This window comes from Rattus norvegicus, chromosome 19 (genome assembly GCF_021556685.1).
Source record: "Rattus norvegicus strain SHRSP/BbbUtx chromosome 19, alternate assembly SHRSP_T2T, whole genome shotgun sequence".
Taxonomy (NCBI): domain Eukaryota; kingdom Metazoa; phylum Chordata; class Mammalia; order Rodentia; family Muridae; genus Rattus; species Rattus norvegicus.
Window position 1 is genome coordinate 55564288 of NC_141552.1, and position 72089 is coordinate 55636376.

The 72089-nt window shown below is 42.0% G+C and overlaps 2 long non-coding RNA genes across 3 annotated transcripts; one reads left to right on the forward strand and one right to left on the reverse strand.

Moving 5' to 3' along the window:
* The first annotated feature begins 5061 nt into the window (after nucleotides 1-5061).
* On the forward strand, nucleotides 5062-28485 carry LOC147999466 (uncharacterized). The gene is made up of 2 exons (XR_015643631.1): nucleotides 5062-5454; nucleotides 27535-28485. It is a non-coding gene; the product is annotated as an uncharacterized LOC147999466 (long non-coding RNA).
* An 18584-nt stretch (nucleotides 28486-47069) lies between these two features.
* Nucleotides 47070-54043, reverse strand: LOC147999467 (uncharacterized). Of its 2 annotated transcripts, none has more exons than XR_015643630.1 (4): nucleotides 53882-54043; nucleotides 52812-52978; nucleotides 50712-50843; nucleotides 47070-48064 (listed from the first exon to the last, which is right to left on the reverse strand). It is a non-coding gene; the product is annotated as an uncharacterized LOC147999467 (long non-coding RNA). The 2 variants fall into 2 exon arrangements; XR_015643629.1 differs by having other exon boundaries at nucleotides 50702-50843.
* Nucleotides 54044-72089: the final 18046 nt, after the last annotated feature.

The following is a 72089-nucleotide window of genomic DNA, read 5'->3' on the forward strand; positions in this document are numbered from 1 at the left end:
CACACATGCTCCCCGGAGATGTGAAGCCTGTGTCTCTTGCGGAGCTCACAAATTTAGTTAAAAATAAATCACTTTTGCTTGTAGGGAAAGGTTCAGAGATGATTTTAAGAGTTTGACACACTGTACTGCTGAAGATGTATTTAGGTAAGAACATGCCAGCTCTCTGAAATGCAGCATAAATATTCATTTTCCTCTATTCATGTAGGAGATAGGAAGTGATTAAATGGGGCTGGACAGATTCCTCAGTGGTTAGGAACACTTGCTGCTCTTCTAGAGGATCCAAATCCAGTTCCCAGCATTTGGTGACTTATAACTGCCTGTAAGGTTAGTTCCAGGGGACCTGATGATCCATTCTGGCCTGTGAGGGTACCGCTGCTTGTGTGTGTGTGTGTGTGTGTGTGTGTGTGTGTGTATGCACACACCAGAGCACACCCACATACAATCTAAAACTTTAAAAAATCTTTAAAAAATAGAAGTGTATAAAATGAGTAGAATGTTTGACTTCAGTCCTTTTTTTCTTTTGCTATATTAATTTCCATCCTCAGCCCTTCCTGCTTAAAGGAACTTTTCATGTTCCTTTTTTTGTTTTTATATTATCTTATTACCTTTTCAGTAGCCCCCCCCCACGTACATGCATGCACATGGACACACACACACACACACACACACACACACACACACACACACACACACACACACGGTCACTTCATAAGTAAGATCTGAACATTCAGGTCACAGGGGAAAGAAAGAAAAATAAAGCAACTGTATCTTCTTATTCTCTCTGGCCTTGATTTAATAAACCTCCCGATACATTTAGGATTATTGCATATCAAAGCCAAATAATATTGTCTGCCAATTATTACATTAAAAAGAAATCACGTATTAACTTGGAGCTGAAGTAATTTCTTTCCTTGAATGAGTAGAATTGAGTTGTAGGTGATTTTGATGTTATTGAGAAGGCCTTAATCACACTGTCTATTTAAACTGTTTATCCAAATCTTTTCAAGAGAATGCCTGGGGGATGGCCCCCATCCTCCCTTGCTACACAATTGAGGGGATATTAGATCTTAATAACAAGGCATGTGGGTACATTTTTCTAGTAGGCTTTTTTTTTAAATCTGGAATTTAATTTAAGGATCTAATCTAATTTCCTCTTAAATTGTTTATTTCCTCGTGTGGTACTGAAGTGTGGCTTACCTCCTTGATGAAAACCTCTTCGTTCTACGGCATTGTGTGAACCTGCAGTCCTCCGTTCAGGGGATAAAATGGTCTGGGTGTTGATATAGCCAAGCTGGCAGGGCACTCCCCTAGCATGGACGAAGCCAGCCAAGAATTGGTTCACACTACACAAACTGGGTGATATGTCACATGCTTGCCAACCTGATATGGAGGGGATTCGGGGTGGAGGCAGGAGGGACAGAACTTCAAGGTCACCCTGGGCTACACAGGGACCTTAAGGCTAGTTTGGCTACATGAAACCCTATCTAAAAAAACTGGTAAGGGGCTGGGGCTGGTGTCCTGGTTTGCCTTTTATTGCTGTGCTAGACACCATGACCTGAAGGAAACAGGAAAGAGTGTATTTTATCTTACAGCTTATAATCCATCCTGAATGGAAGTCAGGGCAAGAACTGGAGCAGAGACCAGGGAGGGGTGCTGCTTACTAGATTACTCATCCCACTTTCTTATAAATCCCAGGAGCACTGGCCTAGGGGGTGATACCGCCCACAGTGGGCTGGACCCATGCACATGGATCATCAGTCAAGGGAATGTACCACGGACTTGCCTACACAGCAGTCCGATGGAGGCAATCCCTTACATTGGGTTCCCTCTTCGAAGATTGCTCTATTTGTGTCAAGTTGAGAAAAACAACAAACAAACAAACGTAAGCAGTACAGCTGGGACGCTGGCTCGTTCAGTAAAATGATTGCTATCAAGACGAAGGATTTGAATGTGACACCTCTGCACTCCAACCCTCACAAAGAATCCGGGTCTAGTGGTTGGTTACTTACAATCCCAGTACTAGGGATATAGAGCTGGGCAGATTTCTGGGGTTCACAGACCACTCAGCCTACCTGGAAAGGCCCAGGCCAGTGAGAGAACCAGGTATCAAAAAATAGCAAGGTGGGTGACTCTGGAGGGACAGCACCTGTGGCTGACTTCTGCCCTCTGTACACCAGCACATGCCAGCGCCTGTCTATATATAACCACGCATGCACATGTAGAAAATGAGTTGAGGTTAACAGAGAGCTTCTCTCAGCCTGGCGCTCTTGTGGAAGACACAGTGTAAGGTTGGCTACGGGGGAAAACCTGTGGAAATTTGGGAAACTTTGGAGACAGTTGTCTCTGGGCTTTCTGAGGTCACGCTGTCAGCTGGCCATTGCTTAAATGGTCCGCATTCATCCCCTTGTTTAGGTCTCCAAGGAGTCACTACGTGATCCTGATTTTATCCAGTAAGGTTCAGAGATGGTAAACAATTTCATAAAGTCTCAAGGAAGATGGCGTTTGTTTGGATCTCCCCCTACCCCCAGCCAATCTGTGTTCAGGGCTGTGGTTGATTCACAAACTATGGTTCTTAAATATTTTATCGCTCAGTAATTGCAAACAGCAAGAACCGTTTCCCAAATGTAAAATTTTTGCAGTTTGCCTACTCTCTGGGTGTCTCAGATATTCTCCTCACAGGTTTATTGAGGTGGACTCACTCAATGCACTTTCTCGCATAAGACCCTCGTGGTGTCTTAAGCACGATAAATATTGTTTCTTTGTCTGAACCAACACTCTGAATAAAGATAATAATGGGACAGGACTGGACAAAGTGGCCTGTGGCTTGTGCCCATCCCCTGGGGAGTTCGGTCCAAAACATGAGTGAGTGAATGGCTGATGGGTACATGAAGATGCAGGTTAGAGGACAGAGCCCACACCCTCCATTTTGCCAGCTCAAAATGCAATGCTTGTTACCGGCCACATGGGTCGGCGGGTGGAAGATTAAGTTATGATGCCAGAGGGCCAGGGTTTGAGGTCCAGCCCTGCTTAAAGTGGGGGTGTTGGATACAAAGAGGCCTGTCATCCTGGCCACTCTGGGAAACAGAGGCTGGGGACCAGCACTGATAACTTGTGCTTGGCCTTTGCCGGCTCCAGCCCCAGTTGGGTTATATTTTGAAATTCCCTAAAAGAACAGGAGAAAAGTTAGACCAAAATGAGAGGGTTTGTCCAATGTCTGCCAGAATTCAAATATCCTATGCTTGCTGGCAGGAGCTTCTGTTAAATTACATATTCACTTCCTTTAGCACACACCACACACACACACACACACACACACACACACCCCCCACACACACATACACACACACACACACCACACCACACACACACACCACACCACACACACCACACCACACACACATACACACACACACAAACCACACACACATATATACACACACACATACACACACAGTCACACACACACATACACACACACCACGCCATACATACCACACACACACACAAACCACACACACATGCACACACAGTCACACACACATACATACATACATACACACACCACGCGGCGCCATACACACCACACACCACACACACATACATACATACACACACACCACACACACATACACATACATACACACACATACCACACACACACATACAAACACACACACACACACACCATGCCATACACACCACACACCACACACACACACCACACACACACACCACACACCACACACACACATACACACACACACACACACACACACACACACACACACACGATCATGTAGACACATCTGTGGAGGTCAGGGGACAGTCAGTGTGAATCAGTTCTTGCTTTCCACCATGTGGAGCACAGGGACTGAACTCAGGTCACCCACCGTGGTGGCAGGCAACCTTACCTGCTGAACCATTTCACCTGTTCCTCCTCCCAGGAAGGATTTGTGTTTCTTTTTCAGTTTTCCACGTGTACATGTTTTTGCACACTTGTGGGTGCGTGTTTATTTGTTCACCTGTGTGTGCATGGTTAATGTTGAGACTCAGTAATCTTCTTCCTTGAGGCAGAGGAAGGATCTCAGGTAAACCCAGAACTCACTGATATCGTCTGCCTCCTTATCCAGCTTGCTCTGAGGACCCTTGGCCTCCATCTTTCAAGGCTGGGATCTTGGCCACCCAACATTTAGGTGGCTCTCTGGGGATCTGAATCCCACCATCAACCACGACGCAAGCACCTTCACTCACGAGCCATTTCTCTAGTCCCAAGAGTGAACTTTTAGAAGGAGGTAATGTTTCCTCCAGCCCACTATGTGTGATATCCTACTTCTCCAGTACCGAACACTCAGCACAGAGAGAGTGAATGCATCCTAGAGCATGGGTTTCGGGGAAGCTTGTAATTTCCATAGGGTGGTGCTCCTCATGGGGTGCTCCTCCTGATGGGGTGCTCCTCCACACAGGGTGCTCCTCCTGATGGGGTGCTCCTCCTCACGGGGTGCTCTTCCTCCTCGTCATGGGGTGCTCCTCCTGATGGGGTGCTCCTCGTCATGGGGTGCTCCTCCTCCTCATGGGGTGCTCCTCCACATGGGGTGCTCCTCCACAAGGGGTCCTCCTCCACAAGGGGTCCTCCTCCATACGGGGTGATCCTCCTCATGGAGTGCTCCTCCTCGTGACTTTCTGCTGGACCCCTCCTGACAGAGATGACTTTTCACCATGCAGAAAAAACTATAGTTTCGGGGCAAAGTGCAGATGACCGCGCCTTCAAAGAGCCTGTGCACTTTAATTTTGATGTGAGCAGGATGAAAGAGAGCGTGCAGTATTTTTGGTTGGAGGGCAATGAATAGAGAAAACAAGTTGGCATGTGCGGTGTCCTTCTTAAATGTCATTCATAGTAGATTACAGAAGCTAGACAAAACAAAACAACCAAGGAAAAGCAGAATTCTTGAGGGAGGATGCAGAAAACCTGGGCAGAGAGGTGCACCAGACAGCGCCAGATAAATGGACGCTAGAGGGCGCCAGAGAGCACCCACCTAGGTCCCTGAAGGCCAGGGTCAGAATGCTGACCCAGGGAACGGAGACAGGAGGTTCTTCCAGCTCCTCTAATAAATTCCCAGCAGCGTCATCCGCCTGTAAACGGTTGTCAGCTTTTCACTTAATTATGTAGCACATTTGTTTAGACATTTGCCTAGAGAGCCACCAAGTTACTCTTTACAAAAACAAAAAAATTCTTTGTTTAGAGCTCTGGTTGAATTTCCCGATTAAATTTTTGAGGTAAGCAAAAAAAAAAAAAAAAAAAAAAAAAAAAAAAAAAAAAAAACCTGAACCCTGGAAACCCCGTGGTTTTCATGTTGCTGGTCTTGGATCGGATGCCCATCCGCAGACGGCTGTGTCGAGGGAAGGAAATGAAGACTGAGGAAAGAGTCTACTCAGAACAGAAATCATTAGTGGTGGGTAAGATTATTTTACGTTCGACAGATTTTCACTTATGCATAATTTTCCTCTCAAAAATCTCTCCCCTTCCATCCTTCCTTCCTTCTTTCCCTCTCCTACTCCTCTCTCTAGGGGTAGGGCTGGGGTCAGGGCAGTGTGAGGCCATTGCATATCAGCGCGGGGGTCAGGAGAAAACCTCGGGTGGTGATCTGAGCCGTCTACCTTGTTTGAGGCAGGGCTGTTGTCCACTTACTGTTGCATTTTCCTGCAGTGAGCTTCTCCCATCTCTGTAGAAATGTTGAGGTTTCAGATGTATACCAGCAGAGAGGTACACCTGACAGCTCCAGATAAACGGACGCTAGATGGCACTCTCCTAGGTCTCTGAAGGTCAGGGTCAGAATGCTGACCCAGAGAAAAACAGACAGGAGGTCTGTCTTTCTGTGTGTTCTGGGAATCATACTGTACAGTCGCGTTTGTACAGCCATTTTTTTTTTAAACCTCTGAGTTGCCCCTCCCCCCAGTCACATAGCTTTCTTCCATTAGTAATAACACTATTCTGCATGGAAACAAGCTCCCTTTGGGTTTCAGAGCAGTGAATCTAATCCAAGACAGAAGACCAAAAAATATTTCTCGGATGGGAAATTTTACCTGTATTTTGAAAATATTTTCCAAATTCTCTTAAAAAATATTATTCTTGAAATGACACATTTTATATCCAACATAGAGCTCTAAGGTCCATTTAAAAAAAGAGATGGTGGGCTCCTACTGAAAATGTGCTGAAATAATTATTCCTTGATAATGATGTTTTTGACTTAATCATTTCCTCCTCCTCATTTTCTGAGAGGCAGTTTAATATGTCATAGCCCTTTCTACAAATTGAATTAGCTTACTTTACTAATGTAATATATGATGGCTACTGAATTAGCAGAGTATAAGATTTATTTCATTTTAATACTGGTTCAGAATTATAGCATTCCTGTTGGAAACATGAAATTACCTACAAATACTTAATTTGTCATAAGTCATAACACAGAAGTTATTTGCACTGTTTAATTGCTTAATATTTTTCTTTATGCTGGTTTTGAATTTGTGCAAAGTAGACACAGCCAGATGAAAAAGTACGTAATAACCTCGAAAATACTTTTCTTCCCTACAGAAGTCATTATGACCTGTTTGTGATCCTTCATTTCACAGACCCATGAAGAAATTTTGTTGGTTTGTTCAAGACAAAATATTCTGAGTTATCTTCTTTAAGACAGAGTTTCCCTCCACAGCCCAGTGATGTAGCCAGTGTGCTATGGCTGTGAAGAGATACCATGACCACAGCTACTCTATAAAAGAATGAACTTAATTGGGGCTGGCTTACGGTTCCTATGTACGTCCATTTTCTTCAGGGTAGGGACGATGCTGGCTCACACGATGCTAGAGCGGAAGCTGAGAGCTATTTCCTGAATCACAGGGGAGAGTACCGGGGCCAGTCACGGTACTGCTGAAACCTTAAATCCCATCTGCAATGGCCTCTCTCCAACAAGGCCACGCCTCCTAACCTTTTCATCCTTCTCAAATAGTGCCACTCCCTGAGGACTAAACATGCAAGTATAGGAGCCTATGGTGCCATTCTCAACAAGCCACCACATCCAGGCTAACCTTAAACCCTTAAACCCTTAAACCCTGCCTCTACCTTCCACGTGCTGGGGAATTACAGGATGAGCCACCTAACCCAGACATTTAAAAATGTGTAACGTTGAACCTCGTGGAACAAATCTTGTACATTGTCATCAGGTTTCAAACAAACGGTGCAGGAGAATCTATATGAGGGAGAAAATGTGTACATGTGTAGCATCCATCCCAGAGCATCGCGGCTGTCAAATGGTGAGAGAGAGGCAGCATCATTGAGTTGGCCTTACTGGCATGCATCTATGCCCCAGAGATCGCTGCTGTTGTGCTGTTTATTTTAAACACTAATTGGAGCTGTCTTCTGCTGCTTACTCTATAGAAGTCGGTAATCAGCTTTGAAGTGCTTGAGAATGCGTGGAGTTTGGAGTTAGTACACTTGGTGCCAGATGCCCGACCTTGAAGCAGGTGGACGTCACTGAGTCTATTCTCTCCCCAGGGGTGTGATGGTAATAGCTTTCGCCTCTTACATTTCTCATCATTAGATATGGGTTCAGAGTGCGCAGCACGGGGTCTGCGCCGTCTCCCAGGCTCAGCGGATCTCAGCCTGTTTGAGAACTGAGCAAGCGCGGTGGCTCCCACAGTGAATTTGTAATTTAAATGGTGTTTGCCGCAGGCTCTGTCCAACAGGAGAAACCACCGGACTATTGTTAGGGTATCAAAGCTGTTTTCTTTACTTTCTTACAACTGTTCCTAATAGACGGCCCAAGATGACTAACAGCATGGTTATGTTGACCCTAGATCTGTCCTTGCTTCCGTCTGACCATCCTTACATCAAAGATGTTAATGGATACACAGGACAATGTTATTCAGAAAATACCACCAGGTAAAAATAAGGCCCATGTATGCATGACTAATACCTTTCCCATACCCCCTCCTTTGCCCCCTGACTGGCCCCTAAGTGGGTTATTGGGGGACGTGGAGCTCCTAGTCCCATTATTACTTCCAGCAGTAAGCCTCTGAATTTGAATTTCCATTTTGGAGATATTTTTAGTGAATAAAGATATCAAAACAGTTTGAAATCTGGAAAGTTAACCCTTCTGGGTCTGCCGTGGCGGTAATGGCCACGCCCACCAGTTCGTCAGCACTTCTAATGAATATGAAAATGTCAGCAGTGCATTTTAGCAACTGACCCGTGGGCTTTGCTGTGGGGCGGTTCCGTGTTCCCAGAGCGGATGACACTGCCTGCGTGGTTGTTCTGATGGCTGGAATCCGGCTGCCCAGGAGGCTGCCGCGGTGAGAAGATCTTTGCAGCTCTCTGGAGCTGGGTTGGACTTCGTGTCAGGGAATTTTAGGTTCCCGACACCCTGAAACTTGCATTTTCGATTTACTTTTTAATAACAAAAGGCTAAGGAGAGAGTTCAGTTGTTAATGTGCTCGCCCTGCAAGGCATAAGGACCTGGGTTTGATCCCCAGAAGCCAGGCATGGTAGAGCATGCATGTAATCCTAGTCTGAGTGCTAGGGAAATGGAAGAGAAGGGCAGATTCCTGGGGTTTGCTGGACAAGGGCAGTGAGAGGGTCTGTCTTAAAAACAAACAAACAAACAAACAAACAAACTTGAATGAAGCTGGATAACAGTAGTAGAGTTTGTTCTCTGGCCTCCATGTATATACACCAATCTACACACATGAACACACATGAACATGCATGAACTCGCAGAGCAGTGCGCACGCTATTTCTTGATATTTGTATACTTGCACCTAACATTAGCTCTGTGCACAGCATCGCATTAGTTTCCACTGTTTATTCACTGCCTTTGTACCTTCAGCCTGTTCTCAGGCCACACCGTGTTTACCAGAATCAACAGAGTACAGAAAGATATCTTACTAGTGTTGTTGTAAAAATATAAAAAATAAAAAAGTAGTATTGGTCTTTTACCCCGCTGGGTCTACACCTCGGTGTCCAAGGTATTTGCTAGATATCTTGGCGGAAACACATCCCAACTCCGTGGTGGCCCAGACCAGCCACCCCACACTCCATTACACTTAAATCTACACATTAAAGAACACACAACACAATAACCTTTGACCCAATTGGTAAGATGTAATTGCCCACTTAAACATACAAAGCCCGGTACCATCCATCCCTTGAGAACATTAATAACAACCTGTAAATACACAGAGCAGAATCTTAACATCACCTGCCATCTTGTCCTGTCACGGCTTCTCTCCTCTCTCCCTCCTGTCTCTTCCTCTCTCCTCGTCTCCTCCTCTTCCTTTAAACTTCTCTCCCGCCCATCCTTCCTTCTCCTCCAGTGACAGGCCTCCTTCTATCCTGTACCTGCCCCTCACCTGTACTTTACAAATTCAATGTGGAAAAGGTTCTGATCAAGTCACCTGATTCCTGAGTATGTGACTAGGCAGCTCTCCTTGGGGCAGTGGAATTAGCATCAAAATACAGATAACTTCAGGGCAAACCACAACATTTCCCCCTTTTTGTCCAGTTAAAAGCCTTTTCACTTATATATAAATTGAGTACAATTTTAACCATTCTACAATTTGTAAAGTATATCACATTCTCAACACCCAGTCTCTCACTATATCAGTAAAACAGAACATTTAGTTATCCATTACAGCTTAAGAAAGGCTTGAAATATGTATCTTGGCTAGCTTGTATACTATCTGATAGCTATCTAATAAAATATGTATTTTCAGAGTTAAACAGCGTGATGGGCTATGAGACTATAATCAGTCTTCAACCCTGTCAGAAATCTGAGAATGACCAAATATCTATACACATAGGAAGCCTAACACGGTTTCTAGAACTGAGAGGTTGTAGAGACAAATCTCCACTAGCACAGTCCCCTGTTAGCATCATGTGCATGCAAGTCATCAGCCTTCTGGCCCAAAAATCAACTGACAGAATCTAGAAATGCAGATTTTGAAGGGCTGATCACTCTGTCTTGGCAGAGTTTATCAGTCAACTATTCTGCATAATTTGTCCTTTTCTGGACAGTATTAGTCTGTAGATGAAACAGGCAGTTTTGTCCAGTGGCTGCCTAGCCACAAAGTATTGCCTCATCTGGAGGTAGAGATGTTCAAATTCTTTATTAAATCCACCAAAGGGTACCTGTTAGGAGCAGATATGTCTCAACAAAAGATAAATAACTTTAAATCTCAAATTTTGTGGATTTCTGACGTTTTTGAAAACCATCTCCCTATATAAGACAATCTGGACTGTTGTCTCCATATCCTAAATTTTATCTTGAAAGTACTCTCACAAACTCAGAGCCATGACTTTGCTATTTGAATCTTAACTCACAGGTGTAATCAACTCAGAAGTTTGTAATGACATCAATAGAAGGACTAAACCTTATACTTTTAATCTCTTTTAACAAATAAATTCTATATCAAAACAAAGATATGATTTTAGCTTAGTTAACAAATAAGATTACGACTGTATAACTCAATCTAGCTAACTCCTCCCTGTTAAATTACAATCATTTCTAAATTTCTCATAAAAACAACTTTAGAGTAACCACTTCCAGCCTCCCAAAGTCCAGGGAATTGGGGTGATGACTCCTCTATAACTTCTTCAAGCTGTACATGGGCGTCGATATATCCTTGGGGGAAGGGGGTAGGAAGAATGAAGCAAATGCTGTAGCAGGATGTGTCCTGACTGGACCCAGCTGAAAATCCTTGAGACCAGGATTCCAAGTAGGCACACTCTGCAAAATACAACTCTCAAGACAAAAGTTTAGAATCGAGATATCTTTTTGTTTGATTCTCCTAAATAAATTTTTCAGGCGCTCTACCTCTATCAAATCTGATCAGTATGACTCTGTGAGGTTTCTAGAGCCTAATCACACTTTTTAAAAACAAAGACAAAATCTTTCTCCCAAAATACTGTATTCCTTACTCTTAAACCAGAAAAGCTTGTATCTTGTACTCTCTCCCAGAGTAATAATATAACCATAAAACTCAAAGTCACACCCATCTTGAAGACTAAACAGTTTTTAAAAAGGAAGCAAGCTAAACAATGAGCCTGATAGGCTTTTGTACTCTGTGATATCAGGAAATTAACCCAAAATTCCTGTGGAGCCCATGTTAAGAGAATCTGAGCTTCCTGTGGTGGTAGATATCAAAAGTAACCACAAACCCTCGCTAGCCGTCATCAACGAGCTATATGGCCTTTAGCGGGGTAATTTATAAAACAAACCAAATACCTTTTATCAATTCTAGTATCAATAAGCAACACATCAAACCAGGACTTTAGCCCAAAATATCTCAATCTGTCAAACTCTCTACCCGGAGCCACAGATTTTTATTTAACCTTAATAACTTCTATAATATATGTCTGCATTCACTCTCCCTGGTGTTACAGACATTTATTACAACTCTCTACTTGGAGTTAGTGACCAATTTTTCCTATCTAAGTTCCGAACCATAGATGAAAATCCCCAAATGATTCTACCACGTGATTCGGGTAGTCTCTGTACTCTCCTTAAAACAAACTTAAACACCTTCTATCAATTCTAAAACCAACAACATACTAGTAATTTGTCCAATGCTGCATGCAAAAAAAAAAAAAAAAAAAAAAAAAGAAACAAAAGCAAAAATCAACCCTCCAACCAACCAACCAACAAAACAAACAAAAAATCCAAACTCAAAAATAAATTAACACCCCCACCCCCACCCCACGAAAAGTTAACAGAACTCAGTAGAACAAGAATTTGTGCAAAATGGAGTGAGGTGATTGACGTACTGAACTAACTTTTCCATGTATGCCTCAAATATACTGCAGAGCATCTTCAAAGGGGCACAGCCTGGGCTATAGAGTACCTGTAAATCGGGCTGTCCTCAGACCGATCAGAGGTCATTTCTGTGACGGGCGTCAGTGTGCACAATTAGGCTAGCTCTCTGACTCCCTGTAGGAAGTGCTCCTACCGAAGAGAACTGAGTCTCTACCACTCTGATACACTGCACAGCTCTAGGGGTTTTTTATTAAACTATTGAAATGGCAGGGTATGAAGAAACCCCTAAATTGAGAAATATGACCAAAGTAGTGTGAAATAAAATCAATAAAATCAATCAGGAGATCACAAAGCATATATCCTGGGCTATGAAGCAGAACATTCCCCATCCTTTGTAGAGGAATTTGTCAGTCAACGGCACGGGTTAGAAATAAAATGGACAAGAGCCAGCAGTTCACCAGCATTGTCAACGGAGGGCTAGGAAGTCTTTCTCGGCATCCGATCGTTTTTTACGCTGCATCCTAGAGATAACAGACGGGAAGCAAAGGAAGAAACAAACATTGGTTGGGCAGCTTCGGAGAGAAGGTTTTGCGTCAGACGTCTTCTGTGATTGCCACGGTCGCTCTGAGCTGCAGCTAGTCCTTGTTATAGTCAAGGTAAAGGAGCCTGAGAGACCCCGAGTGGCACACCGCTTCCGGAGCGGAATCCGAGCCAGGGCTCTTTAATGCTGAACTGAAATCTGGCCGAACTTCCTGAGAAGCAAACGCTCCCCTTTATGTCAGCAGGGAGCGGCCACGATAACACAGACCTGAAAAACAATCCGTGAAGTTAACTGCCTTGGGATGTGAAATATGCTCTTTTCTGTAACGAATAATTCATGGGAAGTTTCTCCTGTTCCTGATATCAGTTTGATTCTCTTTCCCTATTTGCTTCTTGGCTCTTCTCTTACATGGTTATGGCTTTTTCTGGTTTGTCCTGGACCCCCTCATGCACACTCTTCTTCCGTGGATGCAGCATAGAAATTCTCTTAACCTGACTCGGCCTGAATGGTGTGCTGGCTTCACTGTATTCTTCTGTAAAACATGTCCATGATTCCCACCGCATGTGAGCCCAAGAGACTCAATGTCTGCAGTTTTAAATTCTTTCAATGCTCATCGTCATAGGCGTTTAATACATTTTAGTTCTAGACTGTGACAACTGAAAATAGACCTGTGCATCAAATTGTTTACGTAAAAATTAAGTTGATTTTAGTGCTGGGGTTCTCCCCTAGGGCCTATGACCTAGTCAGTCATAGGTTTTTCGGTCCAGTTAATGGTACCAAGTATGAGTTTCTTCCTGTGGAATGCGTCTTAAGTTCAGGCAGAAAATGTTTTGGTTACTTCCCTAGCATTCATGCCACTATCTCATCAGTGGGCATGTCTTGCCAGACCAGTTTGGCAAGTCTATAGTAGTTTACTACTTATTGTAGGTTTCTACGATCACAGCTGCTAAGACCGTTGGCTATTTTTCCTTCCCTGGGAGTGTACACAGCACATTCCAGCAGCTCAAAAGCTAGCCAATAGGAATGAAGTTTCTAGGTTGGTATCGGCTCGATAATATTCTTATTCTACTAATTAGACATAGCAATAAACTTCCCCCTTCCGCTCTTATAATTATACCCATAGATCAGTGCATCCGTGAACCCTCAACAGAGAAGCTCCTTTTACACTACCTGTTGGTTAACACAGAGACTCACAACGGGTCAACAGGCCAAGAACAAAAGGCGGTTGAGTGCTCAGAGGTATCTTGCGTCCCCTCCTCTAAGGCAAGGGGATAAGGCAGAAAGATAAGATCCAAAGGTAGTAGAGGCCTGCAGTGAAACCGTACCAGCCAACGGCGATGCGGCCATTGCATATGTGAACTCACAGACGGTGTGAGTACGTGCTTAAGACCTGGGCAAGATCAAATCAGCACCAGCCCAGCCCAGAATGGAATGTGTGTGTGTGTGTGTGTGTGTGTGTGCGCTCATGACGCTCCACTTCTAGCTCAACAAGGACCTGTTGGCCATCCATGACTGCTAGTGAAGCACGATTCAGTTTTCACACTGGAGACATGTTCCGGGAGAGGTTACACAACTGTACATACAAGTTCCAGTCAATGGGGGACCCTAATCTTTTCTTTTAAAGGAGTGCATGAAATGGGGAGGAAAAAATGGGGGTGGAGGAAAAGCAACTGGGGAGAAGGGTAGGGGAGGATTGAGCCTTTGATGAGTTACATGCCTACATGCATCCAAGCCGAATGCACCAAAACTGTGCTACAGGAAGTCACTGCGAAGACTTTTGCAAGTTAAAGCTATAAAAAAAAAAGTAAGAAATAATTAAAAGAACAAAAGTTCTGAATTCAGATAATATTGCGCATTTGTTTCTCAGTTCTAATTGCGTGCACAAAGTTTGCAAGTAGAAACAGTTAAACAGTGCGGCACGAAAGGGGTGGGGTCTGCAGCCCAGCAGTCTAACGGTCGCCTTGTGTGCCATCCAGGCTCTGGTTCAATCCCCAGCACCACAAAATGGAAACACGCGGAGTAAAATTAAAGGTGCTGACAGGAAAGATCTTGTGAGAAAAGATCAGGGGAAAAGTAGAAACTCTGTGCTAGAAGCCTAGAGATGATTTTGTGACATGCTCAAGGCTTCTGCTTGTGGCCGACTCTTCCTGCTTTTGCCTTTAGCTAACAGGGAAGAAATAGAAAAATTAGCAATGAGAGGAAATTCATGAGGGGCAGGCAGGACTTCGGGAAACCAGTGAGGAACAGTTTAAAGACTCAGCAGCAGTGAGGGAACCCCTGCCTCCGCTCCACTTGGAGAGACACAGGGCAGTGGCCCCATGGGAAGGAGGCAGGGTCCTGGCAGATGGGGCCCACCCAAAGAGGCTCAGCAGGGAGAATACTGGCTTCTGTGCCCATCTCCTGCCCGTGTCACAGCTGAGATGTATATTTTTTGTGTGGGGAGTTAATTTTGTTTTTAATGCAGTGTGGGTAGGTGGGTACCTGCAGGGGAGCGTGGGAGTCAGAGCTGGAGTTAAAGGCTGGGTTGAGCCACCTGATACAGGTGCTGGGAACTGGAACTCGGGTCCTTTGCAAGAACAGCAAGCGCTCTAAACTGCTGAGCTATCTCTCCAGGCCCTCCCCTCTTTTGTATAACAACCTCTCTCTCCCTCTCTCTCCCTCTCTCTCCCTCTCTCTCTCCTCTCTCTCCTCTCCTCTTCTCTCTCTCTCTCTCTCTCTCTCTCTCTCTCTCTCTCTCTCTCTCTCTCTCAACTTAAAGGTGATTTTCATGCGAGGTATTTTGATCTTATTGTTCCCTTTTTCCCAGCTCCTCCCAGATCCTCCTCATCTCCCTATCTATCCAACTTCTCACTCTCCAAAAAACCAAAAAACCAAAAACCCCAAACCAAAAAACATTGAAATACACACACACACACACACACACACACACACACACACACACACACACACAAACAAAGGAGTCACAATAAGATAAACTCACTCACCAAGCCAAACTAAACAAAGCAAAAATTTCCCAAAGAAACTGTTGCGGGGTGAGTCCACCAGAGAACACACACAGACATTCTTTAAGAGGAATAGAAAGTTTGTATCGTCCACTGGCCACTTCAAGGGGAACATTCCCAAATAATGCAGCCCCAAGCCCCACTTTTCTTTTAGCTGCAAAACCCACATCCTGGTTGACACCTTTCGGTTGGCAAGAAGAGTTATGGAGAAGCAAAGCTACAAAAGTCAAAGCAAGGTTAGTACGCGTAGGGCTTTGCTTGGATCCGGGAACTATGGACAAGGTCTTTGGCTTAGGCCAGTGGTTTTCAACCTTTCTAATGCTGCAACCTTTTAATGCATAAAGTTCCTTATGTTGTGGTGACCCCCCAAAAACATAAAATTATTTTTATGGCTACTTTATAACTGTGGTTTTGCTACTGTTATGAGTCATAATGTGATTTGTGTTTTCCATGGTCTTAGGCATCCCATAAAAAAGGTCATTCAGTCCCCAAAGGGGTCATGACCCACAGGTTGAGAACCATTGGGTTAGTTCTTTGTTTCCATTTTGGCGACATTGGGGCCTACACAATGGGTTCTGAGGTCAGAATGTGCCTCCAACATGTTATCAGTTGTGCTAAGGTCTGGGGACCTGTCACAAAACATTTTGTGTTGGCCAAGTACTCCTGGACATGTAGTTGACATATCCAATGACACTCCATTGGGGAAAACTGACTTTCCTTTCTGAGCAGGTATCGGTTGAAAATAGCTTTATGGTAAGGGGCAGACTCTGAGTCCTCTTCCCCTTCTCAGTGCCGGGGTTTTGTCTGGTTTGAACCTGTGCAGGTCTTCTGCACACTGTCACATTCTCTGTCAGTTCACATGTGTATCGGTCCTGTCGTGTCCGGAAGAAACTGTTCCTTGGAATTATCCATCTCCTCTGGTTCTTGCAATCTTTCTACCTCCTCTTCATAGCTCTCTGAGCCTTGGGGTTGGACGAAGACATCCCATTTAGGACCGAGTGCTGTAAAGTCTGTCACTCTCCGCACATCGTGCAGTTGTAGGTCTCTGTTAATTCCCATCTGCTACAAGAAGAAGCTTCTCTGATGAGGGTGGGGCAAAGCACGGATCTGTGGGTGGCATGGTAGAATGTCCTTACGAGTCATTTTATTGCTATTTCTCTTTAGCAGAATAATAACAGTAGTTTTCCCCTAGATCTATCTAGTCCCAGGTTCTTGGCCACTGTAACAGTGTCAGGTGTGGTTTATCTGCACATAAATGTAAGCACAACATGGTCGGTTACTCCCATAACACTTGTACCATTATTCCACCAGTGTCTGTTGTAGGCAGGTCACTGCCGTGGGTCACAGGGTTGGTGTGGGAGAATCACTATTGATTACTGTTCTCCTCCAGGAGCATGAACCGTCTAACACCATGAATATAGTAAGTAGAGGTGAAGCTTCTGGTTGGGGACTGGCTTGATTTCCTCATGTTTGATGACATAAGTGAATGGTGTCTTCTGCAACAGGGCCTTACAGTTAGGTTATGGAAGACAAACAATAAAACTGGACTATTATTAGATGTATACTAGACTTATTTTGTCTCAGTGACATTCTTGGCTTTTTTATTTTTTTTTTAAAAAAGATGTCTATTTTCTTTAAAACAGTATTTGAACCAAAGGTTCTGATAATTTTGCAGTCAAAGGCTTCATAAGAAGTAAACTGGAGCCACTTTCCAAATGAGTTCTAGTGAATTCCAGCACTGCTTGGCTGGGTTTGCTTACAGAAGGTAACCTGAGAAGTCTGGCTGCTACTGTTGAGCTCTCTAAAATGCATCTTGGTCCCTTCTGATAGTGAGGAAGGGACCAAGGCTTACCCCAGGGATGACTTAGAGTCAATATCATACATGTGTTTATATGCATGTTCTTGTGCATGTGAGTACATTTGTATGTGAGAATTCATATATATTTACATGTATACATATATGGAGACCAAAGAACAATTTCAGGTCTCATTTATCAGAAGCTATCCTTATTACTCAGTTAATCATTGGTAGTTTTACATTTTATAAACTTCAGTCCTTTTGAAACCCTGGTCATGCTGTTTAACCCTCCATCCTTCTGGTGCTAAGACCTTAGTTTCTCAGCAACCCCACCTCCTATTTTTGTGTTTGTTTAGTGTGTTCCTGGGTAACCTGTGGTGGATAGGAGGTTACACCACTGAAGAAAGTGACACTCAAGCATTAACTGTCACTGGTTTCTCAGAGTGGAGTGAAGCCTCATGGGCCATTCTCTTCTTGATGGAATATTGACAGACCCCATAAACCTCATGGAGGTCTTGATAAAGCAACCACAGATACAGTGAGTTCATGCATGCAGTGTGTAGTGAGTTCATGTGTGCAGTGAGTTCATGTGTGCAGTGAGTTTGTCGCTGTAGTGTGTGTATATGAGTTCATGCATGCTGCACACAGTGAGCTCATGTGTGCAGTGAGTTCATGTATGCAGTGAGTTCATGTATGCAGTGAGTTCATGTATGCAGTGAGTTCATGTGTGCAGTGGGCGTTCATGAGAATTCATGTGTGTAGTGTTTGTGCATACAGTGTTCAGTGAGTTTATGCATGCAGTGTGTGTGCATGAGTTAATGCATGTTATGCACAGTGAGTTCATGTATGCAGGATACAGTTTATAGTAAGTTCATGCATGCATTATGCAATGAGTTCATGCATGCCATGTACAGTGTGTTCATGTGTGCAATGTGCAGTGAGTTCATGCATGCAAGGTGCAGTGAGTTCATGCATGCAGTGTTTAGTGAGTTCATGTATGTAGTAGTCTTGTTGTATCCTGAAGACACTGTACCATGGCACTCCTCCTCAAATTCTGAGTACTACATTTTTTTTTCTAACCCTTCCTTTGAAATGTTTCCCAAACCTTGGTTGTAATGTGAGTTTTTTATTGGTGGAAGAATTATGCATGGAATCCAGTGACTTCCCAAATATTCCTTAAACAAATAAATGAAACCTTGAATTATTAGTGGTCTCATACTTTATAGAATTATCTGTGTTTTTCACTGAACAGTGATATTGGGCAGTGACATACTAAAAGGCACCCCAGTCACACTCTTGTGTTCAGAGGGACATTTCATCTGTGCATCCCTGCCACTGTGTAGAGGCAACTCAACTTCCCCCTAGATAAATCAGTCTTCTTGGTTTCTTTCCTAGCTTGATAATGCTGCTCATAATGATCCTCCCAACTGGCTTGGGATCTATTTTATAACCTAAATCTACCAATCTTGAACGGTTTTCTTTGGTGAAGGATACTGTCCTTTTGAATACCAGGATTAAGCCTTTATAATCACAGTGTTATCAAGGAAATAATGATAGTGGAATAATCAACTATTTTTTAATTTAAGGATGAATGGACATCTCTATTCCCACCTTTTGCTGTTTGGTGCACAAAATGTTAATTTCTGGCTCAAAGCACACACCACAATAAGCTGGACAGAACACAGTTTTTAGTACATACCAAGACTGGATTTGGTAACTATAGAGGAATTTTAATCTAGCAATATGGCTGCTCATATCACATCTAAAGATCTTCTAGGTCTACGTGATCTGGCTGGAATACAGACACACCCTTAGTACACACCTTTAATCCTTCTGGCTGGAATCCTTTAGTACGCATCTTTAATCCCAAACAATGATGTCTAATTGAAGAGTAGACAAAGTGACAAATCAGAGAAAGATTTGAGAGAGTGAGGTGGAGGTAGGTTATGCCCAACTCTCAGGAATAGAGCTATTGAAGAACAGCACAGGGAAAATGAAGGAGTTCAGGTGGTTCAGTCTGTCAGTTGGACGTCAGTGCAGTGGGGTTGAGTGAGTTTGCGAGTTTATGCAGTTCAGTGCACACAAGCAGAAGCAGTTGAGGCCAGAGAGGAAGGAGCCAGAAGATGGGAACAAATTTCCAGAGTTAGTCAGAAGACAAGCAGAGCAATTCAGTGAGAAGCTGAGAGAAGCCAGATCGAATCTGTCAGTTTGAGCCAGAACGGCTGAGTTGAGCCAGCTAACCAGAGTTCAAAAAGAACTAGAAAGAGTGATTTCATCAGCAGTAAGCCTTGGAGATGACAATTACATCAGACAAATAAATTATACTTTTATAGGTGACTGATAGAAGAGTAAGCTGCAATTAAAAAGGGCTCATCATGTCATAGGCTACTGTGATTGGAATGAAATGGTAATGAATAAGCCAAGTCTGGGGTTGAAGGCAAGTACAACTCTTTATTACCCAAAACCAGACCCTAAACGTGGTCTGTTGCTGGTCCACATTAAACTCAAGACTACCATGCGGTGTTCCTCCAAAACTGCTGTCTAGACTATAGTGGAACTGTTCTTTCAAAGCTGCTATCTAGGCATTCTACATTTCTCTCTTTGGATTGTATTCGACCTATATACATAGAAAAGTACTCCAAGTGTATTTCAATTATTTTTCTACTGTTTACAATGATTCAACCAGAACATCATTGAGAAAGGTAGCACGAATAGCCTGCCATTATCAGTAGCCTGATGTTTATAACTAAGAAATGTATTCCATAATACAAGATGCTCTACCAGGAGGGGGAAAGATGGCTTAGTGGTTAAGAGTACACACTACTTTTTCAGAGGACTTGAGTTTAGTTCCCGGAACCCACATCAGGCAGTTTACAACCACCTGTAACTCCTGTTCCAGGACATATGGCACCACCTTTTGGCCTCCGTAGGTACCTTTACTCACATAAGTACACATAATCACAGACAAAATTAAAAATAATAGAAAAACTCATAAAAGAAAAAAAAAGTGATACATGTCTTTAACGAGAACTGTTATATCACAAACGCACACATGTATGTGCGCAGATACAGTTTTTAAGTTGCACAGATTATTCAAGCTGATATGAAACTTGACATGGAGAATTTGCCAAGAGAAGACAGTCTTTGAAACAGTGCAAAAGCATTGACTACAATTTGAGCAAATCTGACCATTTCAAAGCTGCGAGCTCAGTCGGTTCCTTGAAACTCATCTCTAAATCTTATATACAGAATTGCATTTTTAATTTTACAGAATTTAATTTCTTGCTTTAATTACTCTGCCTTGCTCAGGTTATGAAAGTAACCTGATGAGTTATTTTTATTTATAGGGCTTCCATTCAATATGCTTATAATTATATTTCAGTGCATTAGAAATTTGCAATCATCTAATTCCATGCCTTTAAGGTTTTTTTTTCTCTTTTAAATTAGGCTTTTGCTAAAGGTTAAAGGACTGCTTTTAAAGCTAAAATACTATTTGTTAAGATGGTCGATAAGGAAACTTGCGCCTGCATATTGCAAAATCGTTACAAATGGATGGAGTTGTAATTTTTATTTGGCAAAGCCATTCAGTTTCAAAATCATTAAACATGTATTGAGTACCATCTGCATGCCACTGTTTTTCATAGGACACCTTTGGTTAGGGCCCAGAAATGTACAGGTCTGATGTCATCAATACAGAAGAAAGCCTCTTTAGTTAGCAGCCACCTCGATGAGTCCTCACTGTAGCAGGTTACGTAAAGACACTTTCAGACACTCAGATTTGGTGGCCTTACTCTGATTCCTCCCCTGGGTACATCCTTGACTTGAGACAGCTGTCTTGACCTTATTTCGTTCGATGTTTTCAAATGCCTTGATCTCTTTGGCTCCTGATCTTCTCGCAGGATGACTATTTTGTCCATATTGATCTCTATCTCTATCCTTACATCGCCATCTTTCCAAGTCATCTTCCAGACCCTAAATATCCTCTCATGCATTTAATGATGCCCAACAAGAACTTTTAAAGCATGCTTCCCGGTCTCACTGATCTAGGAAGCATAATTTTGTTGTAAACTTCTTAACACCCCTTCAAGCTCTCTCATACTAGACAGCTGTTAGCTCAGTTTCCTCCTCCTCCTCCTCCTCCTCCTCCTCCTCCTCCTCTTCCTCCTCCTCCTCCTCCTCTTCCTCCTCCTCCTCCTCCTCCTCGTCCTCCTCCTCCTCCTCCTCCTCCTCCTCCTCCTCCTCCTCCTCCTCCTCCTCCTCTTCTTCTTCTTCTTCTTCTTCTTCTTCTTCTTCTTCTTCTTCTTCTTCTTCTTCTTCTTCTTCTTCTTCTTCTTCTTCTTCACCTGTCTTCTCTATAAGGTATGGAGCTCAGAGAAGGCTGACCAATGTCTGTTCTATTTCCTCCTTTAAATTCTGTCGCTTGTCACCAGGACTCCCCTGTAATAGATGCTCATAAACTTTTGGGTCAATAAAACATTTAACAAATCAGGCTCATCCCAAATGACAAAGTAGTGCAATGGGGTATATAGCAGAAGCAAGACATGCGAGTGGGGCAGAGTTCTCCCCACTGTCAGCAGACCACCTTGCATGCCAGAGTATTAGATCTGCAGGGCAGAGGCTGTCAGAGCTCCTGGAGTGGCCGTAGTCTGACTGGTAGGGCTGTTGGGCTCTTCAGAGAAGATATTAGCATGCTGCCCTTCCAAGCACGTAGAGGCTATACCCCTTCAAAGAAGATGCATCAAATAGGTTTCACATTGAAGGAACGCCCAAGTAAACATTAGCAGGCTGTAGCCTAGCTCCTGGCACATTGTGTTGGGGCTGCTGAAGACACTCTTCTTGCTTGCTTTCTGCAGTTGGTCTGTCAGGCTGGAAGTCCTGCCAGTAAATGAACAAGGACAGCATTTTTTTTTTGAAGAAGGAAATCAAGAATTGCAGAGAGCCCTAAGGTCAGAAGTGACCCATGCGTTGATGGAAGTGTAGCAGGGAAAGATATGTATGCGAATGAAGTAATTGCCAATTTGGCAACTATAATTTCCCAGTTGGTTTAAATGAGATTTTCCTTGCTCGCTTAATCAGCATGTGAACCAGAGCCCCTGCGGGGCCCCTGCCAGGCAGGAGCTGCATGTGGACCACACACAGTTCTCTGCATCCTCAAACATCCCTTTCACCCCTGCGGTCCTCCAAGGCTTCATGTCAAGCACCATCCTCACTAATTTAGCTGTTTTGGTCAGTACTGTAAGAACAACAAAGCCAGCTTATGGATTGTCAGATTGACTTATTTGTAACAGGCTTTGCAAAAGGTCTCTGAAGTCCAGGGGTGAAAGGGAAAATAGCTAATGACTTGCTAGAATAATAATCAAATTAAACCATATTTCTAAGACTTAATGTGAGGCCGCATCAGGTAATGCTGAGATAAGCAAGGGCTTCAGGCTCTAAGTTCCACACAGACTTCCTTTTCAGCAAAGAGCACAGGCCTCCAGGAACCCCCTACTACCTATCGTTCCCACTTCCTTATGAAAATTCACTATTGATGCTTTCAGGAGGCAGAATTCCAGCGATGCCATTTGGGGCACGAAGCTAATGTACTAGATAAAGAGACAAAAATATTAGCATCAATTCTGTCACTTAGAGCAGAACAAATTAGCAGGTGGCCCAGAGGATGAGAGAGGTGAGCACTGTGTTTCGGAGCCCAGCTTCCCAGGGTGCAGCAGAGAACACAGTTATCCTAGAGATTAAGCACGGTTCCTAGACATGTTGGTAGTTCTTTTCTTTTCTTTTCTTTTCTTTTCTTTTCTTTTCTTTTCTTTTCTTTTCTTTTCTTTTCTTTTCCTTTCCTTTCTTTTCTTTTCTCTTCTCTTCTCTTCTTTTCTTTTCTTTTCTTTTTTTTTCTGGAGCTGAGGACGGAACCCAGGACCTTGTGCTTGCTAGGTAAGCTCTCTACCACTGAGCTAAATCCCCAGCCCCAGAAGTTATTTTCAAAAGTATGGCTGCACATCTTACTTTGATCTGAATCAGAGCTGAAGCTGGGTCATAATTTTCCTCTGATCTGGGTTATCTTTAACTCCCAGTTCAAAGCTACAACACTGACTGGAAGCGTACTGAAGCCAAAGAATTATTCGCATACGTTTTTCTGACAGCAAGGAAGCTAGTTTATGCTTTATGCTTATGATTAACAACTTAGAGACGCTGACAGATACGTTGATCACCTTACCTGATTTATATAAACTGAGCGGAAGACAGATTTATGTTGCCATATTAGAAAAAGTGAAGTTTTGAGCCCTGTACATATGCTGTGCGCAGAGCCCGGATTTCTCAGCCCAGGAAGTGCATTGGACTAATTTTTCCCCCTCTGGGTGGGGAATGGAAAGAACGGAAGGAAGGACTCAGTGCAAGCCACCGGGATTAATGAGCAGAGACAGGCTTCAAAGTAACTTTTCTTACCAGAATCCCAAAATGATACATCTACATCAATTAAAGCAGTGTGATTCGGGGCAGAGAGAGCTGTCAAGCAATTTCCATTCTCAAAGAGACTCAGAGGTGATGCAAATAATACATCATAAAGGAGTAGATGATTCCAAAGATTGCCAAGCTAATTAGCTATCAAGGCCATTGAAACGGATTCAAACGGGGACTGGGTTTGAAGATTCCCTGAGCACACAGAACCAGCTGGCCTTCATAAGTGACCTTAACCTTGTTTGATTTATAAACACGGCAGCCACTTATCTCGAGCCATTTCTCACAACTGTCTGTTTTCTTAGTTGGTCATGTTGCTGGGACAGAATTTCTAAGACAGGGTAATTTGTTAAGAACACGATATCTTGTTCCTCATGGTAGTGGGCCTAAGAAATACAGGATGGAGGCCTAGGCCTACGCAGACTGGTAAGGGCTTCTGGCTCTGCCTATAAGAAGCAGAAGATGATGGGATAAACTCTCTCTCTCTCTCTCTCTCTCTCTCTCTCTCTCTCTCTCTCTCTCTCCCTATCTGTCTCTGTCTCTCTCTCTCCTCTCTCTCTCCTCTCTCCTCTCTCTCTCTCTCTCTCTCTCTGCCTGTCTGTCTCTGTCTCTCTCTCTCTGCCTGCCTGCCTGCCTGTCTGTCTGTCTGTCTCTGCCTGCCCGCCTGCCTGCCTGTCTCTGCCTGCCTGCCTGCCTGTCTGTCTGTCTGTCTGTCTGTCTCTGTGTATGCGTGTGTGTGTGTGTGTGTGTGTGTGTGTGTGTATTCATGCCAGTGATTTTGCTGGGTGATAGCAGAGGGAGGTGAGCCACTCCAGTAAGCCCTTCTTATACGTCCTCCATAGAGTCCTGTCTCTCAGCACTACTCCTAGCATATAAGTTCAGATGGTGGTGTAGGTGTGGCCAATCAGAAGGAGACCAGAACTCAAGTGCAGCCAATTGGAAGTAGTCCATACACTTGTGAGGAGCTCCCTACAGACAGATCAAAAGAGACATTTGAGTTGAAGAATTGTAACCGTTCGTATGTCTGTCTTGATCCTATGTAAGCTTCCCTCCACTTCTGTGGCCTTGGCACTTTCGTCCCTTCTGACTGAGGGCTGGCTCAGTGAACTGCTTAGCATTTTGTGACTCAGCTTGTCATAAATAAAACATACCCAGAGCTGGAGGGATGGCTCAGTGGCTAAGCGCACTCACTGTTCTTTCACTGCCACCTGTAACTTCTACTCTAGGAGTCTGATGCCCACTTCCGGCCTCCTAGAACACTTGCAGGCATGTGCACAGATACGTAAAGCACACATAAATTTAAAAATGAAAGTAAAATGTTGCAGTAAAAAAAAACCATACTCTCTTAGAATTTTTATCCATCAACATGTGAAAAGGAATTTTTAAACTGTTTTAAACTCTATGTTTACATCACAGAAGTCACAAAACTTACATACATTAAACAACTGAATAGAAGAGGAAAATTAATTTTTAAGAAATAATTTTCTTATACAATGGCTAGAGGCATTGTGAAAATGTGAGGTCAAATGACCACCAGAGAGAGAGAGAGAGAGAGAGAGAGAGAGAGAGAGAGAGAGAGAGAGAGAGAGAGAGAGAGAGATTTGTAGCTAAGACACTAGTATTTAAAATATTTAAAGTGCACATGTCATACAAACTCTTAAGAAAGAACATTAAAATGAAGAAAAGGACATGGGATAGATATTTTGAAAAGAAATGAAATATTGGCATTTAATACATTTGAGAGAAAACAAAATTATCAGTAATTATAAAAATTAATCGAAAACACAGCTGTAGGAACTTAGGATGTAGCTCAGTTGGTAGTTGCTTACCTGACTTTCACGAGGCCCCTGGATTTGATCTTCAGCACCATATAAAACCAAACATGGTGGCCCATGACGGTAATCCCAGTACTCAGAGAAATGGAGGCAGGAGGGTCAAGGATTCAAGGTCATCCTCAGCTACATAGAGTTCAAGGCCAGTTTGAGCTACTGGAGATCTGGTCTCAGTATAACAACAGCAAAAACAAAACAAAGCCAAACCAAACCAACAAACCATAGGTCAGTGGCTTTAGTGAGCACCCAGTATCTCTCTGCTGATCAAGGGCAACAGAAGACAGGAGGAGACTTATTAATGCCTGCATCTCACTCTTGTCTTCACTGCAGCCTGGTCGTACCCTTCTGTGGATGGCCCTGTCTCCTGTCAGCTGTTACTCCCTATTTGGCAACTTCTCCTCGTTTCAGACACCCATTGAGTCTTTCCTCATAATCTGGAGTTTCCTCATGTTATTAGCTTAGTGCACCACACGGTGACCTGTTGCTGTGTTTAGGGACTCCCCATATCCTGAATCCTGAGTCCTCAGTAACTCTGTTGAGTATAACATGGGTTTCCTGCTAGGCCTTATCCAGCTAAAGGGAAGAATTAAAAAAAAATTAATCCTTTGCCACAGGATCTTGACATCACCTCATGGAAACAATATGTCAACTATCCCTGAAACAGAAGAGAATAGTGCCATTTTCATACAAGATTTTTCACTAATGCTACAAAACAAACAGAAATACACTTCCAAGTCACTGAACTTCATAATGCCAATAGAAACGCTGTTCAACTGGGAACTTTCTGAAAACACTTTAATGCTGTGACAACTAACTAGAAGAAAACATTGTCAACTTACAGCAGTTGAAAAGGGAAGAGAAGGAATTGAGGGGAGGTTTTGGTGTGGATTTCCCTGAGGATTAGAGTTTAGTTATAATTAGTTGCCAGAGACACAAGCTTGAAACATAGTTATCATTTGGACATCTTGATATTTTTGTTTTGAGGGAGCTATGGAAGTTGAGAGAGTTAGAGAGTGAGAGTCAGGGTTGAAGGCGGCAAATATCTTAGGTTTCCCAGGATAAGCTATCCCTGTTGCTTGGAATCTCTTTCAATGGCTGTGCTAAAACACTCTGTTCAAAAACAACTCGGGGGAGGGGGATTCATTTGGCTTTATACTTTCAGGTGATAGTTTATCATTGACAAACACCAATACAGGCACTCAAGGAAGGAGCCGTAACCGGGAGTACTTCTTGCTGGCTTCATCCCTGGCCTGTTTGGCTTGCTCTCTTACATGGGCCAGTACCAACTGTCCAGGGAATGATGCTGCCTGAATTGGGCAGGTCTTCCTACATCAACTGACAATCAAAGCAACCCTCTCTCTGGGTCATGTTTATAAGTCAATCTGATCAATGCAGTCCTTCAATAGAGACTCCCTTCTCTGGTGACCCTAGACTGTGACAAATTGACAGTGACAGCTAACTATGACATCTGGACATTTCCTAAAAATGAAAATATCCATACTTGACAATCATTGCAGCTGTTACACTGAAGTTAATAAGGCTAATTAATTTGTCTAGGATTTTTAGTTTAGCAAGAGTTATATACTTTATTGCCCAAGGTAGCCTTATTAATTTAAGATATTAAAAGATATTTGCATAGGTTCGTTCTTTCGGCTCATTCACTCATCAGAGTCATCCACGGGCAACTCCTAAAGTCTTATTAGAATCATGCCAATTAATAAAGTAAACATTAATGATTAGAACTCTCAGATAAACAATGTGTTTGCGAATATGCAACTATAGTAACATGTTCATCAATTTTGCATTGCTGCAACAAATTACCTGAAGAGGATTATTTCTACAAAAAAAGGGGGGGGGGTAAGTTTTGTTTAGTTGATGGTTTGAGAGGGTATGACACTAAAGGCTCAGCTCTGCTAGTGGCCCTCTTGGCCCTATCAAATCGTGGTGGTGTGTGTATGAAAAGGAGGAGTCATATGGTGAGACGGGAAGCCTTCTGAGGACACACCACCAATTGACCTAAAGGCAAGAGCATTTTACTTTTTAAAGAATTGAATTGTGCATATATGTCTGTGTATGTGTGCAGCTGAATTTATATCTGGGTGTGCAGGTACCCAAGAAGAACAGAAGAGGGGGTCAGACCTCCGGAACTGGAATTACAGGTGACTGTGAACTGCCTGCTGTGGGTGCAAGGAACTGAAACCTGAGTCCTAGACACATTCTGCATCTGCTATTAACTGCTGAAGCCAATTCTTCAGGATTCTGGGCACCACCTCTTTTTAAAGTTAATTCTATTTGACACTTCCAAACTGGGGACCAGGCCTCCAACGTGAGACATGTCGGGGATCGAAACACCTCCTGTAGCAAATATGGAGAGACTCATCACTTAAATCTAAAATTAATAATTTCTTTTATCTTCAGAGTAAAAACCAAGCAGAACTGCCAAATAAATACTTTTACAAGTGTTTCTCACAGGCTAGTCAAATTAGCATTAAATAAAACTTAAATAAAATGGAATATTAAGAATTTATTTACATAATCTATGTTTAAGTGGTAATTAATATGGATGTCTTTCTTCATAAAATTATGTTAAATAATCATTTTGTTCTCAGAGAATATACCACCTGCTGCTACCACCCTTAAATGCTCATTTATAACACTAAAAGACAGACATTTGCCTGTGGTGAGAAACCCAATCTGCTAATTACTACCATTAATTTGGGTAGAGGCTTTGCCTTTGTAAATATGAAATATTAGCAAATGAGAAGGCAGTGCATTTGAAATCTAAAAGATAAGAGACATTATGTTTTAATTCAATAAGTCTACACATCAGAATATATATATGTATATACACACACACACATATATATATATATTAGAATATATACATTTTAGCAGTGCATTTTCTTTTCTTTCTGTATATATATGCTTATGCATACACATTCTCTCCCCCATAAAGTGTACTCTTTTTAGACAGTTTCAAGATTTAAAATGATTATATTTAACTTACTGATAGAGTTCTAATTCGAGTTCAAAATAAAGGATTCTTTCAAAACTTAAATTCTTTTAAGACTTTTAAAATACTACAGGTGCCTGCAGAAGAGGCCAGAAGAGGGCACTAGATCCCTGGAGGTGGAGTAGCAGGTGTCTGTGAGCTTCTTGATGTGGGTGCTGGTGACTGAACCTAGGCCCCCTGCAAGAGCACTATGCACTCTTAAACACTGAGCCACCCATCTCTCTAGCCCCATCTTTAATCTTTTCTTCTGGTGGGCCAGAGACTTCCCAACAGGGCATTCTGGCCCACATTTGTGTCTAGTTTCTACACACTCTTGTTGATTAGGTTCTTGGGAACTTCATTATGCATCTCCGTTCCTTAGCTTTCCCTGGTGAAGCATTTTAAGGTATCCTCGGTGTCTGTCTTATGAATAGCTGCACCCTGGCAGGATAGCTCAGTAGGTAAAGGAACCTGATGCCAAGCCTGATTATCTGAGCTCAATCCCCCAAACTCACATCATGGGGAGAGAGCCAACCCCAAGTTGTCTTCCTCATGTGTGTCATAACATGAACAAACCCCTACCCATACAACTACACACAAAGTAAAAACTTAAATAAAAAAATATGGAAATACATTTAAAAAAAAAACATTGTGATTTTGATAAAAGGCCACATTGCTTTGAAGTATCTCAACTACCGAGAGGCTGTCTTAGTAGTCCACCAGCTCTCTCCCTCTGACAGACAGCACACTGGTGGTAATTAACTTCTTCAACTGTGAAGGTCACCCACACACAGAAGTTGATGGGCTTACCTAGCCGAGGGGCAGCAATTTACTCCTAAACCTTTCAAAATTAATGTTAATTAGTAGAAACTAAGGAGGGGGTGATCTTTGGGCCACTGACAAGGTGAAGATTGTGTAAATATCACTAACCCTGTCTCCCCAACTACATGGATAGTTTGTTTTAGACACACCATGAAGATTTATGATCAGAAATTGTGTGGCAATAACTTGAGAAGGAGATTGATACGTCCACATTTATTCATGTAAAAGCAATGAAAATGATACTTCACAATTCTAAAATGAGAATAGGGTAGTTTGCTTATATTAATCCTTACAAAGAATCTATAGTAATTCTGAAGCCACTGAGATGGGTTACCCATACAGGCACCCAGGGCCGAGTTTGATGACCTGAGTTCAGGCACACCCTAAGAGGACATCAGATCCAATTACAGATGGCTGTGAGTCACCATGTGGTTGCTGGAAACTGAACTCAGGACCTGTGGAAGAGCAGTCAATGTTCCTAACCACTGAGCCATCTCTTCAGCTCTCGATGACCTGAGTTCAATCCCTGGGATTCACATGGTAGAGAAAGTCAACCCTTGTAAGTTGTCCTCTGAAATTCCACATGCACAGATTCTATCTATCTGTCTGTCTGTCTGTCTGTCTGTCTGTCTGTCTGTCTATCTACCTATCTGTCATCTATACATATATGTATGTACATTATTAAAATAATTTATACTTTAAAGAAAATATGTGTATTTTAGGGATATAATCTCATGTAGCCCAGAGTGGCATCCAGCTTACTTTATAGTTAAAGATATCCTTATTCCCGCTTTTACTCCTTAAGTTCTAGGAGCACAGATTTGCACCACCATATTGAATTTATAGTAGACATCTTTGGAATCACAAGTCGAATCCTAGAAAAATGGCATCCATTTTAGTTCTTTTGCTTTTTAATGATATTACACATTTACTACGATGGCAGTGGTGGCGATGATGATGATGACGACGATGACGATGGTGGTGGATTGTGGAGACAAGGCTCTCATTTTGCAGCCCAGGCTGCTGTAGCCAGAAAAAGGAAACATGACCCCAGCTACATTCTGTCAACTAAAAAGCAGATGTGTGAATGCAACCCAAACTTACTCAGACAGGACATTAAACCCTCACCTTTACAAGAATGCAGAGACAAGTGCGCGCACCCGGCTGAAGCCTGTAGACTTCACATTGGACAAGTGTTACCGTCCAGTTTGCAAAGGAGAGAAAACATAGAAATCACGTTAAGCTGCCTTTCTTTTTCAACATGTCTGAAAATTCAGACCTTACAGTTACTATTTTATCAAGGATGGGTAATATTTGAAATCTATATTATATTTAATTATCGGATCACCTATAGTTGCTTTATGTTACTCTTCAAAGAAAGCACTTAATATTTGTATTCAGTCTTGGGATCAGAAATTCCTATTTCAGTTCATTCCAGGGAAGACTAAGCCGTCAATATGTTTTAAAAACTGGACACATGGATAGGTCTGTGAACTGAGACACAACATTGACCACTTCTGTCTTTCTGTGTTGAGATGAACTGCTATTCTCACTTGAATGGCATCACCCACCTGGCCTTCACAGTTGTTCCATTTTAAATGTTCTTCCCCTGCATTTGGTGCAACGAATATCAAACCCATTCTCTAGGTCTCGGCCTCATGTTGCCTGTTTAAGGAGGCAGAGGTGAACTTTGCATTGAGTTGGATGCATTCTGGCCACGCCTAGAATTCACTGGTGATGTCACCAACAAGGACAAGCAAGGGAAGCTCCTGGGAAGCTCCCCATGACTATGAGAGGGTCCATGCCACACTGCATGCTTCACATCTGGGTGCTTAGATCCCAGAGAACCTGTTATTTACTGATGGAGTGGATGCATAAAAATCCTCCAAGAATAGGTGTGAGACAGTCATTAAGTGAGTCTTCCTGTCTGATGAAGGCAAGCCCCAAGGAATTCTGGCCGCACTCTCCTAAACCATACCATACATGAGATTCTCCCTGCCCTCTAGACTGTTAGAAGACATCTTTCTGCTCCAGACAGGGAGTAAAAGGAACCCAGATTTTGTCTTCCCAATGGAGAATTTCAAAAGATTTACTAGTGGTAAGTCAGAGAATATTTTGTCAAGCTTCAGAGTAGCCACATTTTGTTATCTTCTGAGTTCTCTTCTTCCGGACGCTCAATTATTTTGATCTAAAGAACTATTCTGGAACCTTCCATGATCACCTCTGTTTTTTTGCGAGTTCTAAAGTCTGGATGTTCATTTGAATACCTTTGAGATTATACCACAGTTATATAATGTGTTAGGCACTTAGAGAGTCATGTTTTATCAATAACTTCTTAAACTCTTGTCAAGGTAAAGTAGGCATTATTAGAATATATATAGATTATCTATCTGTCTATCTATCTATCTCTCTGTATGTATATATAATTTATATAAGACAATTTCAAGCAACATATGTACATCCATTCAATACATATATATACATATATACACATACATACATCTTTTATTTATTGTTATTATTGCTATTGTATGTGGGCTTGGTGCATGTGTGTGAACACCCATGTGGATGTCAGAGGACAACCTTATAGAGTTGGTTCTCTCCCTTCCTCTAGCTGGATTCTGGGGAGTGACTCAGGTTGCCAAGCTTTCGTGGCAAATGTTCACCTGCTGAGCAACCTTGTCCTCTGGTAAAAGTCTCCTTAATACCAAGCTTATAAAATACCTTTATTCAAAGTCAGTGCACAATCAAAGCTAAAAATAAACCAAGTAATAAAATAACAATGATTTGTCCCCACTAGTTATCACGAATACAGCAAGATGTTTTAAATATTATTAGCTTACCATCTCTGAAAACTGAATGCCAAAGAATTGTTGCTTGAAAGATTGAGAATCAGCCTTTTGGATATTTTGTACAAACTTTAAGGTGTGTGAAAGAAAATGCCAGATCTGAGTGTTGAAAGGCATTAAGCAAATGAAATTTAAAGAAAACACTAACAAAATCATCAAATAGCGTCATTTCTTGTAATCCAAATGCATCCAACTGTCCTAGTATAATTTCCCTTCTCTTCCAGTCCATGTGGTAAAAACTTTGCTTAGCTCCTCACATCATGACTCAAACTTTTTCTTCTAGTATTTCCTTCCATCACATTTTTTTTTGTATACAAAGCCCTTGAACACAGCCTACAAACTGCACATCTCGAGGTGACTTGTGAATGTCTTCACAGAATAGATGCATTGAACTTACTGGGTATTTGTGAGACAGCTTACCGCTCCTCTAGAACCAGAGGCTGCATTCCTACTGTGGTCAAGCTTAAAATCTCTACCAAGAGAGCCGTGGAAGGGCTGGAGAGATGGCACAGGGGTTAAGAGGATGTTCCTCTTTTTTTTCCCCTTTTTTTGGAGCTGGGGACCGAACAGGGCCTTGCGCTTGCTAGGCAAGTGCTCTACCACTGAGCTAAATCCCCAACCCGAGGATATTCCTCTTAATGTTCCTATCAAAGACCCAAGTTTGTTCCCAGTTTAAAACAGCCAGCTCCAGGGGATCCAATGCCCTCTTCTGACCTCCACGCATAATTGTGCTTACACGCACATACACCCATACAGACACGTGTTTAATTAAAAACAAATCCTAAAAATCATTGCTGATAATATTTGGGGAAGATAAAGAAAAGATCCACGGAGCATCTGGACACTGTACTTTTATTTTCATAAAACTGTCCCATCTCCTTCAGGCTTAAGAAAGCCTAGCAGGGGTACCCGATCCCATTCTGCTCACTAGGCACACGCGTGTGCATGCCTGCGTCCTCTCCCTGGCTCAGAAAAGCGACATCACATACGGAATGTTCATGACCTCTCTTTCCCCTGTGACCCACAGTGCAGCGCTAGTCACATTTGTGATGCATTTCATCCTGCAGAAAGAGCCTCCTGTAACTGCTAGCAATTTATCCCCTCACTAAAAAACAAGCAAAAGCACGGAACAAACGCAAAAGGCAAACTGGATTTCCTTTTGCGTTTACTCCTCCGAAAAGAAGAAGGATGCATAAGTAGGAATCCTAACGGCTCTCTGAACATTTCCATCCTCGCTCTGCGAGTTAGATATTACAGACATACTTGGCAAGGATGACTTTTCCATTTTCCAGACAAGTAAGCCAGATAGTGCTCCCAGTTAAATCCCAAAGACCACAGTCTTCAGAGGAAAAAGAAGCACACCCAATGTTTGTGGCTACTCTTGCTACAGGGAAGCTGGTTTGAAGTCCAGGAATTCTTGCTTGTTTGATATAGGTAAGGTATTAATATTTAGTCCACATTGCCCGGGCCTTCTAACTTCCTGTGCACAGTAGGGTAGTCTTCAGTGAGAAGTCAGCCCTAGAAGGTAGACCACCTCTATGCATAAGTGAAGGCTACAACTTTTCTCTGTTCTTTTTCGAGACAGGGTTTCTCTGAGTAGCCTTGGCTGTCCTGGAATGATCTGTGTAGACCAGGCTGGCTTTGAACTCACACAACTCCACCTATCTCTGCCTCTGAGGTGCTGGATTACAGGTGTGTGTCACCACCACCCGGCACCATAGCTTTTCTCCTCTAGATAAGTTTGTCAGAGTCACTGGCTCCAGTCTACTCTCCCATTATGTGCTAAATACGCGGACCTACTAGTAACTTTGCCTCATAAAGCTTTTTATTAAAACAACTCTCTCGCCAAGGGGAAGCATTTTGAGACCAAAACACGTTGAGAGACAGGAGTTCCTCCTTCTGCCCTGTTTTGTAGAGATTTCTAGTCCTCTATGTTCTCCATTAATATTCTATATTATGGTGCACAAACATTAGTGCAGATCAGAATTTCTAAGTTAATATACATTTTAAAGCCATTAGAAAAAGCACAGACTGTGCGGTTGCTCTTTTTTATGACAATGGAGATTGAAGGCAGCTGTTTTCGAGAGCGCTAATGTACTTCAAACAATGATGTAATAGCTAGCGTACGTAACCTTTTAAAACCTGGTAATACAGAAGACATTTGGATTTACTGTGGAAATACATCTCAGTTTTATTTTCTGCCAAAAAGGGAGAAAAATACGGGGAGGCATGTGGAGTTTTGTTATTTTTTTTTTCCATTTGGTAGCTAAAGGTTATGGCCCATAAATAAATCTACTCACGACGCAGTATACCAGAGCAAGCAGGGAGGCAAAAGGATTCAAGTTTCGTTTAAGGCATCGTGACTTTGTGAAGGCTCTGAATGGCAGAGAATTCATTCGATTCTTCTCGTCCAAGAGTAATGTGGGGGGACGTACTTGTGCGATTTGATGTCCCAGCTGGATATGGTGGGATGGGGACCAATCAGTGGGTTGCAGAAAGAAAAAATAAATTGGAAGTTTTAACTTGTGTTTGCTGTTCTGTCCATTTCGATTTAAAGGTGTATTTGCTTTATAAACAGTGTGTGAGAGAAGCAGAACACAAAGACGGACAGTATTTAACATACATTTAAAGACACATATGCTTTTTTTTCCTATGTGTTTTAAATTTGCTAAACTGAATAATAATAGTAATACCTTGCCTTGATGTGGTTGGCGATACCTGACTGAGCGTATAGTTGAGATTAAAAATGAAATGAGAGTTAAGTTCAATTAGAAACTTCAACAGTTAGGAATGGCGGAAGTCAAAAATCCTATTATTTCTTTTCACTTACACTTTCACAGAGGTGAATCCTATGGAATTCCGTGAATAACTGAATATGACTTTTTAAAAAAAAAATATTTGGGAGAATGGAGATCCTGAGACAATTGCAGTCATTTTGACCTTAATTGATTCAGGGGAAAATCTGAATTAAAGCACCACACGCAGAATAAGGGGAAAAAAACCCAAAGGTTGGCAGTGAATAACATAGCATAAATTAGGGATCTCACAGAATAAATAAGTCATGTGTTCTCAGTTTGTCAATGCAGAGTTTTGAAGGTTAAGAGTTTAGCCTAACTTTCAGGGTGCGAGGTCCGCCAGTCAAGGAGGTGATCGGAGACTAGTAACTCTTATGGCAAACTGTGCTTTGTTGCTGCAAAATAAAAAAAAAATCTTTCTTTTACTCCACACTAGATCTGGCCCTGTAGTGCCCCAAGACATCTGGTAGACGTCTTCATCTCAGCAAAGCGTCTCGCCTGCTCTGCTCCATCCCATATCACACTGCCGATGGCTGCTCTCTGAGCCTGGCAGCAATCTCTCTACCCATCTAGTTCCCAAGGCAGGATGCCACCATGCCAGACACACACATCCCTATTCTGTGGTGGCCCAATGTCTCCAGCCACCACACACTCTCTTGAATTCAACTAAATCGCCACGTGTAAGAACACACAGCAAAATATCCTCTGATCTAATTGATAAGTTATAATTGTCCATCTAGACACACAGAGCCCTGTATACATCCATCCCTTAAGACTATTCATAACAACCTGTAAAAGTGCAGAGAGAAATCATTTGCCTCCACGTTCTCTTGAGAGGCTGCTTCCTCCTTCCTCACTTCAGTCTCCTCTTCCTCTCTAAAACTTTTCTCCCACCCATCCTTCCTTCTTGTCCAATGGCAGGCCTGGTTCTGTCTTGTACCTTCCTTCACCTGAATAATGACATCATCCTACAGTGCTTCCTGTGTTTTGACATTTATCCAATCACACCACTTTCTCGTTTTTAAGTATGGGTGAGAGTAGTTCCCCTTACCTGTGGTTTTGATTTGCATGGTTTCAGCTACCCAAAGCAAACTATGGTCTGGAAATATTAAACAAAAAACCCTCCAGAAATAAATGTTCATAAGTTTAAAAATGACCTTTATCACAGCACGCTTTTATAATGATCACATTCAATTGTGGGGTGATATTATTGCTTTCCTATGTGATCACACGTTATCACAGGTGAGTATGAAGAAAGAAACCAGATTGTATAACATTAGAATTTTTCTTTAGTCTCAGGCATATTCTGGGGGAGTCTTTGAATGTACCTCTTATAATAAGGGGAATAACCGTACAGTATTTCTCATTATTTTGGCTTTTTAAAGCCATGAGTGAGTAACACTTGTGACATTTAACTCCCAACAACATTTATTGGTTACTTCAGAGGAATAATTTTTAAAAGATGATATAAAGATCACTCATACAGTTATGGGGGAATCATCTTTAAATATCTACTCCACTAACGAGTAGAAAAGCACACTATTCAAGTTGAGTCCAAAAAGACATCAAGAGATGGTGTCTCTCTAAACACAGTAGTGGAGAATAGTGGCTTAGGGTATTGTCAAAAGTGGCCAGTATTCTACAGGGCGATACAAACTCAGATTTTAGGGCTTGTCTTTGTACAAGCTGGAAATAACCGGCAGTTTTAACAGACAGAAGCTTGCAAGTCGATATCAAGCCACACAGAGTCTGGATATGGATAAAGACTGTTTACAAATATGCATTTCCCTCTAGAATTTACAGTTGCTCTGTGAAGAATTGTTACTATTTCAATATGATACTAAAGTGGCACAAAGCCACCCCGTGTCCTTGTTTCCAAGTTTTAAATCATAGCTTTAATCATAGTGTTTTCACTTAGGCAGTGAGGAGAGTTGACTCCAGAGAAGCTTTAAAAAGAAAATTTAAATCCCGAGTGAAATGCTTCACAAATGGTGGATACACTTAGGGATGAGTATTAACTCCTTTGTTTGTGGCAGGAAATCCCCTTCACTGAGAGATAAGTGTCAGCTACATGTGTTACCTGGACTGGGAAAGAGCTGAGCCATTGGAAGTACACATTATGCTGTAAGGTATCAGTGTTTAGCCAACTATGTCATTTAAACAGGAAAATCTAGATCTCAGAGGGAACTCTGCTCTCTGGGCTAGTTAAATTTACTTTGCTTGCGAATCTTTGGAGAGATGGGACGAAACCACAGATTCCTGGTGTGTGTGTGTGTGTGCGTGTGTGTATGTGTGTGTGTATGTGTGTGTATGTGTGTGTGCGTGTGTGCGTATGTGTGTGTGTGTGGTATGGTGTGTGTGTGTGTGGTATGGTATGTGTGTGTATGTGTGTGTATGTGTGTGTGTGTATGTGTGTGTGTGTATGTGTGTGTATGTGTATGTGTGTGTGTATGTGTGTATGTGTGTATGTATGTGTGTGTATGTGTATGTGTGTGTGTATGTGTGTGTGTTGTGTATTTTAGTCATATCTTAGGAATTTTCACTTTCAGCTTCAATTTCCTTAATTTGGAAATTCGGTTTATTGGGACATATTATATCACTTTGTCTTATGCCTAAGAATCAAAATCATCCCAGATTCTCTACCTTCACCATCCATTTAAGAATATTTAGAATATCGAGTACTTTTCTTGTCAACATGACGAAATGCCTGACAAAAAGCAACAGAATGACAGAAGGGATTATTTTTGCTTCCTGGCTCAGAGGGAATGTAGCTCCCTGCTGCTGCAGAAGTGGCTCGATCTTGCAGTCCCCAGGAAGGAGAGAGAGAATGGAATCCTCACTTGGTTCAGTTTGTAACCTAATCTCATGGGACAGCACCTCCTGCATTCAGTTTCCTCCTCTCAGTCAGTTCTCTTTGCAAAGGTCCCCTCCCTGCCCACATGCACAGAAGTATATCATCTAGGCCATTCTAAATCCAATCACCTCAATAAATAAAATTAATAAAAAAATAAATAAAGTAAAAATTAACCACCTCAAGTCATCCCTGGCCAATTTGACATTTGAGTGTAGCATGTTCAAACCATAGGTTTCACCCCCAGTCTCCAAACATACACAACGTCTCATGACCGAAATGCATTTAGTTCCGTCAGCAAGAGTCCCTCCCCAGCCCTCCAACAGCTTCAGCATGCTTCAAAACTCTAATGTCTTTTCTGGATGCCAGAGGAAGCTCTTAATGGTGAGTTCCTACGAGATAATAAATTTCAATTCCAATCTACATCCTTCCAATATATATTGGTAGAGAATAAATATTCCCATTCCAAAAAGGAAAGCATAGTAAGGAAAGACCAGGGCAAAACGAGACCAAACTCGGCAGCTCCTTATGGTTTCTGTGGCTTAGTGAACATCGTCAGGCACTCACGGTAGCTCCCCCTTTTAGTCTCGCTGTCTGCAGCATGCAGTCTCTCTTGGGTTGACCCTAATCTGGCAGCTTTCCTTGGAAGATGTACCAGGGTGTTGTCATCTCCAGAACCTTGGGGTCTTCATCACAACGTAAGCTTTACCTGTACAACTTCACACAGAGCCTTTGACGGCAGGGTCTATTTTCTCAGTGCAAAGAGAGCATCTATTCTTGTGCTAATCTCTTTAACTGTTTCAAATACTCTGTCTAGACCTCCATGTCTGGAACTTTAAGCTTTCTTACGCCCCCTTTCCTGACCAAACTCCACGCTTTGCATGCTCTTCTGACCTGCTTGGGGCTCTCTGTCACCGTGAACCTGAGATTTAATCATGACACAGTCTGAATGCTAGTCTGCCTTTTACATTTTCATCTAAATAATGCCATCAATTACCCAATTCCTGTTATCGGGGCATGGGAAGACTAAAGGCAGATTTCTTTTTTCTCTCCAGAATGTGACATCCGTGGTTTCTGTAGTCCACTTCTGGACAAAGCCTTTGCTCCCTCTACTAACCTCATGAGCCTGATCTTATTGTTCATATTTCTACCAGAATGCGCTCTTCAAAGGTCCTATGAGAGTCATCTGTTAGGTTTCAAATGTTCACGGCACTACAGGCTTCCTTTAGCCCACACCTTTTAACTTTTTTGAATTCTTTCTGAAAATAAGCACCAGAGGCATCTGGACCTCATGGCCCTGCTGATTTTCTATATCACTTGCTTTTAATGTTGTGACTCAATACCTGTGGGGGAATAGTTGGGGAAGAAGTATGTATTTGGGTTCACAGTTCAGAGGAATACAGTCTTACCATGATGGGGAATACCTTGATGTAGGGAGCTAACCAGGAGGCAGAAAACAGATAATGGTGGCACTAATCTGACTGTTTGTTTCCTCAGTCTCCTTCTCATTCATCCAATGACCCCGGCCTCTGTGGTGCTGCTGGCTATACTCAGGGTGGATCTCGTCTCTTGAGTTACTCCTCCTTGTCAATGCCCTCACAGACATACACACAGCAGAGTGCTTTGAAAGGGATTCTAAATCCCAGTCAAGTGAACATTGGGGATGAACGCTTGTCCAGCAGACCTATCACCTTTAAGTTTAGTTATTGATCATACACTGTTGATCTCCTTCTTCAGTGTAATAAAAACTTTAGGCTGATAGCAGCGTTGCTTTACCCCAATCAGGTCCCACATGCTATTTCCCAAGGCATCCTAGTAGGTTTCATCTCTAATATCCACCCGGATAAATCCCAGAGCTGTTGATGCTGGTGGTGTTAATAAGTGTTAGAATTGAAATGCATAGGGGAAATCAGACAGTTGAAGGAAGGTGCATGTTCTTCCTGCCTCTTTTAAAGTTATGCACATGTTCTATTGAACTGAGATATTATGCACATTATAAACACAACACACTTGAAATGATAGATGTGAACTGAAAATCAATCAACCCTACTTGATTGTCTCGTTCCCTGACTACCCCTGACCAGAGTGGACAGATTTCCCTTAGGAGATCATAGATAAACTGCCATCGATGTTATCTTTTCAAAAGAGATATTGACAAGGCTATTTTCCTACTTGATTAAAACATTTTTTTTTCATTATTGAGGATTGAGCCTAGTACATAGCAGGTAAGCTCTCTACCCAGGAGCAGTATGCAGCATTCTAAGAACATTCTAAGAACTAAGTCTTCAGATGAAACAGTTTTGCTTAGAAAACACCTTTTTTCTTGGCTTTCTCTGTCACTCCTCATTAATGAATACTAATTAAACATCTCCCTCAAGGTGGTACTTGCTTCCTTATGGCCCTTTCCCATCCTGTTCTGACTGGCTCCTCTCTTCACTCACTCCGTAGTAATGATGACTGTTTCCAAAGAATGAGACAGTAGACATCACAGTAGAAATAGAGACTCTGTCCAAATCTTTGATTTCTTCATAGTGCTTTATTAGTGGTGGACTCTCAGTAATGGGTTATGGAATAAACACTTTCTTTGTCGCTGGAAAGGACAGGCCTGTGTTAATTCCCATCTGAACAGAATTTGAGATGAAATCCCAGAAATCGCCTTTTGTGGTGTTTTTGAAGACCCTGATGGGTTTTCTGTGTTCTTCTGGCCTGAGGTGGTGACTCGCAGAGATTTATCATGTTGCCAGCAGGGGGGTTTCTACAAATGGGTCAAGGTATTATGGAGGGAAAAGTTCACACGAGTTGCAGTTATTTTCTGCAGGAAACATAATTGAAACCTGGCCTCATACTGAAGCCAAATTCTCTCTCGCTATTGCTGCAGTTGAAAACGTAGTGTTTGGAGTCACCGGGTGATTCTTAAAGAGCTTTCTTCTATCCCTGCTTCCATAAAAACAGTGGCCGCAACCTCTCCGCTTTCTTAATGGTTTAAACTTTAGCTTCGACTTTCTAATACCCCGTCATGTTTGCACATCTAGATAAATATTTAATGCTAATGGAACATAGGAATTCGTTCTGAATGTAAGTATGAGAGGCATCTTTACAAAATAGGGAGAGGTAAAATGTAAGTTTCTAGAACTATTTTATTTCTAATAACTTCTACTGCCAATGAAACCCTGCTTTTAGAAAGAATCCTTTACGATGTGAAATTACCAGATCCATGTTTTGCACGGAAGTGCCCATCTACAGTGGGTGCCTGTGTCTGAGAAACACCTGTTCAGGCCTTGAAGGAGATTTGGTTCATCTGTGTCTGCGGCTGAACATCTAACTCAACTCACAAGTGGGATTTATTTTTTCTGCAAAGTTGGTGAAGATTAGACACAGGTTAACCCTTAGGCAATTCTCTAAATATACTAAAAGCTAACAACACTCCTAATGTCAAAATGGTCTTGGTAAAAAGTTTCCCGAAAGATCAGACGTCTATTTGTTCCGTAAAGAACATTGCCTAACATTGCCTAGTGGCTGCTTTTTTTTTTTTTTTTTTAACCTGGCTTTGAAACAGAGGGCACTGTGAGATGCCGACGTACAAGGCTAGAAGTTAACTGGGAATCAGAAAATCATAAACAGTGTGGCGAATGCAGGAAGGATGAAACAGAATCCACTGTAAATAAAAATTTGACCAAAAGCAAGACATGGTGTTATCATCCAAGAGTTCGGTTGATCACTGAGACCCTCAATCCTGTACCACACTGGCTCATCAAAAAACTGGGTAGATGACTGGTGTACAAGCCGGAGGACCTACCTTTGCTCGCCCGAATTCATGCAAAAGCTGAGCATAGCGGCATTTACCTGAAATCCTGGAGATGGGGAGGTGGAAATAATTTCCCTAGGACTTGCCGGCCAGATAGTTAAGCTCAAGGTTCTGTGAGAGACTTTATATCAGAAAATAAGGTGGAGAGTGATTGAAGGCACCCAGCATTAACCTCTGACCTCCAACGCATAAACACATGGGCATTTCTCCCACAAACATGTGCAACACCGCACACACGGAGACCGATTTCACCAGTGTCTGTGCCTTCCGGGAATGACTAAGGGGCGGGGCCTAACACACACATGAATTGCGTGACTTGCAGTGGCGTCATATTGTACTACGGCGATTGAAGCGGAAATAAACGGGGGTAATTTAATGCATGGTAGTAAGCAGCACTGGAGGCCGCTTTTAGTTCTTCATCCTCACATAGATATGAGCATCGTTAAGTCGGTGTTCACGTGAAGACTAGGGCCTGACTGGCTACCTTCTTTCTACCCATTCCCTGGTACCTAGAACTGATTTTACGAACTTCACAGTGCATTTGTTTTGAGCCTGACAAATTTATAGTGTGCCTTGGGATATAAATTTAATTGACTATCGTTTCTGGCTTTGTCATTAGAAAGGTCACTGGAGAAATATACATGGGGGAGATTCTGAAGTATGAAAATTGTCAGCTAATTTGAGCTTTTCATTTAACCGAGATTTCATTCCCAGGTTCCAATTTCAGCATGCTATGCCAAAGGCCATTGTAAAACTTGATGGAGAAATAATTTTCTTTAAAAAAAAAATGGTATAGCATTTAATTGTAATTCTAATTGTATTCAACTTAATGGTAACACTAAGGTCTATTGTGAACGGAAGCTGAGTCCTTTTTGCTTTTCTTCTTGGTGGCAGCGGAACCAGGAAGCTACCAAAGTTGAATGACATTTGCAATTATGTACTGACCACTTATTATGCATTGGATGCTAAATACATTGCCCTGGCTCACGTGCATGGAATGCTTAAATGTGTGCCCTTAGATGCCTGCATTTCACATCACAGGAAAGAAAGATATATAAGTAGAAATTTGATTCCCCCCCATAGACTCCCTACTTATATGTATATATTAAGTGATTTCTATTTGCTCTAAGGGTGACATTTTCTTTCATAATTATTTCCTAAAATTTGCGCAGAAGTGTTGTCTGTATTTATCCTTCCTTTTTTTTCTGCCATAATTGCTTTACTGACATTTTTCAGTAATTTGTTTTTAGCGAATAACTAAATAGTCAAAGAAGTAAATATTAATTTGGTATCTCGAAAGAAAAATCAACACATCATCCGAAGCTTACATTCATTTGTTCTCGTGTCTGCAATTTAAATTTCTTAATAAATATTGAGTGTTCACATATGCATACTCTGCTGATGTAAAGAAGAATTTGAATCAGAGGTGTAATGCACGTGTGTTTGTAGAAGATGCCAGAGAAATTTTAGGCACTCTGGGCTTTAATTAAATTTCTGGTAAGAAGGACAGAAAATTTAAAATGTGGATAGATTTTGCTTTTTAAAACCCAAACGAGGTGGATTAGTGCAGGGCTAGTCATAGACTCGAAAAGAAGGTGTCTTAGGGTTTCTTTTGCTGTGAAGAGACGCCATGACCACAGCAACCCACATAAAAGATGAGATTTAACTGGGACTGGCTTACAGTTTCAGAGGTTTAGTCCATTTTCATCATGGTGAGAAGCATGGCATTGTTCAGGTAGACAGGATGCTGGAGAAGCTGAGAGTTCTACATCTTGATCTGCAGGCAACAGAGGGAGACTGTGTTTCTATCGCACTGGGTGTAGCTGGAGCAAAGGAGACCTCAAAGCCCGCCTCCTCAATGACACACTTCTTCCGAGGGAGATGAGTGGAAGGAAGTATGGCTCCTGGGGCCTACATTAGGTAAACCAGACCAAGGAGTACAGCAGAGAAATGCACCTAGGAAGAGAGTTTGTGCAGAAAGGAGGGATGTCGATCAAGTGGAAAAGGGAAGTTGGAGCTGGTTCTGCAAGACTGTAGTTCCTAAGTTCATTAAGATGGGGAAACTCGTGTAGGGAGAGTGACAGGACCACCTTAGAGGACAACGCTCATTGGAACAGAGCCAACTAAAGCTGCCTGTACTTTCATGGTAGTAATCAATGGCTGCCTGATATGTTTTGAGAAATAACATTTTCTTAAACAGTTCAGACCTAACCCGGTATGGAGAGGGAGCTGCCATTCTGCTCAATTGCATGTTAACATCAGTCTATTCATTCCTTGGGGGAACTGTGCTCATGTCAACCACGGACACGGTGAAGCAAGGCTAGGTTACAGAACACCTAGTTCTCCTTACTCGCCTGTAACAGTTTCATTTCTTAACAATTACTCTAGAGTCTCGGAGTTTTACAAAACTCAATGTATTTGAAACTGCGACTGAATCACATCTCTCTTCTTTTTCTTGTCTTCAAAAGAAACAGAGTTAAACAAGAATGTTGACTTTTGAAAAAACAATGTAGCAAAGTGGATATGGACTGGCTTTGGATTTCTTCTGGCACATTCAACCACCCGTGGATGATCTGAAGAGATTGCATTAGAGGAAAAATATTCCCAATGTTCAAACACATGCACCTTGCATACAGTCTACCATATCAGGCTTCATCTGCTAACGGACAGTCCAATTCTTTGATGTATTTAAGTCCATCTGGTGTTTCTCTTGTCCCCACCCCTCCTCGATGTATTTACTGGCTGCTGTAATCTGAGTGTCAGAAGCACGCTTCTCTGCCTTGAACTATCCATGTTTGTCATTCCGATTATTAGTCTATTTGGCAAATGAGCTCCCATTTTCCTGCACCAGTGGTTTGCAACTCCTTTGAAATCCCTTTAGGGAAATTTGGAGATATATTTCTAGAAACTGTCTATGGATTATGATCCAAATTGTCTCTTATTCCTACTGAAGACACATCATCATCTCATATTTCTAAGACCCAGTTGTTACTTAACCAAGGCCGTCATTTAGAAACCAAGCTGAGGAATAAAACTAGGCAGTAGAGAAGGATTCCTCAAGGAGGAGGTTATTAGTGCCTTTTGTGAGAATGATTTATAACACACACATACATACACACACACACACACACACATACACACACACACACATACACACACACACACACGAGACTTGGAATGGCATTTTACTTTGCGTCTGTGAATTTGGCCACTTCTGATCTGTATGGCAGTAGAATGAGGTGGTGGTCACACAGAGTTTATTTTTCTTTGATTGGCTTATTTCACTCAGCACAATGGAGCAGTCATGTTATAGTCAACAGAAGCATGACTGGCACACAAACCTTCTCCCCGCCCCCATCTCTACTGTCTTTGTACATTTTATTTTCCAGTGGATACATGGGAAATTTCCCACTTTTGACTATATCAAATAGTACACAGTGAACATCAAGTATCTCTCAGGTAGCCTCAGCATTCCTTTGCGTACCTACACAGATTATGGACTGGTTAGATTTTATAATCTCTATAGTTGTTATTTTCTAGTTTCATTTTTTAAACAGCTGTAAGGTAATGTTCCATGATTTAATTTCCATTTCCTTGACGTTGAGGGGTTTTGAAAGTTTTTATAAACCTGATGCCTATTTGTCTGTTTTCTTTGAATAAGTACCTATTTAAATCGCCTGCTTATTTTAAATCCTTTTTTACTATTGCATAATAATAGTTCCTTGTGTATTTTGGATATCAGATATGTAATTAGCAAGTATTTCTATCCTATTCTGTAGGATACCTTTTCATTCTGTTATTTCCCTTGTGCAAAAGTATTTTTAGTTTGAGTAATCCTAAAATCACACCTCTGCTTTCACTGCCTGTCTGTTGGTGTCAGATCTAAGAAATCATTGACACCACCAATATTATGAAGCCTTCCTCCCCACTCTAGTTTCTTCTATCAGGTCTGTGGGTTTTAGTTTAAATCTTTAATTCACATCAAGTTTAAAATAACAGAGTTCAATTTATTCTTCTGTGCTTGAATATCAAGTTCTCACAGCCCCGTTTTCTGAGGATCTTTCCTTTTCCCATTGTGTGTTCTTGATCCCCAAGTACACATGGCATGTGTGGCTTGAATATCCCTGGCTCAGGGAGTAGCACTATTAGGAAGTGTGGCCTTGTTGGAGGAAGTGCGTCACTGTGCAGGGGTGCTTTGAGACTGTCCTTCTAGCCATGTGGGAGCCAGTCTTCTCCTCGTGGCCTTCAGATCAAGATGTAGGATCCTCAGCTCCTCCAGTCCATGATAACGGACTGAACTTCTGAACCTGTAAGCCAGGTCCAACTAAATGTTGTCCTTTGTAAACATTGCTTTGGTCACGGTGTCTCTTCAAAGCAGTGGAAACCCTAACTGAGACATTAGGCTTATTTCTGAGTTTTCTATTCTGTTCCATTGATTGGTAGATGCAGCTGTCATTAAACCGGTCGTTTAGACCACTATGATGCCATCCTCTTCGTTTTACTTATTCAAATTGGTTTTTGGGTATTTGAGGTCCTTTATGGTTCCATATTCATTTTAGTTTGTTCAGTCCATTGCTGTAGACGTTTTGAGAGAGATTGTATTAAGTCTGTAAAAATTGTCTTGTGTAAGACAAGTAAGAATGCTTCAATTAACACTCACTGTTCAAATCTGTAGATACAGGGCGTGTTTCCACTCATTTGCATCTTTTTACTCCTTTCACCATTGTTTATAATTTGTAATGCGTTAGTTTCTCACCTCTAGGTTGTTTAATCCTAAAGACTTTATTCCTTACGATGCTATTGCAAGAGGGATTTTCCCCTCTTTTAAGCTTCTTTTAGATTTTTCATTGTTCACACGTAGAAATTTAAAATATAGAAAAACATACAAAAAATAAATTTTTTTGTAAGCATAAATAGTTTTTTTAACTTTGAAAAGTACATTGATGCATCCAATCAAGAGCGAAAAACATTTCAGGGACCAGGTGGAGGTGTTAAAGGGGATGAGTTATGGCACAACGTCCGTGGAGATATGGGAGCCTAACAGGTAATATAAGCTATAGCATTGTGGATAATCAGATTCAGGGCTTCAACAATGAGTCCATCCATCTTCCTTGGGCACCTGCTATCTGCTATGTGACAGGTATGGCAATGTCTATTGGAAACACGATGACGAAAAGTCCAAGGACTGGAGGGAAGTAAGGCCAAGTGTCTGAAACTCCCAGAAGATTGAGAGAATTGCAGGGGAGCTGAAATACCGTGTTAGGTCAATTCAATAGGAGATTTTGAAAGGAGACCAGTCAACACTGCCATGTCCTGGAGAGATATTAGGTAAATTAGAGGACATTGCCCCTACGGGTTAGTGATAAAGCAGACATTGCTGACATTGACAAGAACAGCTTCAGTGGATTTATTTAGGGTCAAAAGCCATATTGTTAGGTTGTGGCAGGTAAATAAAAGAAGTGGGAACAAATGGAGAGTGGACCTCGCCTCAGAGTCCGACCTGCAAGCATTAGAAAGACACCAGGGTCTGCTGTTATCTGAATCTTTTATTTCTCAAAGTGGTACAAAATTCACACGTGCATTGGAGTTCTCATAGCACATCTAGTGGTAGTCCTGCATGACCAAGTGTAATGCTAATACCTCTGTGGCTCTGCTGTGTTGATGCGAATTCTTCAGTGCTTAGTGTAGCACGGTTGCCTAGCACAGATCCCTGTTTTAGGAATCTGAACTTTAAAAGAGAGAAATCAGATGGACTGAGATTGAATTGGGAACAAGGCCAGGACTTGGGAGACTAGAGAGGAGTAAAGTAAAAGAGGATTATTTTGAAATTTCATTTGGGGAATGCACAAGGATACTCAAATATTTAAAAAAAAATTACAACCCATAAACGGAAGCATTGCAAGATTTTCTTCGTCGGTCTCCCACCACCGTGATGAGGAATGAGAATCAAATGTGCAAATACTCAGCTTGGAGGGTTTAGTGTGAGGTCAGTTCTTCGTTGTGCCTGAGCCCACATTGAGGCAGGATGTCAGAGTGGTAAGCGTGGCAGAAGGTGAGGTTTGCAATGTTCACCAAGCAGAGACAGGCAGGAAGAGACAAGCATCCCAGCATCTCCTTCCAGTGATACCTCCGGGGAACCACGTTCCTTCTATTCGGTCTCATCTCCCGAAGACCCCATCTGCTTCCCGTAACGAGCAGGCATCGAAGCTCTGAACATCTGGACCGGATGTCCTTTGCGGGAGAATTCCGGATCCACGGTGGAGTAGCGCAAGATGTAGTAAGAATTTGCGACAAGTTTCTTGACAAGTTGGACAAACTAAGGTTGAGAGAACAGGTGAAGACACTCGTATCAGGAATGAGAGCGTCACCCTCTCTGTAGGAAGTGCAGCGAGAGCCTCAAGGGGTCAACCGTGAAAATAGCATGTTGGGGTAGACGGATGAAACGCCACCGGAAATAGAACAGTTTAGAGCATCCAGAGGTTCCAGCACAGTGCCGTCCAGCTGTTACATGTGGCTCATGTACCTGCAAAGCGAGAGTCCGCGTGACAGTCACTCATTTTTAGTGGAACACATTACATCTTGGGTAATTTTTAGTAAACTAGTTGGACTCCACCTTATGTTCACTTAGAAAATTTAGAGTAATAGCTAGCATGATTTTGGAATGCTTTCCGTGTGCCAGACATACTGCCAGCTACTTTACAATTATCCTCTCACCAGGAGCCTGTGGATTAGCTACTGTTAATTTTTTCCCAGGGTCAGGTAGCCAAAATATCAACCACAATTCGATTGTAAATCTCCTGAGCTTAGCCACAGGGTGTGCACTAGGACTAAGTGTATGGGAATCGTTCCCATATTAATTTTCTATGAGTATCGTAGGATGAGGTCTATCTGGGCTGAACCACAAATACAGAGGGCTAGTGGGGATTTTAAAAAAGGCTTGGAGAGACACCATTACAACTCTGTAACTAAGCCACAGTATTAGCTGACAGCAAGTTTTTTTTTTGTTGTTCTTTTTTTTTTCGGAGCTGGGGACCGAACCCAGGGCCTTGCGCTTCCTAGGCAAGCGCTCTCCCACTGAGCTAAATCCCCAACCCGACAGCAAGTTTTATAAGCTACCCATACAGATCATTTTAGACAGTGATTTTTTTTTTGTGGCTAATAAGTATATAAGACAATAATGTGATGTTATAAAAGCATCTACCAAACTCTCGAAGAGCATTTAAGACGAGGCTAGGTGAAACGTCACAAGCACAGGTATGGTGCCACGCAGCCAACGGGGTCAGGTATCATTGATCCTGTGAGGCTGTCCCTGTTGGAAGTATTCTCCAGACTGCCCTCTGGTGACCCCTCCTTTCTTCTATGGCCACTCAAAGACTATGCACTCTGAAGTTCCATTCCACCTCACTCTGCCCTCCAGAGGTTTGAAATCCGTCTTCTTGTTTTACAGATCAACTGGGTGTCAGGAGTTATTTCAGTTCTAAATCTAACTGGGAACATCTCTCTCTCTCTCTCTCTCTCTCTCTCTCTCTCTCTCTGTCCCTGTCTTTGACTCTCTGTGTCTGTCTGTCTGTCTGTCTGCCTATCTTATCTATACCTATATCATCTATATCTACTTATCATATAGACATATATCATATGTTTATTACATACACATAGTATAGGTATACACACATATTTGTGTGTGTGTGTACCTATATATGTGTGTGTCTATACACATACATCATTTCTAGGACCTTTCTGATTTTTGTTTCCATCCTGAACCTAGCAGTGACTTTCTCCCCTCCAATCCACCTCACATTAACAAGTGTTGATGGGGCTCAAGTTCCTGTTTACCAAGGCCCAAATACCGCATCCTTCTAAGAGATAATGTTATCTGGATATTTAATTGTCCCAGGGAAGCTTTGATGGTACAGTGTAAATGGCTTCATTAGTCTCATTTATTCAGCTCGTAATTTTTGGGCTTGACAAGAAAAGATGCTGAGCTATGAGGAGTGATAGGGGAGATGTGCAGTGTGGGAAAGGGCACAGATGGCTGCTGAAGATGATAAAATCAAGGTGCCAGGGGTTATGAAAAATCACACCCACAATGCACCTGCTCTAGCTACTCTCTAGCAGGGAGATTTATGATGAAGGTATGGATGCATGACATTCTTGGTTATTTTTTTATTATCATATTACTGTCAGATGTTCTCGGTCTATGACTTATCACCATGAAATGCCAAGAGGTCACAGTGTTCTGGAACACGCATGGGGAAAAATGGGTAGCCCAGAGCTGCAGTGGAAGATTACTAATATAATAGCCGATTTGTTTGAGAGTAGGAGAACTCGCATCTTTAATTTGGCTTTTCTGTTTTTACCTTTGTCCCAAACACTGAGAAAAGGAACTATTCATCACCTACAACAGGGACTAGAAAGGAAAATAATTGATATGGACTTTTCCTTCTTTTCACCACATGCATTATATCGGTCTTGTATGATTTTTATTTCTTTCTATGTTTGGTTTTGGTTTTTAGAAACAGTATCTCTCCTGGTTAGCTTCAACCGCTAACTTTGAATATTCTGGAAGGAAATGTCAACCGAGGAATTACATAGATCAGATTGACCTATAGGTATGTCTGTAGGGAATTATTTCAAGACCACTATGGGTGACGCTATTCCCTATGCATGTATCCTAGGCTCTACATAAAACTAGCTAAGCATAAGTCTGAGAGTAAGTCAGATAGCAAGCATCCCCCTTCAGGGTTCCTGCCGTACTTTGGCTGGGGTCTGAGTTCCTTGGTTGGAGATAATGCTGTAAGAATTACCATTCTCCTTTGAAGCTTACTTCCTTGACTTCCTGCCTGGACTTCCCTCAGTGATGCACTGTAATCTGTAATCTGTAAGCTTTCCCTTCCCTAGATTGCTTTTGGCCAAAGTGATTATTCACAGCTACAGAAAGGACACTAGAGAGGATCTTATCAATAGCCCCAAGTAGTCTGGTACCACTTGTATATTCCAAGCTGGCCTCAAACTTTTGGTAATCCTCATTCTCCAGCCACCTAAGTACTGGAATTCTAGGTATGCGCTACCACAGCCCGTTGTTTATTGCAATGCTCTTCAACATCTTTTCTAACAAATCACTGAAAAACTATCGCACAATGCAAAATGTCAATTTCCCGACCTAATCTTACACATCAGCTTCTTACTGGAGCCTTTTCTGCTTCTTTTAACAAAAGCAAGCTGATTTTGTTTTGTCCCTTTATGACAAGGAATGTAGTTAAGAGGTCTCACAGCTCTGTGAAGGTCACAGGATGTACTTCTTCCTGTGGGAGGCGAGGCAAAGATTATATACATTACTTGACACTCACCTGAAGCAGCTATGTAAGTACACATTTTGACTCACACACTTCAGTTTCAATATTCATAATTAATTTATTAAAGCAATTTAAGGTAAGAGAGTCCCATTAATGTCTTGCTATGATGGAAAGGCAAACATACCAGCTATTTATAGGTAAACAACATGAAAGTTAGTTAACTCTGTGAGATTCAATTTTCTACGTAAAAATTGCATACTAGTTATTTTTAGAAGACTGGGCATTCTAATAATTGTTGTGCTCTTGTGTTAGGCAAAGAGTCTTCAGGTATAGCACTCAAAGCTCAAGCCATCATGATGCGGGCTCACAGATGCAGGAAGATGTGTAACAGGGCTGGACAGATGGCTCAGCTCTTAAGAGTGCACACTGCAGTAGCAAAGGACTTGAGTTCTCTTCCTAACACCCACTTAGGGTGGCTCACAAGAATCTGTGTTTCCCAGGGCATCCAATACCATCTCCTTGGCCTCTTGCACTCACCTGCACATATCCACACATACATAGCCACCAACACACACATGCACATAATTATAAAAAGATACAATCTTTTTAAAAAAGGCATATAACAGTGACATAAAATACTCGAGTCATATATAAGAAAAATGGTTTGTAAGAGTCATATCTAAAGAAGCAATAACTTAAAACTCATCTAATGTAAACATTAGGAAGGAAGAGGGCTGGTGGTGACATTAATAGGTACAAGATTTCTTTGGGGGAATGAGGAAATGTTCTGGAAAACTATGGTTGCGGAACTCTGTAATGAAGATGGCTGACTAATGGACGAACCAGGTTCTGTGCAACAAATAGTTCAATAAACTGTTAAAGTGGGGAAATATTTGAAAAGACATTTCACAGAAGATGTACATATGGTTATTAATGACAAGATGTTCAACATCATTAGTCATTAGGAAATTTGCAAATTAAAACCATGATGAAGTAAAATTTCACACCCACTGTAATGGCTATAATAAAAAGGATAATGTAATAAGCCCGGGCAGGCATCTGCGAAGTCAAGCCATCAAACATCTCTGGTGGAAATATAAACTGATCGCGCCACTTTGTAGATTAGTATGAGAAGTTTTGGTTTTTAAATTCGTTCTTAATTTGTGTGGATGTGTGTATCTGGGTGTGAGTAGGCACTCACAGAGGCCAGAAGAGTGTATCAGATTCCTTACCCATCTTGTTTTCCTATACAGCTTGGGCCCACCTACCCAGGGGTGGCTTTGCCCACAGTGGGCTAAGCACTCCTACGTCATCAATTAGAGACCAAGGAAATAACCCGCATAACAACCCATTGGCCAGGATGATGGATGTAAACATTCTATTGAAGTCCCCGTTTCCCAGGTATGACAAGTCAACGACCAAGTGTAGTTACCATGAATGGGTGGAATTTAATGGCACCAAATGTTACAGTAATGCAATTTAAATAAAGACTAAGCAAAGAGAGCAAACACACAAGAAGAACCATCTAAAACGTTTCCTGGGGAAAATTATTAGGTCTATAATTTTGCAAGTATTTAAAAGAATAAGATGGGATTGTTCAATGAAGAAGATTCCAGTATAACATAATCCCTCTCCACACACACTAGTGTATATATGATTAATAGCCTAATGCTAATATGATATTATTACTTTTACATTGGTACAGTAGTACTGCTGGTTAAATAATGGGGAAATGCCTTTAGAATAATTACAAAGCACAGTGTGTTCTTTTTAAGAAGACAAAATTAGAAGTTCTTGCACCATCGTGTAGACCACTTACTGTCTTTGCCATATGACTTTAATGAAGAATCACTGTTGGTAGAATGATCAATTAAACGATGTCCTGGGGCTCCCCTTCAAAGCTGGGAATTAAATAATTTCTATGATTAAGAAAAGAAAAAGCAGTATGTTTGTGAGAGTCTCAGATCACCCACTTGCCTTTTATTTCCCGTTGGTAATGGTCAGAAGAATAGGAAACTTGAAAGGAAGCCCATTCGGAATCAAGTAGCATCGTCTCGAATTGTTTTGTACCCACTGAAATAGTTCCTGTGAGATGTTCAGAAGAGCTAAGATGTTGACATGAAAACTTGAATCCCAGTGACGTTCTAAGAATTAAATGACAATTGAATCAACACAGAGGTAGTGCTCACCTGACATCAGAAGCAGGTGAACTCACCCTCAAACTCTAACATTGAGGTCTCCTAGAAACTCTTATAGTACTCACGATGGAGGATTAGACCATGGAGGTGGTATCTGCCTAAACAGCCCCCAAGACATATGTGCTGTTGTGGCCAACACTGCTGCTGTTTACTTCTTAAACATAACACAACCTAACAGAAACGTCACATTCTCCTTGGGAGAAGGTTCCCACCAGCATTCAGAGATGCAGCCCAGTGGAACGGAGTGCTGGCCTGGCATGCACTAAGTCCTGGCTTTCAATACCCAGCACCAAGCAAAACACTGAGCATGCTGGCGGACATCTGGAATCGCAGCACAGTAGAGGCCGGAGGACTGAGGTTTGAAGGGCGTCCTCAGCTGTGTAGCAAGTTCTGGTCCAGCCTGGGCTAATTGAGACACTCAAAAAAAAAAAAAAAAAAAAAACCAAACAAAAGAGGCTAGAGAGATGACTCAGAGCTTAAGGGTCCATGCAGCTCTTCAGGAGAACGGTGGTCTGGTTCCTAGCACCCATGTGGGGCTCACAACTCTCTGTGACTCCAGTTCTAAGGGATTAATACTTCTTACAGGTTTCCCAGACTCACATACAAATGTGGAGCCCACAAACTCATGTAAGCACTCATACAAATGTGTAAGCACATACATTCTCATAAAGATAAAGAAGTAAGTAAAAATTTAAAGCAAATACAGCAAACCCTAAACAAACAAACCAACAGCAATTGGCTAAACAACCAATGAGACAAACACAAATAAAAACAATAAGACAGTTCCCACCATTCTGTGAGGAGCAGAACGGCAATTCAAGACACCCTATTGAAAGTGCCTTGGAGTACCTCCTAGTGTAGGCTGTGCTTGTTGTACAGTCCAGCACACCACATTGTCACTGGTACTCTGACATCATTTTCCAGCTTGTGGACACAAGCTAAGATCATCTGGGAAGTGGGAGCCTCGGTTGAGAAAACGCCTCCTCCATTGCGCCCGTCTTTGGCGAGTCTGTGGAAGCACTACCCTTGGTTAATGATTGCTGTGAGAGGACGCAGCTCACTGTAGGCAGATAGCCCTGGGTGCTGTAGGAAAGCAATATGGGCGAACTCTGAAGAACAAGGCAAGAAGCAGTGTTTTCCCATGGTCTCTCCCTTAAAGCCTTCCTTGATTTTTTTTTCCCACCGTGGGAAGTGAGCGTCAGATGAAATACACCCTCTTTTCCCCAAGATACTTTTGATCATAGTCTTTATCCTAGCAATGGAAAGCGCACTAAGACATCCGTGAGCTTGCATGCTGACTGAGAATGTTCCAGTGACTTTCTAACGTCACCAGTACATGGTTCTGAAAATGGAGGGTCAGAGCTAAGTCTACACAATGTGCTGTCTTCACATAGGCGGGCTGTTTACTGCACGCGGGACCGGCCGATTCAGCTAAACTGTGAGGGTAACAGTCACTCTGCCTTTTATTTGCTGAAGGTAACAGCCACCTAAGACAGGAATAAATTATGCCCAATTGTTGAGGACAATTATGTGCCTTATCAGCTGGTCAGCAACAAGAGACTCAAATATATGGACCATTAATCTGTATGCAAGCAGCTGTTCTAAGTCCCTTCCGCTACGGAGAAAGAGAGCCCTCTTGGCCTAACTTGTCAATCACCAGCAAATTAAAAACAACTTAACCGGCGTCTTCCGTGTTACAGGTCTTTTTCTCTTAAAAAGGGAACGTGAGTCCAGACAATAGATGTTTATTAATTTCGGAATGAATCAGAGCTCAGAGCCCTTTGTCCTCCAGATTTGCTCATATTGTGTAGTGGATGTACATTTAGGAAGAGCGATATTCAAAGACAGCAGATTCTTACCACAAGCCTCTACTCTGCCTGCATTTACTTGCTCCTGCATTTTAGCTTCTGCCCCATGAGACTGAGAAACCAGTTAAAAATATAACTAAGTAAATATATTTTCAAAGAACAAGAAGCAGTACGGAAATATAGGGGAAAGATAAACGATGAAGCCAAGGAGTTCGGTGGCGGATTTATTCTCTGGAGCCGTGTGTATTTTCTACTTCAGGTTTTCAAGTCACATTTTACAAAGTCTACCACAGACGCGTGTATGGTTTTAGATGAGCGGAGACATGGATGGAAATGATTCATACTGTGAAGAGAACTGCTTGATGAGGACAAAACCCTGTCTGTCACCGGAAGACGGGTCATCACCAAGCCAAGGTGCCATGCTCGCCGAGAGTCATGGTTGCATCCTTATCAAAGAGTGCGGAGAGCATTGGTGTGAGCATGGAGAGCATTGGCGTTTCCTCTTTTTCCTGTTAAAGGCACTAACAGCCAGGGGGTGGGGCTGACTACCAAAAAGTTAGATAAAATAATTGGCCCTGAAGAACTTGGAAAGGAGATCGTGTTTCCGATGTGCTCCAGGGGAAGGGGTTGTGCAAAAGAACCCAACCTGTTAGCTGGGAGCTACTAGAGCAGTTTGAACTGAGAGGATTGGTGGGACTCAATCTAGAAACATCTATGTTGACTCCTTGTGTGTGTGAGGGAGGGGGGGGGCAAGAGAAAGGGGAAGAGAGAATGAAGCAGGCAGGAAGAGAAGGGTAGGATAGGGGTGGCCAGACAGCGTGAGATTTCCCTTCTAATACAGCTAAGTAAAACAATAGTTCTGTTAACAAGGAATTGAATGAATGATAAAACGTACTGATCCCACTTCTTTTCTACTCTCCCTTGGTCTACTCCTATGTAAAGTGTGGCTTCAAAACAATTAAAAATTTAAGCCCATTTATTTCAGCAGCATTTTCCTGTTTTCCACAATGTTTTTTGTTGTTCGTCTTTTTGGCTTGTGTTTTGTTTTTTGTTTTTATAAGACATGACCTCAGTACATAGCCGAGGTTGGCTTTGAATATAGTCTTCCTGTCTCAAGCTCCAAGTGTTAGGATTCTAGGCACATGCCACTGATCCTGGCTGTGCTTTTACTATCAGGAAGATAAGATGATTGCTGTCATCATAGGGTTCATGAAATTATTTGACCTTTTTTCCTTTAAGCAGGGAGAGTTTAATCACCTCTTGCATTCGTTACTTGGCGGTTTGTTCATATTATAAGTCATAGCTGTCTGTGTGTGTCATGTGTGTGCATTTCATGTGCTTGTGCATGGAGGCCAGCAGAGAGATGGTCTCATGCCTCATCCTCTGCCTCATTCCTCCGAGGCGGGGTCTCTCCTGAAGTCAGGAGATTCCGTGTGTTCTGTTTAGACTTTATTTAAATTAGGTCAATAGCCATCAAGGGTCAGCAGTCATTCTGCCTCAGGTCCCATATGTCTGGCATCACAGGAGGCCACACTCGGTTTGTTATGCGGGTTTCTGAGACTTGAACTCAGGGCTTTATGGCTGTATAACAAGCATTCTCTCTTTTTTTAATGTGCATATCTTTATTTATCTTTTCCCCCATTCATTCGTTCGTTTGTTCGTTCGTTCATTCATTCTACTTCCCCACCGATGTCCCAACTCCCAGTCCTCCCCTCCCACAATACCTTCTTCCACCCCTCCTCCCCTTCTCCTCTGAGAGGGTGGCCACTGGTTATGCCCATACCCTGGCACATTAAGTCTCTGCAGGGGTCAGTGCATCCTCTCCCACTGAGGCTTCTATGAACATCATGGAGCACGTGTCCTGGTGGCATGATGGAGCGGCTTTTGGGTATATGCCCAGGAGTGGTATAGCTGGGTCTTCAGGTAGTACTATTTTGCAATTGTCTGAGAAACTGCCATATTGACTTCCAGAGTGGTTGTACAAGTTTGCAGTCCTACCAGCAAACATCCCGGATCACTGAGCCACCTCTCCAGCTCTAGATTACGCATTTTTGATGTTATTTGTGATAGCGTTATTATTAAATACTATAAAACATTATGTTTATTTTTATACATTTTCTAGATAACCATTCAGTTAATAAATCACCTCCAGGTTTATTTGCATAGAAGCTAAGCAATATATTGCCATGGCAATGTGGTTAAACATTGACTTGCCTTCACTGTTTAGTCTGTATAAATTGGTAGATTGCTTAGATCATGTAGTGATTCGAACTTTCTCTGTTTCTATAGTTACATTTTTATAAATCAGGATGGCATTAGTATCTAGGATAGTCTTATTATAAAACCAAATATGTATATAAAGTGCCTAGATCCCAGTAAAAGATCCCTATGTATGCTTAGTAATAATTCTATTCCTTAACACCCCCAGTGCCTTTTCTACTTGCATTATTTTACAATTTGCTCTTTCTCTATATAATAATGTATCTATGTGTGTCTATGGGTATGTGTTTTAGTTACAGCACTCTCTCATTCCTAAACCCAAGGGAAGACATCATTTGTGCAGAATGGAGGATGGACTGGGTGTGTGTACCAAGGGAAGGTGAAGGTAAAGGGTACTTGACTTGCCTGGTAGTTCTCTCTCTCTGTCTCTGTCTCCCTCATTCTCTGTCTCTTTTTCTCAGTTGAACTAAACTCAACTTTAAAATCTCACTACCAAAATTCTTAGGGCACACGGTAGAGTAATTGCAGGGAAAGTGATGCTACTTAAATGTTTGGGGCAAGTGGCTTGGACTTGACACCGAAAAACACCACCTTTCATAATATGTAATTTTATTTTAAATTAGCTTATTGACTACCGAGACTCCACGGAGTTTTCATACACATTTCATGTTGGTCCACTCTCTCCCATTCCCTCACCTCCCTGCCCTTTCACCCCCCTTATTACCTTCTCTATTTCGTCTTCCTCCCGTCCCCTATTATTCAGGCGTACAGGACTCTGCCGAGTTTCCTGACCTTTCTCTGTTTATTCTCACCTGCATACACATATCTAACAGAGGCTAAAGTCCCACGTATCAAAGAGAACATATGATATTTGCCTTTCTGAGCCTGGGTGCAGTCACTTAATATAATATACAAACACCACCTTTAATACAGTGTATGTTTTGTGGAGAACTTGCGGAAATTGCTGGCTTGCCTCGAGGATACAGGAGACTGAGAAGTATTTTAGGAAGCCAGCATTTTTATAAAGAATGAAAAGAACAAACTCTGCATTAGGAAAATCGCACTAAAAAGCAGATCGAATGTCTTCAGTTCTTCCATTAACTAACTATGAATCTCAAGTCGCTTGCTTAATATGATGTCTCTCTCTCTTCATTAGTGAAACAGAGAAAGTGGCAAATTTGATGTGATTTTTAAAATCACTATATTTAAATAATATTTTCAGTCCCTAGAGAAGCCAAGAGTCTGACATATGCAGGTGCTATTTTCCTTTTTAAAAATTCTCCTATCTTTTATAGAGTCAAGGTGCACACAATACAGGAACCCTTGCTGTGCTCTATATTATAGGCACGAGGGAAGAAATAATGCAACAGTAAGCTATTAATAGAATTTTGATTCCAACTGAAATAGAGGCCACAGCATAAACATCAGAAGGCAGAAGCTAGGAAAATGATTACTGTACAGTTATAGGCCCGGTTTTAGTTTATGGGATTTTTTTTTTAAGATTCAAAATGCAGAATCATTTGTAAAACTATCAGTGTCTGAAAATTAAAGAAAAATATCAGCTGAAATGTTTTCAATAAAAGAAGCAATTTCTCTAATACAACACACAGAGCCTGTTCTTCTGAGGAACGCTTCCATTAAGGGGGAAACACTTCTCCAGTTGTGAGTGAGGCTTGTACCAACAGTCTTCCAAATGACAACTGCCTTTAATGTATAGTTTCTGAAATTATTTTCTACCAAATGCATCTTTGTTTATGTAATTATAAGTGAGTTCCTAAAGCGAAAAGAAGACAAGAAAACACAGTTGTCTTTAAATATCTTATATCCCAGGAAGATTGCACTTACAACCTTTTGTGGATTTTTCCCCCCTTCTTTGGTAAAATTATTCTTTTGTTTTGTTTCTAAAATGGTTCAACTTTTGTTTTTCCTCTTTAGCTGTATTTGGGTTCAATGTTCAAGGTACTATATATTGATGTATCTAATGTGATAGAATTGTGTGTGTGTGTGTGTGTGTGTGTGTGTGTGTGTGTAGTATGTGTACATGTGTGCACAGTGTCTGTGCTGTGCACTCCTGTTTGGGGGCCACAGTAGGACACCCAGAATCCTGTTCTGTCAGTCTGTATTTTATTCCCTTGACACATGATATCTCCTTAAACCAGAAGCTAGGCTGACAGCCAGCAACGCCCAGTGGTCCTCCAGCCTCTACCCACTGATATCACGGAGGATAGAGGCACACATGGGCTTTTTATGTCCGTGCTTGGGATTTGAGCTCAGGTCCTCATATTCATGCATCAAGTCCTCTTACCCACGGGGCCATCTCCTTGGCTCCTAATATGATTCCTATCTATAGCTAGATCATGTGGTGCTGAAATCAGACTTACACACCAATCACTTCTCGTTCTTACTCTTCCCTGGGGGAGAACATTTAAGCTCCACTCGCTAAGCAATTTGCAAGTGAACATTATGTCATCAGTGACCACTGTACAGTGTGCTCCAATGGCAGACCCCACTAACCATCTTCCTTCTGTCTCTATGAGTTCTATTTCTTAAGAGCCCACCTGCTAGTGAACTCCTATTGCCTTTGTGCTTTCATGACCCTCGTGAACATATTCACATTGCTGGAAAAGTGACTTCCATCTTTTAGGTCTCTCTCTCTCTCTCTCTCTCTCTCTCTCTCTCTCTACTCTTAGATTGATCATGCATCTCAGTTATTGTAAACAGTGCTGCAGTGAACCTGGGAAGGCTGATATCTTCGTGACAGACTGACTTTATTTTGGGGGTGGGGGATGAAAGATAGGGACTGCTGGGCCACAACTTTGTTCTGGTTTAATTGGCTGAGGAATCTTCATAATGTTTCCAATAAGGATTGAACCAATTTGTGCCTCTCCCTCAGTGTGTAAGAGTTTCTCTTTATCTGTGTTTTTTGCCAATACCTACCTTTCATTGTTTTGATGATAACCCTTCTTTGGGGCTGGTGAGATGGCTCAGCCTGTAAAAGCACTTGCCACAAAGTCTGATGACCTGAGCTTGATCTTCAGGATCCATATGGTGAAAAGAAAGAAGCAATTCCATATTGTGACCTCCCCAGGTGCGCAGGGGGCATGCAACCCCCTCCTCACACACAAATAAATAAATGGAATAAAACCCCAAAGACTAACCCTTCTGTCAGGTCCATGATGATATCACACTGTGGTTTGAATGTCCCTTCCTTCAATGTGGTGAGAGTGTTAACTTTTTCTCTTCAAAATCCTGTTTGTCATTTATATGCTTTCTTTGAGAAATACCTATTCAGGCCCTTGCTTATTTTAAAATTAAGGTTGTGACTTATGAGGACTTGTATGTTGCTTGGGTCCCTTAGGTGCTTGGATGTTAACTTGTAAGATAAATGTTTTGCCAGTATTTTCTCTCAGTCTACAGATTGTCTCCTCTTGGTGAAATTCTTAAATTTATTTTTAATTAATTGATAAACCTTTTCTAGGAAAAAAATCCCTTGGAATTAAATTATGCGTGACCACACTTTTACCAAGATCAAACCGGACCTCAGCCAAGAGATTTCAGATTTCAGGGTTGCTTCTGTGGTGAACATCAGTTCATTCATCAATTCTCCCAGCTCCTCACTGAGTGGGATGAGAACACAGCCTGTCAAGGAGAGCGGTGTATCAGAGTAGATGGGGCACATCGGAGCAGAACATACAGGAGAAGCTTGATGCTTAAAGATGAGTGGTGGAGGGGCCGGAGCCAGTGTTCGCCATTTTAGAGCATCAGATACTCTCACTGAGTGCCTGGGTTAACTTCTTAGCACCCACAAGGCAGCTCACAATCCTCCTTAACACTGGACTCAGGGAATCCAATGCTCCTTTCTGGACTCCACGTGCACTGCCTGTAAACGAGCACAGATAAAGAGAATGGTTTGAAAACAATAAACTGATTTAGTACACTTAAAGAACTGAGGAAACATTGAAATTTCATCCAAACCGACACAAAAGTATAGAAAATTGGCAAACGTATCAAAAGCTATTTCCTAAAGTGGTTAGTTTGTTTTAACTCTGCTTGCCAAATCAGGGATTTAGACCCATCGGCTTTTGCTTTGTGTATTTTTTTTCCTGAGGCATTGAAATGGGGTCTTCTAAATTCCATACATAGAATATGAGGCCTGTGAATACAAAAATACACAAAAAATTTCATTGAAAAATGAGCTTATATTTTTCATGCTATGTGAAATTGTATCTTGTAAGTACTTTTTGGAGAAGTATTTTATGGATTGTATTTCTTTATTATTTCTTTATTATAATATGGTCTTGGTTTTGAAGTATGATTATGCAAGAAATCAAGCTTTTTCTCCTAGACAAATTGACAATGATGGAAAACTACTGAAGACCATGGTCTTATGCAAAATGACAAATTTTTTTCTCAAGTAGTAGACTGTTTGCTGTTACTTTCTTTCCCATGTGTTAAGTACTTAATGTGAACTACTTTAGTGGGGTATTCATTTGAGTTTTAATAAACATGAATTAAAAATATAAAATGATGCAGTTTATCAAAACTGAAAACAAAATGGCTTACCAAAATTGATTAAAAGGGAAATGTTATGACATCTTTATACTTAGTAAGAGAGTACATTTTCAGAAGCTTCTGCCAATGAAAAGTTCAGTGATAGATAATTTTACCTAACAATTCTAGTAAACATTTGAGGATGATTTAATGCCAATTTGTACATTATCTCCCCCCTCTCAGCAAACAGAAGTATTCCCTGGCCTCTCCACGAAACTGCCATATCCCCAATGCTAAAAAACAAACAACAGACATGTATCAAAATGAAAATTAAGTACCAACATTTTTTTTTTGGTATGAACATGGACACAAATGCCCATGAAGAAACATTGGAAGATTAAACGTAACAGTCCATATAAAAAGTACTTTGTCAGGTCTAAGAGGAATGTGTATGAATGAGTGAATTAATGAGAGTTAGTGTTAGCATTGAAAAACAGTCAAAGTTTAAAAGCAGCAGTCCCAGTGAGATGGCTACATGGCTAAAAGCATTTTGTTGCTAAGCCTAAAGTCCCTGTCTGGGCCTCCAGAACCCACATGGTGGAACGAGAGAAGTGACACCTGCAAGTGTTCCTCTGACCTCCACATGGGCACCACAGACATGCTAAATTCTTTTAAAATTCAAGAAAAACCCACAAAGACTGTTTATGGTACAATGCTGTCCGTTTCGGAGATGTTCCCATAGGCTCATGTTTCGAAAACTTCTTCATGGTTGATCGTGCAAGTTTGGAAAGGAGGGCTGTAGAATTTCTGGGAGGTAGAATTTAGTTATAGAAAGTAGAAGCGAGCCTTTAGAGACCACTGATGTCAGAAATCTCATAAGGGCCCACAGTGTCTTAGTAATTCTTCTATTGCCAGGAGGAGACACCATGACCAAGGCAACTTATAAGGTTAAACATCTAATTGGAGGCTTGCTTACAGTTTCAGAAGGCTAGTCCTCTGTCATGGTGGCTGGTTGTACAGCAGCAGGCAGGCAGAGATGGTGCTGGAGCAGCAGCTGAGAGCTTACCTTACCTTTTATCCATGAGATAGAAACAGACGAGAGAGAGAGAGAGAGAGAGAGAGAGAGAGAGAGAGAGAGAGAGCGCTAGCATAGACTTTTGAATTCTCAAGGCTTGCCCCAGTGACACACACCAAGGCCACACCTCCTAGTTTTTCCCAAACAGTTCCACTAAATGGGAGTAAAGTATTCAAATGAGCATGAGCCAGGGGGTGGGGGCATTCCTATAGAAACCATGACACACCCTGGGACAAATAGCTACCGTCGATTATGGCTGCTGAGAGAAGGAAAATCGGTTTTCGTTCAGTAACCTGATAGGTTACTGAATCCCAAACCGTCAGACCTAAACCCATATACATATGAGCAACACCAAATGGACTCACCAGGTTTATAATAACAATTAAATCTCATAGGGTGGAGAGGGAGTATGGGGAGATGGGGCAGGGGGCTTGGAGGGTAAGAATTTTGGGGTAGAAATGATATAAATACAGTACTTTAGCTAAAAGTAACAAATGTCTTAAAAGTAAGATTCGTAAAACTTCTTGTTGATTCTTTGTTAATTTCACATCATACACCTCAATCCCATCCATCTCCCTATCCCTCCATATCCACCCTCCACTGTTGCAACCTCCCCACCATAAAGAAGAAAAAGAAATCTCCCCGTGGAAGCTGTGGTGTGTCATGATGTGTCCCACAGTACACCCTTTTGTGTAAACAGTTTTATTTATGAACGTTCATTGCAATGGTCACTGGTCTGGTTTGGGGCCTCTAGCTTCTGCTCCAACTATCACTGCTGGGTCTTCACCAGGACATCTGTTGGGGAAAAAAACAATCAGATTTTAACTTGGCCCTTGTTTCTGGTCTTGTTCTCTGCTCCCTGGTCCACTGTGATGTGAACAGCCATGGTCTATTACAGGCTTTTGCCAGCCAGCCATTCTTCCCCTGGAAATGTGATACACATCCATCGGCTAAGCCTTCTGAAACTGCAAGCCAATATATGCCCCTTCTCCCTGAAGCAGTTTCTATTATGATATTTTGTCCCAGTGAGGAAAAACTAACTGATGACAAATGCCAGTTTTAGAAATGTTGAGAGCCCCATAGACATTATTTAAGGATAAGTATATGAGTGAAAACCGTGCTAAGCACTAGGGGTCTGATAAACAGTGGGCAGTAGCCATCTTGTTTAGAAGTTAGAGTATGGACTAAGAAAAAGCACACAGTTCGTGCAATGATTTGTTAGCATTGTATTTATATTTGCGTGGTATGATCTTGTGTGGCCAGGTACTTGGGACTACAATCACAACATGTATTGTTATATGTGCATCAAATACATAACATCTTAAAATTCTGGGAAAAGAAATACAGGTAAATACATGAACTCATGATTTTTTTTTTACTGAAACAAATTCAGAAGTAAAACAAAAATTAGTATGTATGCTCTTTCAATCTGTTATTACTAAATTCAGTACCAACTTAAAACCCTAGTTGTATTTGGTATTAAGGAAAAGTATGTTTTCCGGGCTGTGTGAGAGCTGTGTTGCTGGATGAGTGGTTTTTAAGCTAAGAAAATTGTTACTGGAAGAGATATAAATTCCATATCCTTGGAAATGTTACTTACCCATAAACATTTGAGGAACTTGGTTTTATGTGAAGCTAGCATCCTTGGTTGGCTATTTCACGAAAAAGGAGTCCACACTAAGGCATCCCATCAATAACTCTAAAGCACAATTCTGCAACATAATTTTCAGGGGAAGAGCATTCCTAGCAGGTGAAGCATCTGGGATGATGTCCTAGAAGACAAGGAGATGCTATTTTGGAAAATAAAGATAAGAAATTATAATTAGGGGCTGAAGAAATGGCTCAGTAGTTAAAAGCACTCACTTGCTTCCCTTGCAGAGAACCCAAATTCAGTTCCCAGCACCCATGTCCAGAAGATGCCCTCTTCTGACCTCTACACGCACGCATGCATGCGCGCGCGCACACACACACACACACACACACACATGCATGCATACACACGCACGCATGCATGCACACATGCATGCACACACACGCATGCATGCACGCACACACACACACACGCACACACACACCATCTCTTTCTAGCCCCAAACTTTAGAATCTATTAACAAGTAATGTTTTGTGGTATGGATCTACCACACTTTCACCATTCTCTCGTTGAAACACTGCATCCACTTATAGTCTGCGACTATTGCCGTGGAAGGTGCTGTGGACGGGTATCTCTATGTTTCGGGGTAGCCTCTCTTCTTTCAAAATCCCAAGGCTAACGTCTATGCTTTTGTCAATGCTCACTTCATTATTAGTTTTCAATTTCCACTTAAACCTGGCAGGGAAATATCATTAATTTAATTGAATGTTTTCAATAAAGCATAATTGGAATCACCTTTTAGAGGTAATTTTTAGATTTGTCCATGAAATAAAATCGAACATTATTTTGTGATTAAAAACACCTTGGAACCTAGAAGAGGCGATTCTAAGAACAGTCTTTGCTTTTCCAAACATCCTGAAACATTCTCTCTGTTATTTTCTCGTGTTTTTATAGTTTTAGTTTTATTTGTAAGTCTTCCTTGATTGTCTTTAGTTTTATTTATTGTTATTTTATTGTTATTTATTGGTATTTTACCTGCATGTATATGCAACACATTCATGAAGTATACTAAGAAACCAGAAGATAGCGCCAGATCTTCAGGACTTTACAGACGGTTGTGATCCATCTGTACGTTTAGGACTTCGGCAGCCAGTGCTCTCAACCTCTGAGTTATCTCTCCAGGTCCCTGTAGGTCTTCATACTGAGTTGGCATTTATATCTAATGAGATGCATGATTCTAGTTTCATTCTCCATGTGACTGTCTGATTCTCCCAATGTGATTTATGGAGGAGTCTCTCTTTTGGCTCTTTTGTCAAACATCAGTTGCTGATTACCAGTCTGAAGAGCAGGACCCGTGTGAGGAAGAAGGTTGGCCAATCATTACAATGTTACAGGCAAAGGGCAGATGTGCTAAGGTTTCATGTCAGCAGGGTGAAGGTAGCTAGCACAATGTCCAGTATCTCTCAAAATTGAACATGAACTCACCATAGCATCCTCATAGAAGCAGGGGGAAGGGGGAGGGGGCTTACGAGAGGGGGAAAAGAGGATAATATTTGAAGTGTAAATATGTTAAATAGCCAAGAAAAATAAAATAAAGTAAGAAATAGGGGAAGTTCACGATGGTGGATATATTAATTATCCTAGCTTGATCATTGTTACACACAAACATACACACACAAACACATTCACACACGTATGTATAACAAAACATCTCAGAGTACCTGGTAAATATGTCCAAACAGAATAACAAATGAGATTCAAAAGGAAGCAAGGGCTGGAGAGATGGTTCAGCTAGCAAAGTGTTTGCTGTGCATGAGGACCTGAGGTCAGTTTCAAGAACCTGCATAAAACAGCCATGCACTGGCATGGTGATTCTAATGTTGGGGAGGTGGAGGCTGAAGGATCCGTACTGCTTGCTGACCTGCCATGCTAGTCTCCTTGGTGAGTTCCAGGCCAATGAGAGACCCTGTCTCAAAGTGCAATAGAATGGAATGGAATAAAATTTTTTAAAAAAGAATATAGATGACACTTGAAGAGGAACAGCACCTTGATCTCTGACCTACACACACACTTGTGCACACACACACTTACAAACACACATACTCGTGCACACACGTGCACATACACATGCATTCATTTATACAGTGCACATATGCACGCATACACACATACACAGATATAAATACATGTGTGTACACACATATACACCCAGGTGCAGATACACACATATGCGCACACATACATACACATACATACCCATACACAAGTGCACATATACAGACATACAAACATACACATATACACATATACACTTAGCCACACATCCACACACATGGACATATATATACACATGCATCTACACACAAATAAACACACACACACATACCCATGCAGCTACATATATATAATAACACACATACACCCCCACACAAATGATATGTACTCAGACATATATACACACAAACAAACACAGAAGGAAACAAAACTAGAGAAGTCGTGGGGGGTCTCTGAGTTAATTTAAAATGCCCAGCCTTACAATATAAGTAGGTGCGGTCTCTGAGCAGTTGCCTCAGAGAGGACTAGGGAAGCCTTGCAGTTCATCGTGGCACCTACCCTCTGATCACTCTTATCTTCCCACTTCTCTTGCAGGAGGTAAACACAGAGCTCATGCAGGGTTGAGTGTTAAACTAACATCCCTGCATTGGGGGCCAGAAAGGAGCATTTGGACCCCTCAGTGCTATCTTAAAACCAAATGTTTTAAGTGCCGGATGAATGTGGCTTCGGATCCCTTTTAGAATTGCTTTTTAAGATGTTTTCAGTGCGCAAGAGAGAGAGAGAGAGATAAAGAAGAAATGAAGAACACAGTCCTCTTTGTTCAGCAAAGCAGCGAGACCTCGCTGAAGCAGAAGTCGATGGTGCTGTATACAGAGAGCGATGGGGGGACGACGCATCTGCAACTTGAAGGATGGAGAGGTTCCGCTTTAGGGCTGTTCTTTGTGTGGTTAGTAAGGTAGCTGACTGAAAACAGCTCGCATCAGATGAAAGGCTATAGCTGGCCTCAAGAAAAAAAAAACAAACCAACAGATGCACTATATTTTTTAAAGAAAATAAAGACCACACAAGGCACATAATACACACTTGCTTTTTAAGATGACTCCATCCCTGCAAACAAGCTGAAAGGCTTCTTACTTCAGAGAATTGTTAGGCTGCACATGTGATGGGAACTTGGGCAGGGAGAAAACAGACCAGCCACGCACCACTCTTCCTTCCGCTTTTTAGAGGAGGTGATTCGTAGACCCCAGCCCTGTATGTGTGGCCCTGTCTGTGTGTTCAGAATGGAGGTCATACAACGCCCTTCAGAAGTGGGGATGGTTGGGCCTCTGTGTTAAGGTCATTTAAACCGCAAAAGGCACCGGTTATTTCTCTCTTTCTCTGCAAATTAAACACACTCCCCGTCGTGTTGTAATGGGTTTCAGTCCTTTGTAATTAAAGATCCAACTGTTCACCTTCTAAACCAAGGGCTTTTTAGCACATCGTTGCTTCATTTATCTCTGGGGAGAGACACTGATCCACCCGTTTGCTGTCGGAGTGACGCAGCCCTCCGTGTCTGGCTGGCAGTAACGTGGTAATAAAATCAAACACTACACATTCTGCAGGAGATCCATTACCTAAACTCTCTAATGAGCTTTGCTTCTCAAGAGTTCTTCAGCGAAAGAAAAAAAAAAGGAAAAGAAAAGATTTACAACAGAGAGAAGATCCCAAGTAAGGTGACTGTCTCTTGAGAGTGATTGAAATCATTTTTTCTCTTTCCTTCCAACTGAACGTTAGTTTTTCTTTGGGCTTCCGCACCTGAAGTTTCCTTCTTGCTTTCTTTCTTCTCTTTCACGTGGAACTTGACTTCGCAGCAAATTCTTCTTTTTCCCGTCCTTATTCTGAAGTTTTCCGAGAGCAGAGCCTGAGGCAGAGGATGGGTGCTGTATCCAACAGATGCATAAGCCAGCGCAGAGGGAGGGCAGCAGAGACGTCCAACACAAGGAGCTAACAGGACATACCTACTGGCTGAACAAGTCTACCCTACTGGCTCAACCTGTCCACTCAACTGGCTGAACATCCAAACACTCAGAGACGAGATCTACTGGCTGAACTTTCCCCCTAGCACGGTTAAGTTGGGTTTTAGCATGAAGTTACTAACAATCATACTGGCCACTCTCCCAAGCTTCTCTCGTTTCCCACTACTCTCCCTTCGGGCTTCCTCATGTTTCTGTTGGAAACCAGCATGGCTCATGCAGAAGTAAAGGTGTTGTTAGGGCATCATTAAAGTCCCTTCAGAGCTGGCTGCTACTATTGACTCAGGGATGGGAGACATTTGCAGCCTAGGGGGATCTGAAGGGATGCTAGAGGTGTGTGTAGTGCTCTGTCATTGCTACCTGATGACCATCGGTGTGTGCAGAGCCAGCAAAACTCAGCCTTGCAACAGGAGGCGATTTCCAATAGGCTGGTGCTCGTGACCTTGACGTTGTATTTGTCTCGTCTCAGGAGTCATCTGTTCAACTCTCTCTGAGGAACCAGAAGCTAGAATGTGTATATAGGTCGGTCTTTCTGTATTTCCCAACGAGGCATCAAGTTTTTCAAAGAACCCACCCACATGTAACTTCTTGTTGTTGCTTCTGAAACAGTCTCAGCACTTATAGCTCTGGTTGGCCTGGAACTTGAGCCAAGTGTCCTTCCTTAGGTTCCCAAGAGTCATGGTCACAGGTATGCGCCACGGCACCTAGCTTCAATCTATCTTAATCACCACCACCACCACCACCACCACCACCACCACCACCATCATCATCATCATCATCATCATCATCATCATCATCATCATCATCATCATCATCACTTTTATGTTTTTATAGTCCAGTCATTGCTCCCCTTCTGGTCCCTCTCCCACAGTTCCTCATACCATTTCTCCTCTCTCCTGTCTCCAAGAGGATGTCCCCCAGGCCTCAAGTCTCTGGAGAGTTAGGCACCTCTTCTCCCACTGACACCAGATTAGGCAGTCCTCTGTTATACATGTACTGGGGGCCTTGTACCAGTTCGTGTATGCTGCCTGGTTGGTGGTGGCTTAGTGTCTGAGAGATCTCAGGTGCCTGGTTAGTTGAGACTGCTGGACTTCCTATGGCGTCACCCTCCTCAGCTTCTTACAGCCTTTCTGTAATTCAACCACAGGGGTCCCCAACTTCAGTCCAATGGTTGGGTGTAAGTCTCTGCATCTGTCTCAGTCAGCTGCTTGTTGGGCCTCTCAGAGGGCAGCCATGCTAGGATCTTATCTGTGAGCACACCATAGTATCAGTAATAGCGTCAGCCCTTGGAGCTTCCCCTCCAGATGGATCCCAAGTTGGGCCATTCACTGGACTGCTTTTCCCTCAGTCTCTTCTCCAGTTTTGTCCCTGCAGTTGTTTTAGACAGGAACAATTCTGGGTCAGAATTTTTGACTGTGGAATGGCAACCTCATCTCTCTACTTGATGTCTTGTCTTTCTACTGGAGGTGGGCTCTACAAGTTCCCTCTCTCCACTGTTAGGCATCTTATCTAAGGTCCCTCCCTTTGAGTCCTGAGAGTTTCTCACATCCCAGGTCTCTGGTACTTTCTAGAGGGTCTCCCTACCTCCTACCCCATCCCAGAGGTTGCATATTTCCATTCATTCTGCTGTCCCTCAGGACTTCTCTCCTGTCTCCACCCCCATACCTTATCATGTTCCCCTCTTCCCCTTTTCTTCCCCTCTACCACCCAGGTTCCTCCCTCCCTCTGCCTCCCACGATTATTTTCTTCTCCCTCCCAAGTGGGATTGAAGCATCCTCACTTGGGCCCTTCTACTGGTTAACCTTAAGTTCTGTGGATTGTATTCTGGGTATTCTGTACTTTTTTGGCCAATATCCACTTATTAGTGAGCATATGCCATGCATATCTTTTTGGGTCTAAGTTACCTCACTCAGGATGATATTTTTTAGTTCCATTCATTTGCCTGCAAAACATATGATGTCCTTGTTGTTAATATCTGAATTGTAGTCCATTGCATAAATGAAACACATTTTCTGTATCCATCCTTTGTTTGTGGGACATCTGGGTTGTTTACAGTTTTTGGCCATTATGAATGAGGCTACTATGAACATAGTGGAGCATGTGTCCCTGTGTGATGGTATGGGCATATGCCCAAGAGCTGTGTTTTCAGGTAGATCTATTTCCAATTTTCTGAGGAACCTTCAGATTGATTTCCAGAGTGGTTGTACCAGTTTGCAATCCCACCAGCAATATATCTTTGAACAATGACATTCACGCATTAATTGTACTTAGAAACTCCGTATCTTACAGATTTCTTCTTTATATAGTAATGTTTATATTATTTTATGATGTTAGTTGATACTTCTCAATTAATTAAAATTAGTTTTGAACTCTGACATCTTAGGATCATTGAAAAGGTCTACACTTTTTAAAAGTGACTCAGTTTCTTTTTAAGTATGGGCGTGCACACTTATGGGTCTATGCAAGTGTGAGTACAGACACTGTTTAAGTGCAGAAGATGGTGCTGTAGTCTCTCGAGCTGGATTCTCTGGAGCTGGAGTCAGGAGGCAGTGATGGGAATCAGACATGGGTCCTTTAGAAAGAGCAGCATGGCCTCTTAACCGCTCACCCCTCTTTCTATCTGCAGAAAGATCTCCTCTTGATAACCCTTTCAATGGAGGAATCACTAGAGACTTAATCTCGATTGCTCAGTCTATTCTAGTTCAAAGATTCCAGACATGGAGGGATGTTCTGATGCAGGAGCTGGAAGGCTCATCTTGGAACTCAGATAGCAGCCATCTGTGCTTTTCTGTCCTGAGATTTCCTAAGAAATGTGATAAAGAATGGGTCACTAAGAACACTGGGCTGCTCTAGATGAGCAGAAGGTTCTGTGTAATCACTCAAGCAAGTACAAAGAGCATCACAGAGTGTTACCTTTATTGGGCTCCACTGGGCTTTGGCTTTTGACTTCTAACAGGAGAAGGTAGATCATTTATAGACTGGATCTTAGGACATAGTCAGCTGGTGTGTGTGTGTGTGTGTGTGTGTGTGTGTGTGTGTGTGCATGCGTGCGTGCTCACATGTGCATGTGTGCGCATGTATGTGTAGTATGCATGCTTGGGTGTATGCCCATTTGCATGTGTATGCATGTGTGCATGTGCATATGTGTAATTTGCATGCTTGGGTGTGTGCACATTTGCATGTGTTTGTGTGTGTTTGTGCACATGTGTATGTTGAAGCACAGGTTGATGTGGTACTGTTCCAAAGTCATCTTATACTTTGAGGCAGGGTCTCTCCATTGAACACAAAGTTTGCCAATATGGCCCTCTGCTAGACCACTTGCTTCAGGGAACCCCTGTTCACGTCACCAGAAGAGTGGAATTATAGGTAGACTGCCACGCCTGTTCAGAATTTACATGTTGTCTAGGGATCAAACTCTGATTGCTTGTAGGGACAATACTCCATCCACTGAAGCACCTCCACAGACCTATATTTTTTTTCTGTGACGAATTCTAGCTCTGTTGATGGCTTTGAACTTTCAGTTCTTCTGTCTCCGCTTTAACAGTGCTGCAGACACAGGCATGTGCCGTTATTCCTGACTTAGCTGTGACTCTTCCAAAATGCAATCAAGTCAGTGCTACCAGAAAAATATCCATTTGTATTCTAGGTGAAGATGTAGCCAAAAAATTACATTTTTCTCTCAGTGAAATTTTAATAATTATTTTCAATAAAGTTTAGCAATACCTTTAGTTAAGTTTTTGTGAGTCTTTTCTCTTTTTCTGAGTATCTTTTTGTTGCTTTAAGGATGTGCAAAGACATTGAAATA